General features: G+C 34.4%; 9 protein-coding genes, 1 long non-coding RNA gene and 1 pseudogene across 47 annotated transcripts; 5 read left to right on the top strand and 6 right to left on the bottom strand.

Annotated features, from left to right (window-relative positions):
- Window positions 1-1,457: 1,457 nt before the first annotated feature.
- On the bottom strand, window positions 1,458-3,046 carry LOC147941474 (uncharacterized; annotated as a pseudogene).
- Window positions 3,047-3,334: 288 nt separating this feature from the next.
- LOC147941475 (uncharacterized) lies at window positions 3,335-4,201 on the bottom strand. The gene has a single exon (XM_087458528.1). It carries the CDS (start codon window positions 4,199-4,201, stop codon window positions 3,335-3,337), a length of 867 nt encoding a protein of 288 aa, XP_087314654.1.
- Window positions 4,202-9,999: 5,798 nt separating this feature from the next.
- On the top strand, window positions 10,000-12,252 carry LOC104701318 (protein FLX-like 2). Of its 2 annotated transcripts, none has more exons than XM_010416970.3 (5): window positions 10,000-10,181; window positions 10,361-10,982; window positions 11,162-11,307; window positions 11,393-11,484; window positions 11,728-12,252. In XM_010416970.3, exons 2-5 carry the CDS (start codon window positions 10,399-10,401, stop codon window positions 11,995-11,997), a joined length of 1,092 nt encoding a protein of 363 aa, XP_010415272.2. In that variant the 5' UTR covers window positions 10,000-10,181; window positions 10,361-10,398; the 3' UTR covers window positions 11,998-12,252. The 2 variants fall into 2 exon arrangements, with proteins under 2 accessions (XP_010415272.2, XP_010415271.2); XM_010416969.3 differs by having other exon boundaries at window positions 10,024-10,181; window positions 10,372-10,982.
- An 823-nt stretch (window positions 12,253-13,075) lies between these two features.
- LOC104701319 (uncharacterized) lies at window positions 13,076-15,738 on the top strand. Of its 5 annotated transcripts, none has more exons than XM_010416971.3 (7): window positions 13,076-13,304; window positions 13,554-13,679; window positions 13,767-13,900; window positions 13,983-14,163; window positions 14,466-15,062; window positions 15,155-15,340; window positions 15,449-15,738. In XM_010416971.3, exons 2-7 carry the CDS (start codon window positions 13,557-13,559, stop codon window positions 15,623-15,625), a joined length of 1,398 nt encoding a protein of 465 aa, XP_010415273.2. In that variant the 5' UTR covers window positions 13,076-13,304; window positions 13,554-13,556; the 3' UTR covers window positions 15,626-15,738. The 5 variants fall into 5 exon arrangements, with proteins under 5 accessions (XP_010415273.2, XP_010415274.2, XP_087312735.1 ...); XM_010416972.3 differs by having other exon boundaries at window positions 13,183-13,304; window positions 13,539-13,679; XM_087456609.1 differs by having other exon boundaries at window positions 13,224-13,439.
- Window positions 15,739-15,982: 244 nt separating this feature from the next.
- Window positions 15,983-17,771, top strand: LOC104701321 (F-box/LRR-repeat protein At1g67190). Of its 2 annotated transcripts, none has more exons than XM_010416974.3 (2): window positions 15,983-16,121; window positions 16,359-17,771. In XM_010416974.3, the coding sequence occupies exon 2, from the start codon at window positions 16,393-16,395 to the stop codon at window positions 17,650-17,652; it is 1,260 nt and encodes a 419-aa protein (XP_010415276.2). In that variant the 5' UTR covers window positions 15,983-16,121; window positions 16,359-16,392; the 3' UTR covers window positions 17,653-17,771. The 2 variants fall into 2 exon arrangements, with proteins under 2 accessions (XP_010415276.2, XP_087315001.1); XM_087458875.1 differs by having other exon boundaries at window positions 15,997-16,121; window positions 16,308-17,771.
- Window positions 17,772-22,960: 5,189 nt separating this feature from the next.
- On the bottom strand, window positions 22,961-24,019 carry LOC147941476 (uncharacterized). Its single transcript, XR_015562116.1, has 2 exons — window positions 23,806-24,019; window positions 22,961-23,415 (listed from the first exon to the last, which is right to left on the bottom strand). It is a non-coding gene; the product is annotated as an uncharacterized LOC147941476 (long non-coding RNA).
- A 6,293-nt stretch (window positions 24,020-30,312) lies between these two features.
- On the top strand, window positions 30,313-34,036 carry LOC104701322 (uncharacterized). 29 transcript variants are annotated; one of them, XM_087458893.1, is made up of 12 exons: window positions 30,483-30,571; window positions 30,673-30,700; window positions 31,167-31,269; window positions 31,423-31,516; window positions 31,625-31,717; window positions 31,904-31,985; window positions 32,106-32,181; window positions 32,364-32,447; window positions 32,542-32,678; window positions 32,796-33,048; window positions 33,135-33,198; window positions 33,311-34,036. In XM_087458893.1, the coding sequence occupies exons 5-12, from the start codon at window positions 31,627-31,629 to the stop codon at window positions 33,736-33,738; spliced, it is 1,215 nt and encodes a 404-aa protein (XP_087315019.1). In that variant the 5' UTR covers window positions 30,483-30,571; window positions 30,673-30,700; window positions 31,167-31,269; window positions 31,423-31,516; window positions 31,625-31,626; the 3' UTR covers window positions 33,739-34,036. The 29 variants fall into 29 exon arrangements, with proteins under 29 accessions (XP_087315010.1, XP_019083205.2, XP_087315007.1 ...); XM_087458884.1 differs by lacking the exon at window positions 31,423-31,516 and having other exon boundaries at window positions 30,313-30,486; window positions 30,673-30,779; XM_019227660.2 differs by having other exon boundaries at window positions 30,320-30,486; window positions 30,673-30,779; window positions 31,167-31,516.
- An 813-nt stretch (window positions 34,037-34,849) lies between these two features.
- Window positions 34,850-40,171, top strand: LOC104704692 (histone acetyltransferase HAC2-like). Of its 2 annotated transcripts, none has more exons than XM_087458901.1 (12): window positions 34,850-34,952; window positions 35,434-36,696; window positions 36,784-37,089; window positions 37,182-37,472; window positions 37,564-37,692; window positions 37,788-37,988; window positions 38,094-38,236; window positions 38,318-38,630; window positions 38,735-38,959; window positions 39,058-39,435; window positions 39,526-39,812; window positions 39,903-40,171. In XM_087458901.1, the coding sequence occupies exons 2-12, from the start codon at window positions 35,494-35,496 to the stop codon at window positions 39,946-39,948; spliced, it is 3,522 nt and encodes a 1,173-aa protein (XP_087315027.1). In that variant the 5' UTR covers window positions 34,850-34,952; window positions 35,434-35,493; the 3' UTR covers window positions 39,949-40,171. The 2 variants fall into 2 exon arrangements, with proteins under 2 accessions (XP_087315027.1, XP_087315026.1); XM_087458900.1 differs by having other exon boundaries at window positions 34,850-34,878.
- Window positions 40,172-40,463: 292 nt separating this feature from the next.
- Window positions 40,464-45,716, bottom strand: LOC104701324 (protein CROWDED NUCLEI 1). The gene is made up of 8 exons (XM_010416986.3): window positions 44,999-45,716; window positions 44,588-44,797; window positions 44,257-44,510; window positions 43,858-44,128; window positions 43,686-43,769; window positions 41,259-43,324; window positions 41,007-41,154; window positions 40,464-40,899 (listed from the first exon to the last, which is right to left on the bottom strand). The coding sequence occupies exons 1-8, from the start codon at window positions 45,176-45,178 to the stop codon at window positions 40,702-40,704; spliced, it is 3,411 nt and encodes a 1,136-aa protein (XP_010415288.2). The 5' UTR covers window positions 45,179-45,716; the 3' UTR covers window positions 40,464-40,701.
- A 7,756-nt stretch (window positions 45,717-53,472) lies between these two features.
- On the bottom strand, window positions 53,473-55,189 carry LOC104701325 (cyclin-B1-2-like). The gene is made up of 4 exons (XM_010416987.3): window positions 54,865-55,189; window positions 54,487-54,587; window positions 54,074-54,171; window positions 53,473-53,756 (listed from the first exon to the last, which is right to left on the bottom strand). Exons 1-4 carry the CDS (start codon window positions 54,988-54,990, stop codon window positions 53,656-53,658), a joined length of 426 nt encoding a protein of 141 aa, XP_010415289.1. The 5' UTR covers window positions 54,991-55,189; the 3' UTR covers window positions 53,473-53,655.
- A 1,772-nt stretch (window positions 55,190-56,961) lies between these two features.
- Window positions 56,962-58,744, bottom strand: LOC104701326 (transcription factor TCP1-like). 3 transcript variants are annotated; one of them, XM_087459769.1, is made up of 3 exons: window positions 58,677-58,744; window positions 57,326-58,386; window positions 56,962-57,226 (listed from the first exon to the last, which is right to left on the bottom strand). In XM_087459769.1, exons 2-3 carry the CDS (start codon window positions 58,368-58,370, stop codon window positions 57,216-57,218), a joined length of 1,056 nt encoding a protein of 351 aa, XP_087315895.1. In that variant the 5' UTR covers window positions 58,371-58,386; window positions 58,677-58,744; the 3' UTR covers window positions 56,962-57,215. The 3 variants fall into 3 exon arrangements, with proteins under 3 accessions (XP_087315895.1, XP_087315896.1, XP_019083210.2); XM_087459770.1 differs by having other exon boundaries at window positions 58,578-58,743; XM_019227665.2 differs by having other exon boundaries at window positions 58,629-58,742.
- Between the last annotated feature and the right edge of the window lie 1,613 nt (window positions 58,745-60,357).

A 60,357-nucleotide genomic window follows, 5' to 3' on the forward strand; every position in this document is an offset into this window, starting at 1 on the left:
TTCCATCAGCATTCAGTTTTACCTTATAAACCCATTTGCAACCGATGGCACGCTTATCTGGTGGTAATGAGCATATCTCCCAAGTTCCTGTACTCTCCAGAGCTTGTAACTCTGCATTCATTGCTTGTAACCAGTCATCAGACTTGTTGGCTTGACTGAAAGAAGTTGGTTCAGCATGCTTCGTTACAGAGCAAATATAAGCTCTATAAGGAGTTGACAAGGCATTATAACTCAGATAATCTGAGATAGGATATTCAACACCAGAAGAAGACAGATTGCAGTAATAATCTTCAAGATAAGTAGGTGGTTTTGTTTTTCTGCGAGTCCTTGAACCATTAGAACTAGCCGTATCTACAGGAATGGAACTGTTGATGACATCATTCACAACTGTAGGAGATTCACTCACAACTACAGGAATGGCGTCATTATGTTCAACAGAGTCATTCACAACTGTAGATGCATTATTGCTAGGAAAATAATCCGGTAAGACAGTGGACTCACCTTTAGCATATGGGAAGATATCTTCATGAAAAACGACGTTGCGTGAAACATATATGCTATTAGTCTCCAAATCCAGAAGTTTATATCCTTTAACACCTGGAGGATAGCCAAGGAACACACATGCCTTTACTCTGGGTTGGAATTTGTTTCTGTTTTTGGAGGATGTGGAGCTATAACACAAGCAGCCAAAAACACGAAGACCATTATAATCAGGTAGTTTTGAAGTGAGAACTTCATATGGAGACTTATCCTGAAGTATGGGAGTGGGTAGTCTGTTAATGAGAAAAACAGCAGTCAGTACACATTCTCCCCAGTATTCAATAGGCACTTTTGACTGAAACATAAGAGATCTTGCAACATTCAAGATATGTTGATGCTTCCTTTCAACTACTGAGTTTTGCTCAGGTGTCTCTGGGCATGAGAAATAGTGAATGATCCCTTTTGCTTTGAATAACTCCACAAACTTCAATTCTGGTGCATTGTCTGATCTAACACCTTTCACTGTACTTTTATACTGAGTCTCTATCATCTTCAGAAAATCAGGGAAGATTGTTAGAACTTCACTCTTATTCCTGAGTAGATACAACCAAGTAATCCTTGTATGATCATCCACAATAGTCAGAAAATACCGATATCCTTCTGTCGTTGGCACTGCAAAGGGACCCCAGACATCAATGTGTATAAGATCAAAAGCAGAGGCACAAACATGATTATTAGATCTGAAGGGTAAATGCTTTTGTTTCGCAAGAGGACAAATGGTGCAGTGAAAAGATCTTTTATTTCTCATTTTGAATCCAAGTACATCTGTGACAATGTCTACTCTTGATACAGAAGGATGTCCTAATCTACTATGCCATAGACTAGAATCAACTACAATGTTTGTAGAGAAAGTGATCTTCTGGGTAATAGAATCTTTAATGCTTTGAACATCCAAGACGTATAGATTGGATATCTGCTCACCCCTCCCAATCATCAACCCCTTGATAGGATCCTGTATCATGCAAGAATCTTCATCAAATGTCACTCTATATCCCAAATCTTTTGTCAACTGACTTATACTCAGAAGATTCAACCTGAAATCGGGAATATACAGAACATTGCTCAATATGAGACATTCATTTAACTGCACTGTACCTATTCTTGTGATTTTAACTCCAAAACCAGTAGGTAAAGTGACTGAATTATTTAGAGTTTCTGATAAACTCAAGAACAAACTCTTATCATGGCAAACATGATGTGTTGCCCCACTATCTATTATCCAAGATTCTGAGGATAAAATGTTTCCATTGGCCCTCAAAACTCCAACAAAACCAATGGTAGAAGGAGAGAAAGCTATACCAGGTAATGCGGTAATGGTGGCACCAGAAGTAGAGGCAACATTGATAGGTTGGTGTTGTGAGTTGAAGTAAGCAATAACTCCATTAATCTGATCTTTGGTGAGGACCTTCGTCAAACCGTCGATCAAGTTATTTGTCTCTGTCATAGCAAGTTGTGCAATAACCGGTTTGATAGGAGCTGACTGTTTCTCAGAATATGGACTCTTCTCTGTCTGGTTCTTATGCTTATGTTTAAAACCAATCGGATAACCATGAATCTTGTAGCATCTGTCCACTGTATGGCCTACATAACCACAATGAGAACATATCAGTTTCTGTGGCCTCCCGGTATTATACGTTGCATTCACTGAAGCTTGAGCTTGAACTGGTGCTTGAATTGGTGCTGCAACTTGAAAGGCAATGGCATTAGAAGGAGCTGGTGTGAAGCTTCGTTGACTGTGATCTTGGTCCAGTAAGTTGTAAATTTCTGCGAGAGTAGGAACATGCTTTTTCATAATGATTTGGCTCCTGACAACAGCGTAAGATTCATTGAGACCAGCCAAGAACTTTATCACACGAGCATGATCTGCTTTCTTCTCCATTGCTTTACAACAATCACATCTCTTACACAAAGTCACACAATCAGATCCATCCAACTCATTCCAAAGAGTTCTTAAAGTGGTATAATATGTTGAAAGATCCATAGTTCCCTGCTGTAAAGACCATATCTGTTGAGATAACTGATAGGATCTTGGAAGATTGGTAATATGGTACCTAGTGAAGAGATCTTTCCATATCTCCGACGCATCATCAAAGCGAAGTATGCTTTTATAAATTTGCCTAGATACTGAATTCATAAGCCAGGATTTCACCATACTGTTACAGCGTGACTAAATCCTAAATATATCATCTGATTCTGGTGGCCGTGGAAGAGATCCATCAATAAAAGCAAGCTTGTTCTTCACATCTAAAGCAACCTTAATCGCAATTTGCCAATCATCATAGTTTGTACCATCGAATACTTCAGAGATAATGGAAATACCAGGATTATCACCATTTGTGAGGTAGTACGGTGAGTGTATACTATCATACGACTCAATCACCGGAGCTCGCCTCTGAGATCTGGTTACAGGTGAACCTTCCGGAGACGAATCCTCGCGATTTCCCGATCTCCAAGCTGAAGAAGCTATGCGGACCGTGCGATGAGCGTTTCTTCGGTTAGTCACCATCTTTAATCAACAATTTTACAGCGGAATTGAAAGATTTTTGAAGAAAAATTTTGATCGATACAACGATTCTTCAGCAAATAGCCAAACGAATCGATCGAAACAGAGAAATCGATGAGAAATGAAGAAATTTAGGTCAAGAATCGAATGAATCTTTGGGATTCATTGCTCTGATACCATATTAGGAGAAAGTTTGTTAGAGGGAAACGAAGAAGAAGAAGAACTTTGTATTTTCTGTTATTGATCTCGATTGTGTTTTTACAATTACTAATAGTAATGAAGCTAACCGGTTTAACTCCGGTTTACAATCAAATCACAATCACAATTGGTTATTATCAAACCATTCTCTATATACTCTAATAATATTGATTTAGGAAATGTCATTAAAAGAGGAAGAACTAGCCAATCTGGAACCATTACAGATTCAACATAGTACTCATGATCTCTACATCCTAATTTTGCGAAAGTATGAGCCACATTGTTGTGATCCCTTTTTATAAACTTAAAACTGATGAAACTGAATTTTGATGTCCAAAACTTTATGTCCTGCAGAAGCGTTGATAGAGATGCATTCATGATAGAGCCATTAATCAACTTGCACAAAGATTCATTATCGCCTTCAAAGATGACTGCATTGTATCCTTGTTTCAATGTTTGTTCGAGAGCTAATATTAAAGTCTTTGCTTCAGCCTCCAGTGAGTTTTCTGCATCAGTTAGTTTCTTTGCACCCCAAACGAGTTCCTTGCCTCGATGATCTCTAACGATCCAACCACCTATGACTGTATGGTTTGCAATGTCAAAACCAGCATCAAAGTTGCACTTCTTTATTGGGAAGATGGGAGGTATCCATGTAGATGAGTGTATGACCGGAGAATGTCTGCGATCATGATGAACTGAGACCGATGAGATATTTAACCACTCTTTTGTTTCAGCGATTGATAGTAAAACCGTTTTAGAAGCCCCTTCTCGATAATCATTAAAGATAGAGTTATTCCTAGCCTTCCAAATGCGCCAAAGTAACCAAAAAGGAAGTAAGGAATCAAAAGTATTGCAATTTTGTTGCATCGATTGGTTGATGATAACTGATAGGTTACTCTCTGCGTCGTGTTCTAGGTTGTTGACATCAAGTAAAGGTGTATTGGAGGTACGCCACACCATTTTTGCAAAAGGGCATGTGAAGAGAGCATGGAGTATATTTTCATCCTCTTGTCGACATCTGGGGCAAATGGCTTCTATTGTCATTCCTCTTGATCTCAAGCGTGTAGTGGTTGGAAGCGCACGAGAGAGTACACGCCAAAGAAAGTGCTTAATTTTTGGCATTAACCGAAGCCTCCATATCTTTTGTTTAAGATCTTTTGAGCCATAAATATCTAAAGGATTCACATCAACTGCGTGAGGATCATGTCTTAAAAACCAGTATCCAGACTTGACTGTACATTCGCCCGAGAGAGAGAGTAGTTCTATATAAGTTTATTTTCTGTTTCCATAATAGAGAGATGGACTTTTTGAAGGAGCTCACCATCACCAGAAGTGATCATTGAAGTGATTTTGATGAATTCCATGAGCGAGACTGGTTCTGTTTCTCGATTAACTGGTCTAAAGAGACATTGATATCAGGTAACAACAATGTTACAAGGTTGGGAGGGTGAGTTGGGAGAACATTATCAATTCCCATTCGAATTGTTTTTCCATTGCCAACAATATATCTCGAGCCTCTCTTAATAAGATTTAGTCCTACTAAAAGGGAAGACCAACCATATGATTGATTCTTCCGAGCTTTTGCATCAAGCACTGTGTCATCTTTAAAATAACGTGCTTTCATCACCTTAGAAAAAAGGGAGTCTGGAAATTGAATTAGACGCCATGCCTGTTTTGGAAGGAGAGCATCATTGAAAGCTTCCAAATCTCTAAATCCTAAACCACCTTCTTTCTTCGTTAGCTTGAGCTTGGTCCATGCAATCCATGGTATACCTCTTTTATTTGAATTTCTTTCCCACCAAAAGTTCATAAGGAGAGACTCTAAATCTGAAGTGACACCTTTGGGAAGTTTGAAACACGACATCACATAGACTGGCATGGAAACCGCCACCAATTTTAACATGATCTCCTTTCCAGCAGGAGACAACCGTTTAGCTGTCCAGCTTGATGTTCGTTTCTTTACTCTATCTATGTTGAAGTTGAACATTTCTGTCTTCTTTCGTCCGAATTGTTCAGGTAAACCCAAATATTTTCCCCCTCCTCCATGGTTTGCAATGTTTAAAATTTGTTTGAGTCTATCTTGAGTAGATCCATAAACCCGGGAACCAAATGTTATCATTCATTTGGATGTATTTATCTTTTGACCCGAGTAGTACTCATAAATATCAAACACATCTCTTAGAGCCTGACAATTCTGTCTGTTTGCTTGGCAAACAAATAGTGAATCGTCTGCAAACTGTAAATGTGTGATTCGTGGAACCCCAATACCAATTTGGATTCCTTTGATTTCGCCATCAGATACTTTAGAGTTTATTAGATGACTTAAGATGTCCGAACAAAGGATAAAAAGATACGGAGATAATGGATCCCCTTGCCTGATTCCACGTTGTGGTATGATGTTTCCATACGGAGCTCCATTGATCAGAACAGAATAATTGACCGATCTTACCGTTGCCATGATCCATCCAACCCATTTGTCACAAAAACCAAATAGTTTTAGCGTTGTTTCAAGGAAATTCCACTCCACTCTATCGTATGCCTTGCTTACATCTGTTTTCACTGCCATATACGACTGAGATACACGCTTTCGAACCTTTAGACTATATATTAGTTCATGTGCTATCATCACATTTTCTTGTATCAAACGACCTAGAATAAAAGCTGTCTGGGCCTCCGAAACTATGTTATTGAGGTGAGGTTTGAGTCTGTGAACCAGACATTTCGACACTATCTTGTATAAAAAGTTACATAGGGCGATTGGTCGAAAATCTGAGAGGGTTATGGGATTGTCTATCTTTGGAATCATACAAATATTCTTATGGTTAATACTTTGTTTCATTACAGATGTGTCAAAGAAGGTTTTTACTTCTTTTATAACATCCTTGCCAACCTTGTCCCAACAACTTTTATAGAAGCGTGCTGTTAAACCGCCAGGTCCTGGGGCTTTGTCATCTCCAATTAAACAAACAGCTTTATATATCTCTTCATCACTAAACTCTCGAGTTAGGTCATCGTTTATTTCAGTTGTGACCTGTGGCACAAAATCTGCAAATTCCTGAGGCGAAACGAAATGTCCATTGGTTGAGTAGAGATTAGAAAAGAACTTCTGAGCATGATTGCCTATATTCTTATCACCCTGAATTATATTTCCTCCCTCATCAGTGATCGAAATGCGGTTGTTTTTAGCAGCTCTTGTTTGAGCACAAGCATGGAAAAAACTCTTATTTCTGTCACCTTCGTGCATCCACTGGTTACGGCTCTTTTTGTTTCCAATGAGTCTCCTCATCTTTATATGCCTTAGTTAACTCCATATGTAATTGGGGAATGCGTATACGGTCCTCACGAAAACCACTCTCCATAGCATCGTTTAGTTGCGATTATAGTAACTTAATCCTTTCGTCAGCGTTAAGCTGTGATCGATATTTCATATCAGCCATCGTTTTCCTGCAGTTGTCTATCCTGGTGTTGATAGGCATATCTTTATTTTCATTCTCTCCAGATCAACCTCGATGAACAATCTCCCTAAAATCAGGTACATCACACAGTCTCTTGTCAAAATAGAAAGTTCTTTTGCGTTGTTTGTTGTTATTGTTCATATATAACAGAACTGGTTTGTGATCAGAACCCGAGAAATCTAAAAAATGGGCTTCAACATTAGGAAAAGTAGCAGCTCCTGCGGTATTCTTCATAGCTCTGTCTAGACAACATTGCATAGTGTGAGAATATCTTTCTCCCACCCAAGAGAATCTGTTCTCCCTAGTTCTGATGTCCTTTAAGCCACACATTGATATCATATGACGAAAATCTCTAAAAGTCTACTCGGCTCTTGTAGGACTTCCAATTTTCTTCCCATTTGAGATTATTTCATTAAAATCACCAAGTAAGATCCATGGAGCATTGCGGTCAGAAGTCATATTTTCAAATCTTTCCCATAAAATATGTCGTTCACTCTATGCAAGGTGGCCATACACACAAGACAAGTGGAAAGAGATATTATTAAGAGTTACAACAACATCAATTAGTCGTTCATCCTTGGACACCAAGGATAAAGACAGACTCTTCCTCCACATTAGAGCTAAGCCTCCACTCCTTCCTTGAGGGGGCTGAATTAAAACATCATCAAATCCTAGATCATCCTTTACTTTAGTTACAAACCCAGAGTTATTAAGTGTTTCCGAAAGAAAGAGAATATCACACTTAGAAGAAAAACATAGTTTAGTTAAACGAGAAGAAGTCAGCGGCTAAGCCAAGCCCTGACAGTTCCAGGAGATGATCTTCATATAGGATCTGGGGGTATCGGGCCCCCCGCGCCTCCGTCGAAACCATTGTTAACTGAACACGAGTCCACAGAAACCTCTCGTTTTTCCTTCTTCCTGAGTTGACACAGGATCGTCAACTCCTCTGCAGCCTTGGCTATGTTGAAAGCCGTTTCAAACCTGACCCTCTTACGCTTCAGGGAAGTAAGATCCGGTTGAGCATTGTTAGAAACTCTGTCTAGATATTCTCCTGTTGTCGTTGTGGCTTCAACTTTCTTTGAAAACTTGGCGTGAAGATAGTGAATCCTCTCGGCTGTTAGTTCTGTGTCTTCAAAGGCACTGGGTAAGGAGGATGAAGACGTGATGTGTGTACCTTGAACATGACCAAAGGTGTTTGGTGGTGGCATTTGGAGACCAGGAATGAGAGTCGCAGGATCCACTGATGGCAGAGTATCAGATTCAGACATGTTGTCTTGCACATCAAATTGTCGATCATCATCAGGCCCCGGTGGATCACTATTGTCGAAGGTTAAAGAACATTCTTTTGCATCGTGTTTCAGTGATCCACACTTAGTACAGAAGTTTCTAAGTCGCTCATATCGATACTTAATCACAGTGTTTTCATCAAGAGCAAAATTTATGTTCTTTTGAAAACATAGAGGATCATCAATGTTCCAGGCTATCCTAACTCTAGCCGCTCCCACTTGGTTGACATTCTCATCATAATCTACATCCGTAACATATCCAATCCTATTGCCAACCCATCTAGCCGTAACATTCGTTAAATAGAGAGTGGGGATACCTTGGATTTGCACCCAAAAAGGAAGATCTTCATGTCGTTTTCACCAATGTTAAGGTACCAGCGGTGTGTCGTGATCATCCAGTCATTGAATGACCAAGGGCTACGTCGCAACACCAAATCCATGGATTCCCCCGATTGGAAGCGAAACAGCACTCTACCCCCATCAAGTAACCGTCCACCACACGCATCCGGGAATCCCCAAACTCTTGGCATTTGGCGAATTATCGCCCGAAGATTCTGTTTACGGGAGTTCACCGGAGTTACGACTATGGAGAACCGATTCACATTAGCAGCGCGAGAACTAAATTCAGAGGGAAAGACAATTAGTGCATCGTCAATTCCCAGATCAAGGTCTTGAACGGATTTTCTCAAGAAATCACTCATTATGGAGTGTTTATTAAAGAACAAAGTAACAGAAAGGGATAGAGAAATTGGAAGAAAGCGAGGGAGAGAACTGTATTTATAGGTTTTGATCCATGGCGGTTTTGGTGAGCGGTTAACTCCCACAAAAAGGGGAGACAAATAACTGGCAGACCCAAACCGCTGACAGAACCCCATAGATACAAAGAACAGAGGAAATCGAACGAAAATAAACTCCTTAACGGAGAAACAAATCGGAAAAAAAATTCCAGAACTGTCGCCCTCTGAGTCGCCATCAGAGAGACGCCATTTTGCAAGCTGTTGATGTATGGTAAAGGTTCTTTTGCAGAGAAAGTAAGCAGTAATCGTTTAAGCGGACGATATGAAGAAGGTGAGAATTTCAAAGCGGTATATGTATATCGCAGCCAGTGTCGGCTCAAGGTTTTTAGGGGCCCATGGGCAATCTTTTTTTTTGGAATAAAAGACCATTTTTTTTTTTGAACCTCTGTTATATGTTAAAAAAAAAATACGGATTTCATTTTGATAATATAAACACTTGAACCGTTCGACCACTTTATTGCTTCTGATTTGGTAGACGCAAATACCGTTACCGTTATAACCATTGCATAGGCTAGTCCCATTCCATCTTTGGCCGGAACCGTTATTCCTAAATCCAAAAGCAATGCTTCGCTTAATCGCTTGTCAACCGATGAACTTAAAGTTGTATGAGTCTTTGGCGGCCAAGGCAAGTATGTCTTTTAGATATTTCTGAATTTCTGGAGGACCTGGAAATAGGGAATAATAGCCTTTTTTTAGCGGTTTTCAACTTTTCATCAAATATATAGTGGTGATGAATCTCCACAGGAGTAACATTTCGATAATTCATTTTTCAAAAAAAAAAAAAAATATTTCGATAATTCAATTTCTGAATTTTGTGGAGAGCTTCTCTTAGGACAATGGATTATGCTTAGGGGAATCAATTGATGCAAAACGCTTAAAGATATATCTCCCACTTGAATCATGCAAAGTCCAACTAATACCCCCTCTACTATTTTGTTTCTTGTTTGGTTTATATAAAACAAATTGTTAGGTCAAATATTTATAAATATATATTTTTAATTTAGGACAATTATTATAAATACCAAAACTAAAAAAATATGTTTTACACCTTTAAAAATTAATTGTGGTACATTTGGAAAAATAAAATCTTTATAGTATTTTTTAAAAAATAATTTTTTTGTGGTAGTTTCTTTGAAAAAAATAAAATATTGTATTTTGAGAATTTTTTCTAAAATTTAATACAGTAGTACTTAAAAAAAGAAAAAAACTATTAACACTAGTATATAAAATAAATAAAATCCTCTGGAACTAAAATAAAAATAAAAATAAAAAAATTCACGCCGGTTAAAAATAACAACAACTTCGCCGTCGTCGTTTGCTACTAGTCTTCCTCGCTTCTATCGCAAACTCAATCAAATAATCCCAGTAAGCTTCTCCGATCCTCCTCTTACTCCATTCTAAGGTACGACTCGATCTCGTTCTATTGAATAGAATCTTTAAACCAAAACCTTTTCAGGATTTAATCGGGATTAGTCAGGATCTTAAATCATTGCTTCGTAGTTGATTTTGGTGATGTTAAAAACCCTAATTCCGATGATTGTTCTGTTCGCCTCTGAATAAGTTTGATTTGAATGTTTCTAGTTACGTTACAGATAAAGGACTTTGAAGCTTTTGATTTGATGGAAAGCAACGGAAGAATCCATCCATCTCGTCATATGAGGCGTCCTCTTCCTCCAGGTCCCGGCGGTATTGCGCATCCGGAGGCTTTTGTTGGTCACGGTGCTATACCACCGCCTTCAGCTGCACAGGGTGTGTATCCTTCTTACAACATGTTGCCACCACATGAAGTTATGGAGCAAAAATTCGTGGCACAACACGGGGAACTACAGAGGCTTGCTATAGAGAATCAGAGACTTGGTGCAACTCATGGTAGTTTAAGACAAGAGCTAGTTGCAGCGCAGCACGAATTGCAGATGTTGCAAGGGCAAATTGGGTCGATGAAGTCTGAGAGAGAGCAACGGATGAGGGGTCTTGCTGAGAAAGTTGCGAAAATGGAGACTGAGCTTCAGAAGTCTGAGGCTGTGAAGTTGGAGTTGCAACAAGCACATGCTGAGGCACGTAGCTTGGTTGTGGCGAGGGAAGAGCTTATGTCTAAAGTGCATCAGTTGACTCAAGAACTTCAGAAAGCTAGTTCAGATGTGCAGCAAATACCTGCTCTGATGTCTGAACTTGAGAGTTTAAGACAGGAGTACCAGCAGTGCAGGTATTTTTTTCTTAGTAGATATGGTTGTAGAATTTGAAAAGTAACGCTTAGGATTATAGGAATTGAAGTTTCTAACATCCCAGGCTCTTGACACTCTTTCTATAGCTATTGAGTTTGTCAGCCTTTGTATCTTCCTCTTATGAAGGTTGGGATGAATTTTATTTCATCTGATTCTGCAGGGCAACATATGATTATGAGAAGAAATTTTACAACGACCATCTCGAGTCACTTCAGGCAATGGAGAAGAATTACATGACTATGGCTAGGGAAGTAGAAAAACTTCAAGCACAGTTAATGAACAGTGCAAATTCAGACAGAAGAGCCGGTATTTTAAGCTATTCTATATAGTTTTTTTTTGGTTCACAAACTTTTTCAGTATTTTAAGGTTTGTATCTGTCAATCAAATGAAGGTGGCCCTTATGGTAGCAACATAAATGCTGAAATGGACGCTTCTGGGCATCAGAGTGGAAACAGTTACTATGACGATGCTTATGGTCATCAGGTGCGTGAGTTTCACTTTACAAGCCTTTTTACTAGCTCGGTTATATGCCACAAATGTGCACTCGCGCACTGAGATCCACTGTAGTTTTCCAAATTTATACACTTAGGCCAGGGCTCAAAATCTTTACGACAGTACAACTAGAAGGATGGGGCTCTAGATTTTATCAAAACTTCCACATTATTGACCTGCCTAGGATAAGATCTAAATGTGCCTTGAGCTATATATCCTTTGTTACTTTTGCAGGGATATATTCCTCAACCAGTTGCTGGTAACGCAACTGGACCAAATCCAGTAGTTGCTGCATCCCAATACCCTTATCCAACTCAGCCAGGGTACTACCCTCCAAGACCCGGTTACAACTTCCCAAGAGGACCCCCTCCTGGTTCATATGACCCAACAACAAGGTTACCCACAGGACCATACGGCGCTCCATACCCACCTGGACCATCCAACAATACTCCGTACGGGTCAGCTGCAACAGCCTGTGCACACGGAAACCCTAGTCGCAGATGAGGCCATCAGTACATACTATAATAACTCACCAGCTATATTCCTTCAACTGTGGAATTGTTGCCGGTCTGGATAATTTATGGGTAAAGAGAAGTTGGTACAGTGGTGAACTTTTGAGTGCTATTATGTGTTTTCTTCAAGTTTTGGTGACGTTTAATTGTGATACTAAAAGAGATGTAAAAATCGGAACAAAGAAGATACATTTTTTGTTCGTTCTTTCACCAATTCTTTTGCCTATATGTTTCAGTCAGATAAAAAGAGTTTACAAATGTATATATAATTGAATTTACCTGTCCATAGTAAACTCTAGTTTAACTTTACTCTGAATGAAACACTAAGAACACACTATTCCTTTGATTGGATGCAGTGGTCAAAACAAACAGATTTATTAGTCTCAAGACTCTCAAGTCTCAACCTTACAATTTATGAATGTTAAGGGGGAGGTATTGGTTTAGGATTTAGAAAGAATTTTAATGACTTTATGTTCTTGCTGATTGTTAGAATCATAGAAAATTGAAAGTTAAAAATGAAGGATTCTAAGAGATTGTTTAGGAAGTTTTTTAAAATCTTGATGATTTGTTTTTTCTAATCTTGTAAAATCTTTCTATTTGATGAAAGAGTTTTCATGACTTTTGTTATGAAGGAAATGATATAAAATCCTAAACCAATAACATAAAATTTGAATTCATTAACAATCCAAGATTCTTTTGTTTTACTTGAATAACATAAAACTTTTAATGACTTTATAAAACTCTTAATCCAATAACACTAGATTTATCAAGATTTTAGATAACTTTTTACAAATCCACAACCAATAACACCAAATTTTTAAAGAGTTTTAAAAAGTCTTGATTGAATAACAACATATTTTACCTAACTTTTAAAGTCATTAAAATTCTTTCTAAATCCTAAACCAATACCTCCCCCTAAATAAAAACGGTCCAATTAACGAACAGATTATTTTTTCGTCTCAACCGTCGCAATTATTCGAATTTTATACTCGAACAATATTTATGATTACAACAGAATTATGCATATTGAAATTTATAAATGGTGGAGGCTGACAAAATGATGCACACCTAAGAATTTGTGAAACGATCAAAAATTACTTTTTTTTTTTTTTCCTTCAAAAATTTGATATTTTTAAATTCCCGCCAGACTCCCATCTAATTTTGAGGCAAACCACACAGACCACACAGAATAGAGACCACACAGAATAGAGAAAGAGTAAAATATTGAGGCAAACGAAGGAGACATAATTCCCAAGACAAGAGAGATAATTGCAGCAGATTCGTATCAAATTAGACCAGGTAATACAATTCTACTCGAATTAAGAAAATTTCAATTTCTAGGGTTCCACTGTTCGATTTCTGTAAAAGGGGTTTTGATTTCTCGACACAATTGCCGTAATTTAAGTTTAGGGTTTCGCGATTCTGGCCCATTAGGTTAGTCTCATACAAAAAATGTAAGCTTTGATTCTCTCGGCGATGTTGGGGTTGCACTCCCAATTTTGGTTTCATGTCGAAAGTTTCAATTTTTTGTAGCTTCTGTTATTGTAGGATATGGAAAATGTGGTGGCAACTGTGAGTGGATACTATGGGTCTGAGAGGTTCAAGCTCATCAAGCTTATTTCACATTCTGGAGCAAGTTATGTTGGGGCAATGTCAAGATCCATTACACATTTGGTTCGTCGGGATTGTTTCTCTGTCTTTTAGGGGATTTTAACTACTATGGAGAAACAAAGTCATACCCTTTTTTGTTGTATTGTGTAGGTATGTTGGAGATTCGAGGGGAAAAAGTACGATCTTGCAAAGAAGTTTAATACAGTAGTAGTAAATCATCAATGGGTTGAAGAATGCGTGAGGGAAGGGAGACGAGTTTCCGAGACGCCTTATATGTTTGAAAGGTTTGCTCAGTCTTATCTGAAATGTGTAGGATAGCTTCTAGGTTCCTAACAGATGATTGATATATAGCCTTAACTTTTTCAGTGGGGAAGAGGTTGGACCTTTGATGATGGAACTTCCCGCGATTTCAGGGGAAGCTAAAGCTACAAAGAAAGTGAATAAGGCTACTGAAACTTTTGATAAATACTTTAATAATGGTGAAGAAAGCAGGAGGGGATCCACTTCTGAGCTTGCTACTTGGATGGATTCGGTCTTGTTGAAAGAGGTGATACTCGTTCTCTTCTTATCTATTTGCATTAGATACAAGAAAAATCTAGAGCTCTACAGATTTTAATTCTTTATCTTCCATCTATCAGTTTAGTTTTATTGAATTGAGTATTAGTACACTCGTTTTCTGTATGATTTAAGAGAGAGACAGGGTAATAATATATACTCATTAGGTTAGTTTCATATTGTGATATAGCTACCAAGATTAGCAATAGGTGGTCACTGTGGAATGTTTGAATTGCATCACTGTTCTGTGTATGGTATATAATAACTTTGATAGTTCCTGTCCCTGGTCTTTAGAAAAATACAGAAGCAAACAGACAGTCAGTGCGATTAAGAACAAAGAGGCCGAGTAATATTTTTGAAGACAAGGAAAACACTGGCGTGGCTGAATCTTCCGGGAAAGGAAAGAGGCGGTTAGTACAGAAACGCTTGTGCAGAAACCTTATCGACCTTGAATCTGATGAGGAATCTGATAATAGTTGGCTTGACAATTCTGACGAGAACCGAAATAAGACTCAGGATACTAGAGAGCCTGATGATGAAAATGTGAGGGAGTGTGTTTTCGAACCAGGAGAAACATCAGCTCTTCGACATCCTGGAGACTCTGCAACACAAAACTGGGACGTGGATGAAATAGAGGAGTCTGAAAATTGGAGTCATTCAGCTGTTTTTAAACGTCCGAGATCAAATAGTACAGAGAGAAAACTGCAAGAGGATGGGTCAAACTACAACAAAACTGATTCAAGAAGAGAAGAGACAGAAGCAACTGAGAAGGTTCCTCCTGCACAGGTTTCTTGTATCATATGCTGGACCGAGTTTAGTTCCAGTAGAGGCATCCTCCCTTGCGGCCATAGGTTTTGTTTCTCGTGCATCCAGAAATGGGCAGACCGTTTGGTGAGTTTTATCTTCTCCGCCTTTCAAATTAACACTCCTACAATCCGGATATTGTAATTGATGCATATGCTATAATCAAATTACACCTGCAGGTTTCAGAAAGAAAGAAGACAACATGTCCATTATGCAAGTCCAATTTCATCACCATCACAAAAATAGAAGACGCTGGATCATCCGACCAAAACATATATTCACAAACAGTCCCTGACCTATCTTCAACAAATAACACTCTTGTAGTACTTCCTGAAGAAGAAGAAAGACGAGGCTTCAGTTCACTGGTACTGCCATCTCCCTGACTCTGAGAGAGTCTTGAGTTTCTACATATGCGCTCTTGATCTTGACTACAACATTCTTCTTCCTTTGTGTTTATTGTTTTGTGTCTGCAGGCTCGAGCTTCAGGTTGCAGCAAATGCTTCTTGACTGAGCCGGAAGAGCTTCTAATAAGATGTCACCTCTGCAATTTCCGACGCATCCACTCTTATTGTTTAGACCCTTACCTGCTTCCTTGGACCTGCAAGCACTGCAATGATCTTCAGATGATGTACCAGCGTCGTAACTATTAAATAAAAATATGACCATAAATGTCTTGGTTTTGAAATTATGAAGTATGAATGTTAACAATATCTCCCATTGTTTTATTTTCGTTTACATGAAATAAACTGAATTTTAATACCAATCATACACAATCCAAGTAACTTTCAATTTTAATACATACTAATATTTAGAGATAGGACTGTTGAAATAAATTTAATTAAAATTTCTTAAAAGCCAATTGGCTAAACAAAACAAAAGTCACTTTTAAACAATAAATAGCAAAAAGCAATTTTCCTGAAAAAATAATTTCTTTATTTCAGTACGACGCCGTTTACTTTTCACATCCCCGCCACGACCCCACCACCCAAATAATAACAATTCTTTATTTTTATTTTTAATTACTAAATTCAAGTCGTCGCCTCGCTCTCTTGTTTTCTTCTCCTTTCTAATAAACCAGATCGCCTCCTCCTCGTAGATCCACCGTCGCCGTCCGTCATTCTCTTCATCCCGGAACAACCAAAATCGGTAAACAGATGTTTGGCCGTTACTTCGTATTCCCCTCTTCATTTCTCATGATAATCTGTTAAAATTTCGATTGGTTTGATTCAGATTCCGTCTCTCCTAAACCTGATTCTCTAGGCTTTGATTCTTATATGATTTAGACTTCGATGCTTTCAGGATCTATGTATTTTTTTTGTTTGTTTAATGTAGTTTGATCGAAACGAGAGGTTCTTCTTCTTCTTTGCTTGCTTGCTTTTGTAGCTGCTCTGTGGATCCTTTTTGTTTTGGAGTTGTTATGGACTATCTTCCTGTAGAAGTTATTGGAAACATACTCTCACGTCTCGGTGGAGCTCGAGACGTTGTGATTGCTTCCGCTACATGTAGAAAATGGCGTGAAGGTTATCGTAAACATCTCCAGTCCCTTACTTTCAATTCCGCTGATTGGCCGTTTTATCGAGATCTCACAACGAACCGTCTCGAGATCCTTATAACTCAAACCATTTTCCAAACCACGGGGTTACAAGGTCTCTCCATTGTGATGGATGATGCAAACAAGTTCTCCGCTGGTACTGTTATGGCTTGGCTTATGTATACTAGGGACACGTTGCGTCGTTTGTCTTATAACGTTCGAACCACACCTAATGTTAACATTCTTGAGATCTGTGGGAGGCAAAAGCTTGAGGATTTGGTTTTGGCTCATAATTCGATTACTGGTGTTGAACCTAGTTTTCAGAGGTTTCCTTGTTTGAGATCACTCTCGTTGAGTTATGTTAGTATTTCAGCTTTGGATTTGAATCTTTTGCTTAGTGCTTGTCCGTTGATTGAGAGTTTGGAGCTTGTGAGTCTTGAGATTGCGATGTCGGATGCTCAAGTGACGATTGAACTTAGTAGCCCGACGTTGAAGAGTGTTTATTTCGATGGGATTAGTTTGGATAAGTTCATCTTGGAGGCTGATAGTATTGAGTTCTTGCATATGAAAGACTGTGTTCTCGAGCTTTTTGAGCTTATAGGAAACGGGACTTTGAAGCATTTTAAGCTCGATGATGTTAGTGTGATTCATCTTGATATCATGGAAACTTCTGAAAGCCTTGAAGTAGTTGATGTCAATCACTTTACGATGGTTTGGCCAAAGTTCTACCAGATGATCTCAAGATCACAGAAACTTAGGAAACTCCGTCTGTGGGATGTGGTGTTTGATGATGACGATGAGATCATCGATCTTGAGTCTATTGCTGCTGGTTTCTCTCAACTGACTCATCTTTCTTTAAGCTACGACCTGAAAGATGGAGCTGCTCATTACAGTTTGCAAGGGACGACTCAGTTGGTGAACGTGACTGTGTTGGAGCTCGGATGGACCGTGATCAATGATGTTTTCTCAATCTGGGTCGAGGAGTTGCTGAGAAGATGTCCTAATCTGAAGAAGCTGATCATTTATGGGGTTGTCTCAGAAACCAAAACACAAGGAGATTGTCAAATTCTGGCTACATTCACATGGTCCATTGTTCAACTCATGAGGAAATACATTCATGTCGAGGTACAGTTCGAGTACGAGTAAACGATTATTCTTCTTCTCCATGTTATTGAAAACAAGTTGAAACATGTGTAAAGATTTTGAATATTTGGATTTTTGAAGTCTTTCTGAACTTAATGTGAATATATCTTCATTCTCTGTTCCTCGGTTTGTTTCCAAAACTCGCTTGATGGAAAACTGAAAATTTGTATGCACCCTGAACTAAAAGAGCTGTTCAGTGTACGTTGGTTTTCAATTTGCAAACCAACCCTACAAAAGTTTTGCAATTGAATTCTAAACCACCAAACTTTTAAAACTTAGTTTAGTTCCAATTTCTTGTTATAGATAAAATCCACGTAACCGTTCTCATTTCTTACCAACACAAACATTTTAACTTCATCAGTTTGTCGATTAAACAAAAAAAAATTTTGTTCCAAGCTATAGACATTCATAAATTTAATCTGTAGTAGTTATGTTAAGGCCAACGAACTATAAAACTGTTCTAATTTTTTTTAAAAAAAATACAGTAGAATGTTGTTAACTCCAAAAATTATACAGAATATATACTTGTTAATGGTTTTGTTTCGTTGTTTGCAATTCTCTTTCAAAGCCTTAGTTAAACACGCATAATTTGATGTAAGAACATCTATAGCTTCGAAGCTTGACAAGGAGGAAATATATATAGCTAAGACGTTTTTATTAATAATCTTTAAAAAGTTGGAAAATACAATTACATGATTGAGCAGCCGTACGTAAACGTTTGAATCTTCGCTTAGGGATATAAAGATATTTCTTATTGAGAGATTCAGTTGATTTATTGCATACAAAGAGACGTTTTGAACCATAGTTTCCTTTCCATTTCTCGAAAGTGGTTAAATGAATCGTCATACGATCACATGGGGTATTGGGCAACACGTATATCGTATAATTTTGTGGGGTTAGGCTGTTGAAATTAAGATTTATCTGGTTAGGGGCAAAAGGTAAACGTTTGTGTGGTTTTAAACAAATCTTTCGATTGTTACTAAATCTAAATAAAAGTTGTTAACATAAAACAGTGAATTGTACTTTTTGGACAGAGGTTTCAATGTTTTTTTTTGTTTTTTCTAATTATTATAGGCAGCAAAATCTAAGTTTATGTAGTTATATGAATAGTTTCCATATTGTTTGTGGTTTGTGATTCGATTGCAAAATATTTTGTTGGGACTGCATACCAAAAATCAATGTTTTTGTGTAGTAGTTACATTGTCATGCCGACTAAACAAAGAAAGAAAAAGAAATACAGTAAAACCTCTATAAATTAATAATATTGGGACCATAAAAATTTATTAATTTAAAAAAATTTTAATTTATCAATAAATTAATAATTATTAATTTATAGAAAAACTTTCCTAATTGGTAATTTTTTCAAAAGAAGAATTTAAAAATAAGATTGAATTAATATAACTAATTTTTTTTTATAGAATGAAAATAATAATTATCATATTTTAAAGAAAATATTCAAAGTTTTTTATATAGTAATAATATTAGAAATGAATTCTAACAAAAATTAGTGTGTATATATATCCCTATATTTTGATAATTTTATGTAATTATTAATTTATATTATTGATGAGACCATATATTTATAATAAATTTTCAAAAAAATATTATTTAATTATTTTATCGAATTGTGTCTAATATTATACTGGTCTAACTTGGAACCAGAAAAATATATTAATTTATAGTGATTATTAGTTTAAAGAGTATTAATTTATAGAGGTTTTAGTGTGAGAAGATATCGTAATTTGTCACAAGATCACAATGTTTTGGAAAGAGAAAAGATCTTCGTAGCACACTCCAAGTTGATCTCTTTCCTAAAATGAACCAACTCTTTAATTGATGCTTCACTTAAAGAGTTGTGAAAAATACTAACTCTCTTCAAGGTTAGTTGTTTTTTCCAATGAATAAAAATACTATCTTAGGATTGTTTCTATACAATTAAATATCTGAAAAAGAATTAACCTTTTTTCCTTCATTTTTTAATTGGTGTTTAAAGATAAAATTCTGCCAGACTAAATTGCAATGATAAATGGAGTGTATATATATTCTAGTTCAAAACAAAGAGATGGTACCATGCTAAAATGATATGTGCACTCAAACTAAGCTTACACCGAGGACGACCGACTCAATTGACACATGATGTGTCACACATCTATCTCTCCCTCTCACAAAACTTGTGGATTTTGTATAACCAACATATCATGTGAACAATATTTAGCTAGATGATACCATTGAATTTTCCTTTTCATGTGCCTTGAAGTTTCCAATTTCTTCTTAATTCTTATTATATATAAACTATATTTGTTGTCTTCTTCCCCAAATGTGGAGCTTGCATTGGTTTTGTTAGATGCATGTAAGGTGGAGTAAATGGTAAGCTTTTGTCCTCACACTGTGTTTGTTTTTGTCATTAATGAAAGGCTAATTGTCCTCACGCTGCTGGATCTTAGTGTTGTGTAGTATTATTCTCTATATCTTGTCCTTTTTACACAGCGGGGACCTTATTTGTCATGCTTTGTTCCATTCCAAGACAGCTTCTTGAATCCTAGCTAGTATTAAATGCATAGTTTTATATATAGAGAAATACTCTAAAATAAAAACAAGTTTTATAGACAACTATATCGTACATTTCATAAATTTCCAAAAATAACCCTATTTACATTTAGGGTATAGTTTTAAGGGGTAAGATTAATTGGTGTTATTTTTGGAATTCTAGAGATGTTGTGCTAAATTTGGAAAAAAAAATTATATTGGTGCTATTTTTGAGAATTTCTCTTATCTATATTAACATTTTTGAAGTACATTTTGTGTTATGCCCTTTTAATTTTGTTTATTTAAAAAGTTATTTACAACATTAACCCCTAAAAAATTTTCAAAACTAACATTACTCCAGATTTTGTTTCATAAATAGTTTACATTTCATTCCAACTAAAAAATAACAGCAATCAATATGGAAATAAAAACTCTCATATATTTAACTACACATTTTGTTGTGTTTTGAGATGTTCTTTATCTGAATCCTTCACAAAAAAAGAAAACAACAATTTGATTCCCATTTTGTTTTCCAAAACCTGTGAGCTTTGATTATTAGTGTAAGAGAAACTTCGGTTGACATTTATTTAAATATTATAATTAATATATATAAACTTAATAAAATTTTTAACTATTACGAATATGTAAAATTAAAAAAGTCTAAAATACTATATAATGTGATTATATAGTAGATGAGTTATAAAGAGCACATGTTGGAATTAATAAAATATCATTAAATTTGTGTTAACACGGGTTAAATCCTCATTTAATTACTTATCAACACTACTAATATTAGAATATTTAACATAAAATCAAGTTGATTTAACTAAGATTGTGTAAAATAATTAAATCATTAGGAAAAATGTGACTTAATCACAGCGTATAAATTACTGATAATATTTATATCTTTTAATTTTTTGTTATAATAATTAAAAATCAAAATAGAATCTCAAACACTAAACAAAACAAACTAAATATAATAAACAAATAGTCATAAAATGTATTGCAGGTTAAAAAATAATATAAAACATCTAATATTTAATAAATAGATACAACATAAAATATAAATTATAATAAAAGTTATATGCTCGCGGTGTACCGCGGGTTAAAGTCTAGTATATATTAATGACTGCTAGTGACACTAAAATGAGTACGATTTTTTTTTTTTTATTATGAATCTTAATCTGTTTTTGTAAGACATGAAATGCAACTATTTGGGAATACCACTAGTTTCACTTCACATGTTATTTATAATATAAACTATTTGGGAATTCTTGAGTGTATATATATATGTTAACGTTAATAATTTAAAAAAAGAGAAAGAAGAGAGGATTTGGTATGTAAAATTTGGTTTGTAGTAATGTATAGGCATGGGCATGCATGTCTCGTCACCTAATTAAGAAACCTCTATTATGTCTCAACCTCTTTTTTAGGTTACGACGAGTCAATTACATAACGACACCACTTATGTCAAATTGTTTAAGATAGAATCAACCTTTCTGCAAAACGAAAAAGAAATCGTAATTGTTAACTTTATTTCTCTTCAATATAAGCCACATATCATAGATTACACATGATTATTTATTTTCTTACATAATATATAGAGATCTTTAAGAACTACTTAATCTTCTATCTTTATTTCTTGTAGAGTTATAGATTCAAGAAGTGTTTCTTCCGTTTTCGTGTTCCTTCAATGATAAAGTTGTTTTTATAAAATTAATCGATCTTTCACACATGTATTAATAAAGTGATCTTAGCTCGAGAAAGATTATATAGATAAACGACCCTTAATACTAATTTCTAAACACTAGCGTTTGGTATGTCGATTAATTAATAATTGTGACTATTCTTTTAAAATTCATTTTTGTTAGGTTGAGACACGCCAGATATACTGACAATACTTAACAAAACCTAGACAAATCTGTGTTCTTTTTATTTGTCGGCGATAAATTTGTATCTAGGTAATGTGATACAAATTTCAATCTTTAATACAAACATATAAATATATATATTTTTAGATCGTGATATTTTACCATATATAAATAGGAGAAATTATGACATGAAATTTCAAAGTGTTGGTTGAACAACACATCACAAACGTTTCACGAATATAGAAGACATGATACTGACGTTGGAAAGAAACCCATATAACAACTTTCATTTATGTGACCGTTTATTCGTCTAAGGAATTATTATTTTTATTTATTTTACGAACTTTGAGCATAAGAAACATTACATTTGTAGTTCTACAATTTTTAGACTAATAAAAGACATAGAGAATGTTAATGAACCAAATATTAAAAGAAAAAGTGAAGGTTATTGTTTTGAAAACATTAAAATTGTGTATTTTCTGTTTTGTTTTATTATGGTTCTGTAACTGTAAGTTCAATGACTCAACTTTAGTTGTTTCTCCACATGCACAAAATTCTGATTTGAAATGTCATTGTTATTTCCCAAATAAAATGAGAAACGAACTTGGCTAAAATTGTATTTTAACTTGAACCAAAAAAAAATTGTATTTCACATTACAAAAAAAAATGTATTTCAAAAATTAAAATAAATATGTATGTTGTCCCCCCCCCCCCCACCCCAAAAAAAAAATAACAGTACGTATTTCTATAATATGGTGAAGGTTATAACGGTATTCTAATACCCTTAATATAGTAAACTTGGTAAAAATTACAATAAGATACTTTTTTAATATATAGTTAATATTCGATTTTACATCTAAAATGTACTTTTTTTTGATACAACTAATTATAGCATAATTATGACTATGAATGTATTGACGTAATCACCTAATCATCATTTAGCAAAAGATAAAATCCATCACATCACACATATAACCTTTCATACATAAATACACACGTACAATTTTGTAGATGGAAATGTATAAACAGATGCGTACACGCAAATACATATATGTTTATCTATGTATGATATGATTTGGATGTTAAAAAGATGATATCAGAAAGCATAAGTTCTTGAAGTGGGAGAGTCGGCAATTTGAAGGGTTTCTTGGATAATTTTGTTTGCCTTTCTACTTCTCAACTCAAATCTCATGCTCTCACTCTTGTCTATCTTCTCATACGAAGATGAAGATGATGAAGAAGATGAATATGATGATGATGATAATGATGATCTCTTCCCCATCCTTAGACCCGTCTTTATCTTCGACTTCAAGCCTTCCATAATCTTCCCTAGTCTCATCCTCACCACCATCTACTATATGTGGAAGAACTGAAGAAGAAGAAAGAAACTAATTAGATCTTCCAATTACGTACAGAAAGTAATTCTAGATTAATTTATGGGCTTAATTACTATTCTGAATTTATTAGATTAGCATATATACTAGCTCACTTGGAGATAAATCTTGTATCTACTACACTTAAAGATATATATATATATATATATATATATATATATATATATATCTTAACAAAAAGTTAATTAAGAAGATCGAGCTTCACTTTTCTTGTAATTAATCTGCAAGTTAAAAAGATTGAACTAGGCATATATATATGCATGTAAATAGGTGTATTTGTTATTAGAAAACTCAACGAGAATTCAGAAAAAGAGGAAAAAGAGAAAAAAAAAGAAACATGAGAGAGAGTAGAAGAGACATGAAACCTCTTGGTAGTGATGACTTGGAGATATGAGAGAAGATGAAAATGGAGAATATGGAATAGAGGAGAATAATATATACACATATAAGTGGTTTTTTATTAATATTGTGTTTGTGTGTGTGGTGGAGGCTGATGTCAAAGGTTGTGACTTGTGACTATTGTGAGTCTCGTGACCTTGTTTTTTTCAAACTTTTAACTAATATTATAATACGATGGTTATTAGTTTAGTACTATGGTTTTGGGTGGTTTAGTATAGTCAAAGATTCAGATTTTAAGAATTAAGGCAACACCAAATCATGGTTATTGGGGAATTTGATTGTTTTACTTGTTTATTTCATACATTATGTATCTTAGCAAAGTTCTTTAAAGTGAAATCCTGAAGAAGAAAGAAACTAGTTTTATACCAAATAGAGAAATCTAAACAAAATAGAAAATCTTGTGTGGTAAATCGAAAAGAGATAAGAAATACTGTGTGGTGCTTTTCACAAAGATAATTTTAATTAGTTAATATTTACTTCCGCCACTGAAATTTCTTCCATTACTTGATAGGTATTATAAAAAAAATTCTACGTTCTAAATGTATGAAAATAATTGTAAAGTCTAATTAATTGATCAGTGATCACTGAAAACTTGAACTTTTCTACCATAAAATTGAAATGTAAGATAATCAAAGCCTGCTTTGATATCCCTTAGTTTGCTTTGAGGCGTAATTAAGCGAGCACTACATGACTTTTGTTGCATTTGAACACATTCAAATATTTCGTGATACGGTTCACTGGACTAGAATAGAGCCAAAACATGGGTACTAGTGAGCATTTCATATCAGCTCGGAAAACTTCTTCCATATGTGTTGACTAGATAGATGAACTAGTACTACTACTACACATGTCAACCCAATTATATGGGTTGTGCCAATACTCGTGTAACCCATTAACGAACTGTAGTATCTACATAATCTAAATAACTGGAAATGTTTTTTATTGTGTGCAAAAACTTATTAATTAAAATAAATGTGAAAGACAACTTAGAATACACTCAACTTTCTTCTTCTTTTCGGAGACATGGAAGATTGCTAATTTAGACTCCGAATAATTATGACTCCTACCGGTAATCATTAGAAAAACAAAAAGAAAAGGAACAAAAAGAACTTTTAAAAAGGAACAAAAAGAATAATGTGAAATGGAATAAACAGTTTTTGAGAAATGAAAAAAAATCTGGAGAGAATGAACTAAATAGTAAATGGTAACAAAACAATAAAAACATCTTTTTAAATATGTTAAATATTAAATAAATCAAATTCAATAATAATACTAATACTACTTCTAATGTATATACAATGAATTTTATATTTGTTTTTTTTTAAAAATTGTAAATTAAATTTTAGATATGTCATATTAAATATTAATATTAACCTACAATACAATTTTAAAGGTAATTTAAAATATTTTTAGTTTTTATTTATGATATAAACATGAGTCTCTTAAATTTCTTTTACTATTCAATATAGTTTTTAAATAGCCTTAAGATTAGTTTCACATGAAATTCATATCAAAATTATTTTTTCTGTCAGTACATTATGAAAATATGAAAATTATTATATTAGAAAATTGAATATTAATAATAAACTTATTTTTGTTTATATTTTAAAAACGAATTTTAATATTTGTTCTTTTTCTGTTACATTTGTTCCTCATCAATTTTGGGGAAGCACATTTTTTTTCTATTGTTCCTTATTTTTTTCAGAATGTAGAGGAAAAATTATTACTATCAAATGGTAAAAAAATTGTGGAATAAAAAAAAAATCACATTCCTCTTCATTCTTTTCTTAAAATGTGGTCACCAATTGAAGCCTATGTTTTTCATAATAATACTAATTAGTATTAAAATATTACTTTAAAATTGTTACAAAAGACTAAAGAGTATTATTCAAATCTTGATCACTACTACTAAACTATTGATTGTGAAATGTAACGTCCGTATACGTAATATTTATTTCAGTTAAATTCAGATTCAAATCATACTTTTAGTTACGTTTGTTTATTTTCTTAGATTTTTAAAATATAAATTTAGGGAAAGAAAAGTTAAAATATATAAGTATACAGAAATTGTAAAATTTCATGGAATTCCAACTTTAAATCAATTGACAATGAATAGAATAGAATGATCCATATATGTTTATTATATATTATTGGTTTTATTTTGAATAATTTAAAGGTTTTACCTAAACCGTATATTATCTTAAGTCAGAAACTAAAACATTTTATCAATTTTCAACTGTAAATTGAACCACCAACGTCTAGGTTTTGCATGAAGATGGAAAGTAGGATCCTAGCTAACATAAATTAGTAAAGAAAACTTGTCATTAAAAATTCTTCAACAAAAGTTTAAAATTATACGCAATTTTGTAAGGACATAAAAAGGAGTTGAAAATTGTGTGTGATCTTGAAAATATCGGTTACCACAATACCACGCGACTTCTTATTCTTACTTAATTCAGATTCGTAAAAGTTTTCTAAAATTCTCTTACCGACAAATGGAAAAATGTATTTTATGTTCAATAACTAGTTAGAAGCATGAAACATGTGCAGTTGTGTACATCATTATGCAAACAGCTATATCGTATACATTTTTGGTCAGCTGTCAACATATGTAAATCCATATGAACAAAAAAAAAAGAGTTTAGTTGTTTAATTCTTGATTTCGTCTTTTGTTTTTTTTTGTCTTTCTTTCGCAAATACATCAATTTTCAACGTAAAATTTCCTTAAAATGTGGATTGGTTAGAATTAAATCCGTCTATTTCAATCTTTTATTATAATATTTTACTCTGTTGGTGATGCGAGACTTTGAATTTAAAGAAGTAGAGAGTTTTGATTAAAAAAACAAAGAAGAAGAAGTAGAGAGTTATTATTGATTAAGCTGAATTCGTTGGATGTAAGTCCAAGCATAAGAGGATCCAAAATCAAAGTTCAAGTTCTTAATATAATTATGATTTAAGGCTTAAGAAATTTAAGATATTATTATGTTGTTATGGTCGATTATTTATTAGTCGGATTTCTACGCAAAGGCAAAAAAATTTCAGCCAAAAAACAAAAACAAACTGATCCATATTCCACCTTTTTAATCCAGAGAACATCAATTTTTTTTTTTCATTTGATCACTCTTTTAATCCAGAAAACTATTTTATGATGGAAAAAAGACAAAGCAAATGTTTTACATTGGTCGGCCAAAAACATCTCAAACGTGGGATCTAACAATTTCTATCCGTATTTTTTTGTAGTGTACAATTTTGTGCTTCTTTATGTAAATAAAATAATATTTTTTCATAATATAGAATGTTTAGAGAAGTATTTTATTTCATAATATAGGATGTTTCCAATTTTCTATGCAACTTTTAGATTAAATTTATATTTTATATTATGCAGACTTGTTTATGATTGGTTAAACTTTTTAAAAGTAACTATTTATTAATATGCGTGTTTTTACTAAAACATCTTATATTTTGAAATGGAAAGAGTATAGTTTAGTGGTTTTCTAACTTTGTATGAGATTCAACCAAAAAAAAAAGGAGAACCTTGTATTTAGTAAAATTGTTTGAAAACGTTATATTTATAAAGAAAAAACATTGATGTTTAATTTTGAGCCTTATAATTGTTACAATGGATCTTAATATTTATTTGGTAGGCCCATTAGAATTGAAATAATAGTAATGTATTTAATTAATGTTCACCTCTTTGAGTTTCATAGTTACATACTTACATTGTCCCTCTAAGGGTCCGACTGGTTCAACCGCATCGTTTGCGGTTGCATTTGCGGGAGATTGCGGAAGCGGGTAGTTGCTGTTTCAAGCGTTATTAAGCGTTTTGAATGACTGGTTTAGCGTTTTAAAATGGGTGCGTTTGCGGGAGTTTACGACTGGTTAACCAGTGGGCGCAGTAGCGGTTAAAACATAATAAATGTAATATATAATTATATAAATGTATAAAAATACCAAAAATTTATTAAACTTGATTTATAATTAAAATTCATTTAAAAAATACTAAAATAATTATTAAAAAAACAAAAAAAAATCATATTGAAATACTTATTACTTTATACATTTGGCTTTTTACCAAAACTTTAATCAAGTAATTTGATAAATGACAAAAAATATGTTTTAGATCGTAGATCTTCTTTTTAAATCTCACACACTCAATAAGTTCCGTGGGACAGTAGTTGCATTGGTCGTAATGATCAAATGAGAGTTGAGAAGACTCGTGATTTGTTTTTATATTTTTCAAAAAAATAATCTTATTTTTTAAAATTTCTGATAAAATATTATATTTATTTAGATTTTTTGAACATATGTGCGATGTGTCATTATATTTACATCAAGTTTTTTGGGTTATTGTTAATTGAAATCTTATTTTCTTCACATTGTTTATTTTTTAACATTCTCAATCGTATTCGTACTTCATTTTCTCCAATCCTTAATGAATAAAATAGTTAGATAAAAGATATATATAAAAAATATTTCATTATCATTGATTTGTTTCAAATTAAAAAAAAAAAAAATTCCAACCGCAATCGCCCGCAACCGCAAACGCTTGCGGGAAGCAGCTTTTGGAATTCAGTGGTTTAGAGCGATTGGAAGCGATTGGGAGCGATTTGTGTGATTAGTATCAATTGCTAGCAACCGTTACCACCCGCAAACACAGCATCTGCGGGTGGTAGCGGGAGAACCAGTCAGGCTCTAAATCAGGCATATATATATATATATATATATATTTCCTTTAATGGGCAGATCCACGAAATTACATGGGAAACAGAGATTATGGGCAAATTGGAATAGTAACCATCGTCGGAAAGAAGACTCATGCCCTATTGACACCGTGTTGTAGAGGGTCTGATCATCAGCTCCGGCGGATGCGAGAACCACAACTTTGCGGCAGATTGAGGTATCTAGTAAATGGGGAGGAAGCATCCGACTCCCAACCACTGTTCTTTTTCCCTTCGACCAACCAGCCCGCCACAGATCTCCCGGTATGAACAACTCTCCGACAACTCGGCATGTTGTTGGTAGCTCCCGTTCCTAGCAAGCTCCAACTTTAGGCATATCCTCTTCTTCCCAGATCTGACATTCTTCCAACTTGCTGAATCAGATCTCTTCACACCGGCCTGACGGAAGTTAGTCACGACAGCGAAAGGGGCCGATGGCTCAATCGGAAAAACCCAAACGCACGAAATCCGTGACAGCCTTCAAGATCCAAACAGATCTACCATTAATCGCCAAAGCGCTTCGACAACTTACCTTCTCCTCCATCGACTTCCGCCGTGAATGCTAAGCCAATCTGACGGATAAGCCACGAGAGTCGATCGCTGCTCCTTACCGGCGTCTTCAAACCGACAAGATCTGCAGCAACACTCTCCTTCCGTCATCTCGGAGTCGCACCCACATCGAAGGAGGAGAGACCACACCCTTGCCGACGGAGAAAGAAGATCTAATTCACCTCTTCATCCCCACAGTAAATCGAGGTAGTGAATCACAAGGCCACCAAGAACAGATCTGAAAGAAGAAAAAGTTAAAACTCGAGGAGAGAGAAGAGAGAGTTTCTTTGGAACGATTGTTCTCTTCTCACATCTAAATCAAACATAGTTAGTAGTGGTACCTATGATCTAATATCAGTTTTAGTTCACCGGGGCTTGAGAGTGTTTCTGGCCCCTAAGTCGATCATAATATGGTACTAATACCTATGATCCGATATCAGTTTTGGTCTATCCGAGAATTCCTATGCAAAAATTTGGATTCGAACTGAAATAGTAAAATTTTAGATACGTCAAATCTAATCAGATTTAAATATACAAAATTAGTGATTATTTGTCTATAAATATTCTATTATTTCTTTCAACAAATGTGATGGGAGTTAAGTGGCAAAATGTAACGCTCCAACTGTCACTTTGTTTAATGAGCCCATATCCACTCCTGACTTATAGATCCACTTTGCTTAGTAAGCCCCATGTCCACTTTCGGCCCATAGGCCCACTCATATCTGACGGTCGATTTGATACATTTGGAAGTTTACCGTCCCTACAGATCACCACGTGATTTTTTTTTGTGTTTTGTCCTCACTCGCATAGTTCCAACAATCACTAGAAGATCACTATACTTAAACTACTCCAGCTCAAGCAAGCTTAACTCCGGAGTTCTCTCAAAACTTTTGACTGAAAAGATAAATGTATTTAGATGATATAGAGACCAAATAAATTCTTTTAATCTTTTCCCCGTTTCCCTCAAAAGGATTAAAAATAACACACTCACTTCAAGCAAAAGAAATGTTTTAATCCTATGCATGTTGTAGACAATTTTTTTTTTTCCGTTTATGCTTTGCCAAAATTTCCAATTGAGAATGAGTTGTCGTCCACATTTCGCTATTCAAGCAGTCAAATCTCATTTCAAACAACTCATACGTATCTACTATACCATTTTAAAATCCACCAAAAATTACATAAAAGACCAAACCTAAAACTAAACACATTTTTCGTCTTCCCATAAACATTTTAGTTCTTCAACAAATCAAGTTGTTTAACCTTTTAGAAGAAATTAAAACCTTATTTTGTCTTTTTTGAAGATTATCATTATCATGATCATGTTTTTGTCTCGAGAAATCACATTAAGACGAAAAGCCAAATAATTAAGAAGATCTGAAGGCAAAATAGTCGAGTTTATGTTCACTCTCTTTTATTTATAAAAATTAGCCGCAAAATACTCTTATCATCACCCATTAACTAGAGAGTTTTTGTGCCTTGTTTTCTTTTCTTTTTACCAATTTTAAATTAAATTTTTGGCTATATATATTATACCTAATTAACACTTTTGATTATTGTTTCTGGCAGATTTGCTGATAAAACCTAAAAACCAAAGGTTAAGACTTTGTTCTCTCGCTCGCTTCTTCGAGTCGTTTCATATTCCCTTTCAATTCTTTCAAGTTTTATGTAATTGGGTATTTCTCGTTTACTCTCTAATACTATACGATTCTTGGTTTGAACTTGTAAACTCTTCAACCCTAATAATGCCTTTTATTCACAAATTTGATTGAGAAGGGTTTTTAAGTGAGACTCTTTTGATGCTTGTTGCTTAAAGTTTTCATTTTTATTGTCAATTGGGTTTTTGGTTAAGCAATGTGAGCTGTGTGATTGAATTGATTAGCTCGATGAAGCTGGATCTTTTTAGACTGAGGATTGGTTTCTTGATTATTATTCCTAACTAACTCCTAACAATTACATTAGCTGTACATTTGGAATCTAATGTTGTTTTGAGTTTTTGGAATTTGCAAATATTTATTGATTAGTTTTTGGTTTGCTTATTACTGTTTGCTTTTGTTTTGCAGGGTTATCTTATTCTTGGGTGGATGATTTTATGAAACTTTTCTAGGAGATAATTGTTTACGTTTTATTTAAAAATGGCAGCTTCAAGCGGCTCTGGTTTGGAAGGTCAGAAACATGACCTCAGTTCTGGTGATCACTTGAGATCCTCCATTCTTATGTTGATATATGTTTTCTTTGTATTTACTGATTTTGGAAGTTTTATCTAGTTTCCATTTCTCTGTTTTCCTTTCTTTGAGTGTTTTACTTTTACGTTTTAAGTATAAATAAGGATGAGTTCGAGTTTGTGAGACTCAAGTTAGAGAGAGCTTATCGGTTTACAACTGAGGGAAAGGCTTTGAGCTTTGTTAATCAGGTTTTTCAAGGAGTTCTTTGTGTGATCGTTTTAATTTGAATAAGAAAGAGCTTTAACTCTATTTGTTATTCTTAAATTTATCTGCTGTGGATGGGGAAATGTGTATAGACATGGAGGAAGACATGGATCTAACGGAAGATGATTTCAGAAATGTCTCTGGCCAGTTTTCAGGGGAAACATCGAGAGTGGAGGATGTTAGTTGTATCCTTATTTTTCTTTTTATGTTGAAGGTTGCTATTGCTTGCGTTTCTTAAACCTCTGCTTCGAGTATAGTTTCACTTTAGGATTGACATGGATTATGAGCATGCTTCTATCATCATACGCTCTGAGATTTGAATGCATGTGATTATGTATTCTTTCTTTGTTTTTCATAATTACATGTGTCAGCTAAATCTGGTGTTAAAAGATCCAGAACAACCTTCGACGAACAGCAGCCTTCAGTCCATGTTACTTATAAACACTTAACAAGGTTAGGTGAATAGAAGACTCTTAACTCGACCAAATGTAAATTTTAACATTTGAATGCTCAAACGTTGCTGTCATTATATAACTGTTACTTGTTTTGATTCGTGTTTCCTGCATCTTTCAGAGCTAGTAAGCAGAAGCTGGAAAGTTTATTACAGCAATGGTCAGAATGGGAGGCAGAACAAAATTCTTTGTCCGAGGTAGCTACGATTTTTGAGGTCTTCAAAGTAATTTTTATAGCCAATATAGTGATTTTTTTTTTTGTTTTGCAAAAGTCAATCAGTTTCAAGTTATTGAAAGAATAATTGGAAATGAATTTTAGCAACTGTGTAAGAAATGATATGGACACTTGTTTGCTGACTATCTCATGTTATATGATCAGGATCAAGAACAACAAGTACTAGAATCTGGTGATGAGACATATTTTCCTGCTTTGCGTGTGGGATTGCAGAAGACTTCATCTGTGGTGAGTGAAAATGTTTTTTTTTGGAGCATGTCAAAGCTTGAAGAATTCAGGCTTGATGCAATCCTTACTGATAGATACATTATTGCTTGTGCAGTCATTTTGGCTCGACTATCAAACTGGAGACAATTCTTCGAAGAAGTTAGTTCCTGTGGAAAGTAGCACCACCCCTCTTTATAACCGTGGATTTACAATTGGTTTAGATTCAGCCGGTGGTTCAAATAACTTGGAAGGGTAAACAAATCCTTATTTCTTATTTCGTTTTACTTGTGACAATGAATGTGCTATTGATACTCTAGTATCTATCTTGTGCATTCGTTTATTTTATTTTGTTGTTTTAATTGTTTCTAGAGGCTTGGAGATTATTGATGATCCTCCACGCTGCTTCAATTGCAGCGCATACAGTCATTCCTTGAGAGAATGTCCGAAGCCTTTTGATCGATTAGCAGTTAGTAATGCTCGGAGGCAACATAAAAGCAAAAGAAATCAGAATCCTGGAACCCGTCTACCGTCCCGATATTATGAGAGCCCTCAAGTTGGTAAATATGATGGCTTGAAGCCTGGCTCACTTGATCCAGAGACACGACAGCTTCTTGGTCTAAAGGTAAAATTTTAACCTTCTTCCATTGTATTTGGAATTAGACCAAAGAGAATGAGCTTCCTGGTTACGGCGATTCTTATCTTGTCCAGGAACTCGACCCTCCTCCATGGCTACACAGAATGCGAGAGATTGGATATCCACCAGGATATTTTGGTAAACTTTCCTAATCTCCCATCTCCATCAAATATCATTATCATCATCATATCAAAGGCATCTTTGTTCATGACTTGGTTGTATCTGCTTTTTGTTGTTTATGTCTTCTTAGCTGTCGAAGAGGATCATCTCTCAGGAATCACTATATTTGGTGAGGAAGAGACTAAAAAAGAAGAGGAGGAAGTTAAGATTGAGGACGGTGAAATCTTGGAAAATGCAAACCCTCAAGAGCCAAGAAAGATAATGACAGTTGGGTTTCCCGGGATTAATGCACCCATTCCAGAAAACGCAGATTCGTGGCTATGGGAACAGAGGAATAACACAGCACATACTTATTATCATGATCACCGTCGACCACAGGACTATAGAGACCAGACAGGCCCTCCAGGTGTTGCACTGTCTTCGAGCTATCCTCCAAGGTATGGCATTAGATATGATCACGGGTTCGTTTCAGGACTAAGAAGCCCGGGATCCGAAATATCGGAATCAGAAAGAGTTAAGAGCTATCATTACTCTTTTTATGATCCAAACTTCAAGTAGAGGGAGGCTAGTAGTGATTCATTTAGATCTAGCAGCAGAAGATGTATTAATTAGTGAGTGTGGGATGTAATGGTGTTGTTTAGGGATTAAGTTTTAACATCAGTATCCAATTTTTGCTCGAAGTGATCCATTAGTTAAGAGCTACCCGCACTATAGGATGAAACATTCAGGCCGAAGCCAAGTGGTCTATGCACAATGTTTGTTCGAACCAAAAGCTATGTCCGTGGCCTTAAAATGGTTATGCTAGTTTGGTGTTGTAACATGTCCATCAATGTGTAAGCCTTTTTGTTTTGTTTTATTGTGTTTTGTCTCTACTTAAATATAGAATATCTCAGTAAATCTAGTTCGTTCCGACAATCATTAAAAATCTATAAATAATTAAGTTCGTTTGGACATTCTTGTCTACCCCTAACTCCATAATGACATTAACACTTCCACTCAATACCTTTGTAATTTACTGAATAAACTTAAAAAAAAAACAAATATTTTGGAAATCTAATAATTTTTGTAATTTTATTCAAACATTTCGATAGTCTTCATCACAATTCATTTTAATTAAATTGGTTTCCATAAATTTGTAAGATTTTATTCTTTTTTCTACTACTAATAAAGAAACACATTTCTATTCAACATCGAGCGTAGTGGAGGATAAGTTTGTGGTAATTGCGGTCAAAAAAAAAGTTGGTGGGAATTTATTAAATAAAATATTTTGCAAAACATTCAATAAGCTTCAAAAAAATATTTTGGAAGTCTAGTAATTGTTAGCTTCTGTATTCAAACTTTATCAAAAGTATTTATTACAAATCTTATCTACTAATTAATTCTTAAGATTCTTTTTTTTTTCTTTTCAATTACAAATTAAAAAAAAATGTTTATCTTATAAATAACGACGCAACATCGAGATCTATGACAAAGAATTTTTTTTATATAGATATAACTTTTTTTTCTTTGATCTTCTTAAAGTCCTAAAAGAGTAAAAAGCTTCGTTTTTAATATCATTATTACAAAAAAAAAAAAAAAAAAAAAAAAAAAAAAAATCTCTGACTAATTAAATTATTACATAGAAATCTTTTTTTTTGCTATATATATCTCTAAACAAATCATAAATTGTAATCGTAAATTTCTAAAACCCTAATTAAGGTAACAACGTAGACCAGACGAAGTCAGAGGCTTTTTCTTCTCTCTTTCAACTTATCTCTCTTTTGTCTTCTTCGGTACTTGTTTACTCTGTTTAGGTCTTGTTTTTGTGTTCTTCTTCGATCAATTCGTGAATTTTCTTGATGATCCGTCGTTGAATTCTAGCTGACGCAGCTGATTAGGATATATTTTGTTGTAGTACCAATCCAGGTTCAAAACTCCAAAACTATGGGTTTTATTTTTTTAATGGGGTGATTTCGTAGCATAATCTTAAGCATAAATCCGACATTAATTGAAGGTTTTGCTTTGGCTATCGCACTTTTATATATATATATATATATATATATATATATAAGCTTTAATTATGGAATCGAGTATTTTGATTAGATTCAGGTTGATCCGTTGATTTTTTTCATTGTAAGACTCTTTAATCCAATTACACTTAGTGTATACCTTGTGAAACAAGCTAAAATATTATCAATATTTTTCGTTGTTCGTTTATGGTTGTACGTAGTGACAGTATTGCATGATCCTGACATGTTGATTGAATTGGTGTAGGGAATATTCGTAATCTGGATTAAGCTGCAGCAGCCATCGTGTAAAAGTAGAACGAGCTTGATGATGCCAAGGTTTCCTGAGAATGATGAGCCTGGTGATGACTCAGAGAATTACGATGAGCTCATTCGTAACTGGTTGAGTAGTCTAGGAAAGCCGAGTGGTACTGTTGTTGCATCTGATCATGATGATGACGTCCAGTATCTTGGAACTAGAAAAGCTCAGCCAGATCAAAGCGGAAACGAAGTGCGAAAGCGGCGGAGGTCTGGTCCTGGTTCTTGGGGAGATTCGGTTCGTGATCTTGATCCCTTTCCCCGCTCGGCTTACCCTCCTGGACCTTATGGCGTAACGAAGCAAGATGTGATGAACAATCCTCCTTTGGATACTAGCAAACGTGTGAAGCTAGCGAAAAAGTTTGTACGTGTTTCTACTTTCGAGGATTTGTTTTCGCCCAACGAAGAAATGGTTGAGATCGAGGAGAGGAGGCTAGGAACTGCTGAGCTAGGAACTGATGTAGTTATTGTTGACCCGATGAGACTTGATGAAGGGACCACATCTGACACAGTGCATCTGAACCATGAGAAGTTGGGAGTTGGTGCAGAGCCAATGAGACGTGATGAAGGGACCACGTCTGTGGTTAATGCTGACATTGACACAGTCTCTCTGAATCATGAGGAGCTGGGATTTGGTGCTGATAATGTTGAGCCCAAGTCTCAGGTTAATGCTGACACTGTTGAGCAGATGAAATGTGCTGAAGGGACCATGCCTGAAGTTAATGCTGACACTGACACAGTGTCTTTGAACCATGAGAAGTTGGATACTGTTGAGCCAATGAATTGTGATGAAGGGACCAAGTCTGAGGTCAAAGGTGACACTGACACAGTGTCTTTGAACCATGAGAAGATGGGAGGTGGTGCAGAGCCGATGAAATATGATGAAGGGACCAGGTCTGAGATTAATGCTGACACTGACACAGTGTCTTTGAACCATGAGAAGATGGGAGGTGGTGCAGAGCCGATGAAATATGATGAAGGGACCAGGTCTCAGATTAATGCTGACACTGACACAGTGTCTTTGAACCATGAGAAGATGGGAGTTGGTGCTGTGCTTATGAAATGTGATGAAGGGACCAAGTCTGAGGTCGAAGCTGACACGACGTCTCTGCAAAAGCATAACAAGAGAGGTGTCTCAGTGATCGAACATTTCACAGATGAAGAGATAAAGTTGCATATAATGAATCTTCCGAAGCAAATTAGTATTAGTCAGGTAACTTATTTGAGCCTTATCATTGCTTTATGCTTTTTGTTTTGTTTTGTGTATCTTTAAAATTTTGTTTAGTTATTTGTCCCACAGAGCACAATGTGTTACATCGAGGAGGAGTATGTGGAGGATAAAGATGGGGAATTATGCCAGTTGTGTGGCAATGACAGACTCCCGTTACCACCACCGCCAATATATTGCTTAATATGCAGCCGTCGTATCAAAGACGACGCTTCCTATTACACCCCCGGGGAAGAAGAGATAAAGGATGCGAACCTTAACTTCTGCAGTCCTTGTCGCACTGTCTGTGCAACCAAGTTCAAGTTAACATCTGGAATCACTATCTCAAAAGCCAATATGCTTATATCGAATAACCTTCAAAACCAATCTTTGGAGAAGGTAAAAAAACTTTATCTCTCTCTCTCCCTCTCGTAAATAATCTCTCATTTATTCATTGAAATATTATTACTAATTACATGTTGTTTGAGCAGTGGGTTCAATGTGGATCTTGTTACAAATGGCAACATGAAGTTTGTGGTCTCTACAATAAGGACAAGGACAAAGACAACACCAGAGAGTATATTTGTCCCATATGTTTACTAGAGGAGCGTAAAAGTAACAACAACAACAACAACAACATGCCAGTCAATGACAATACTAATATGGGAGCAAAAGATTTGCCTGAAACCATCCTCAGCTTCTTTCTAGAGCAAAGGCTAGCCAAGCGCCTTAAGGAAGAGAGATGCGAAACGGCAAAGGCTTTAGGGAAGGACGTTACGGATGTAAGAATTGATGTGGTTAATTTCTGCCATTTTGAGTTTTTCAGATTCTTATTAATTTATAACTCAAACTTGTTACATTTTTCTTTACAAGGTATCTGCACCAGAGGGTCTTACTCTCAGAGTTGTGTATTCCGCTGACAAAATCTCAACCGTCAACAAACCCTTAGCCGATTTGCTCCATAGAAAAAACTATCCTACTGAGTTCCCTTACAGATCAAAGGTGAGATGAGGATTGAATATTTTTAACGTTTTTGATTATGTATTTTTCAAACCTTAGATACAGTTTTGTCATTAATGTTTTTGATATGTTTTCAGGTTATACTTCTGTTTCAGAAAGTGGAAGGAGTTGATATATGCATCTTTGCATTGTTTGTACAAGAGTTTGGTTCAGAATGTAGCCAACCTAACCAACGCAGCACATACATCGTATATCTCGATTCGGTCAAGTACTTTAGACCTGAGAGAGTAACACTAGCAGGAGAAGCTCTGAGAACTTTCGTTTATCATGAAATCTTGGTAATTAACAATCTCTTTTTTAAGTCATCATCTGTGCTTTAAATGCTTAATTAAAAAACCTAACTATATATTATTGACATTTACATGTTTATGTCTCTTTGATAGATTGGATATCTTGAGTTCTGTAAGATTCGGGGTTTCACAACGAGTTATATATGGGCATGTCCACCTGAAAAAGGAGTAGACTACATTATGTACTCTCATCCTAAGACTCAGCAAACCCCCAACACTAAGAAGCTTCGCCAATGGTAAGTTCTCTTTTCACCACTTGATCCTGGTTTGGTCATTTGTGAGGAAATTGCATTTGATATAAACAACATTAATGTCAGGTATACGTCAATGCTTGAAAAAGCAGTTGAGCAGAAGGTGGTTGTGAAGACTACAAACTTGTATGACCGGTTCTTCGTTTCGAGAGAGGATCAATCTACCTGCGATATGAAAGCTGCGCGGTTGCCTTACTTTGAAGGATCTTTGTGGTCCAATAAAGCTGAGGCTATCCTTGAAGAAATCGAGAAACAAGGCAATAACGATTTGCACAATATGTTTAAATCGGTTACTAGAAGAAAAATAAAAAGCTACAAAAGTACGACTTGTGATTATGTTGATTCTGATGATTGCAAAAACATTCTCCTGATGGAAAAGGTATTTATAAACTTTTTAACGTTTTGAATCTTTCTTCTTGTTTTGGTAACTTTTAGGCACGTTTAATTAATCTTCTAACAATTCTGTTTTTTTTTTTTGTGTAGCTTGAAAAGAGTGTACTCAAAAATAAGGAGGATTTGATGGTGGTAGAATTAAACTATTCATGCTCGCGTTGTTTGAAAGCCATAGTATCGGGATTGAGATGGTATTGCGGCAAGTGCAAGAATCTTCAACTGTGTGAAAGCTGCTATGATTCAAAACAAGAGCTTCCTGGTGAACACATATATGATGATACCAATAACAAAGAGAAGAAGCATCAACTCTCAAAGGTTATTTATTACTTACCCTTCTTTATATCATATAACGATTCTCTTGTTTAGTTAAAATTTTGTACTAACGTTAGGTTTGGTTTTCTTTACTTCCACAGCAACAGGTGAATGTCACAACTGTGGATAATGATATCATTCTAGAAAACGAAATGTTCGATAGCAGACAAGCGTTCTTAGCTATTTCTCAAAAGGATAATTACATCTTCCACACGCTTCGACATGCTAAGTATTCTTCGATGATGATACTTCACAATCTTCACACCTCAACTAAGCTTCATCATCACTCTCAAAACTCTAGCGGTCTCACCTGCACGAACTGCAAGAAAGATGTTTCGACAAGTATCTACTTGCCTTGTTTGCTCTGTCCGGATTACCGAGCTTGCACTGGATGTTATACCGATAAAGAAACCGTTCGTCATCTTCATATTTTCCCAACACTCGCTTCAGCTAATGGAGTTCCCCCTAAAACCGTAATGGTAAGTAATATCTTGAAAGCAAATCTGTTTCTTTTGGTTTTTTTACTTTTGACTTGTTTACCAACTTGTTACTCTCTCTCTCTCTCCTAGGTTCTTGAGATACTGAAAGCATTGCAGCACGCATCTCTGTGCCAACCCACGGCCTCTAAAACGTGCTCATACCCGAAATGCAGAGAAGTTCAAGTATTGTTCATTCACAATGAACGATGCAAAATCCAAAAGATGGGAGTTCCTTGTAATATTTGCCGATTCAAAACCAAAGAGATGGGAGTTTCTTGTAAGAATTGCGGTTGTAAGACTTGCAATAGTTTGTCACAGATAGTAAAGATCCATGCGCACCATTGCCGAGATCTTAATTGCCCTGTACCAGGCTGCAGGTAGTTTTCCAATGCTCTGTTTATGATTTTTTTCTTGTTAATCTTCTCTGCAACTTCAGCTTTTTAACTTTGTATCTCTCATGTTCTCAGAGATATGAAGGAACTGTTGATTAAGAAGTATGGTGTAAAGTACTAAAGTGGAGTGAGTCAAAGGGACGAATTGTACATTGCATAGGTGTGCTATGATAGTGTCTAGACTAAAGAAGAATCTGTACTGATTAAAACCTGTCCTTAGATGAAAACTATTCGTTGTCAAGAGTGCTCAGACTCAGTTGTTGTTTATTTTTTGTGAAGTGTTCAATAGAGAGAAAATAAGTTTGGTGTTGATAGGTTTTTTCCTATTTGTGTAATATAACGTCTGTTGTCAGTCAACATATATATATATATATATATATATGTCATTCCTTTTGTGTAACATACCGCATATTTAAATGCGGAAAGTTGCATTCTCGTTTCAGTCTACCTATTTTCATATTCACTTGATCCTCAGTTACTGCAAATCTTCCATCTATCTAGACGAAGTGATGAGTCTTAATTCGTTTTAATAGGTAAGATGCCGTAGATAGCAAAGGACTTGGCTTTCATTTCATTTGAACGTTTTCTCGCAAGTCACAAACAAAAACACATAATCAAAGGATCAGATGCAAACACTTTGTTGTTACAAGTAGAACCACTCTCATAAAAATAGTTAAATCATCATCTAAAACATACCAAAAGAATTGAGAATTCTTGAAGCTAGAAAGAAAACACTACATTTTGGTGGAAAATATCCAAACAGAATTAACACAAACCTTCTACGTAGCTAAAGATAACAAAGCAAAACACTAATATTGTCAACAGATGAAGATTAGCTCTTCATCATCATAGGCGGAACTACATCCAGATTGGGCTACGTCGTCAGGAAAGTCCAAAGCTTCTTACCAATGGAGACTTTCCCGGGATGTTCTGCATCTGATTCATCATCTTCACCATCCGAGTCAACCCTTTGGGGCGTTTTGTTCACATCTTCTTCGCTCATCGCCTCACTCTCACATGGTCTTTTGGGCGAACCAGCATCTGTATCTTGAGAGTCTGCTGTGGCTTCATGCTATTGAAACATACAATTGAAAGAAACAGATTTGTCAAGAAAGCAAATATCGAAAGAAGGGGTAAAAAAACAAAAAAACCAGCTAACTTGTGAGAGCATATTATTACCTGCACCACATTTGTGCTTACTCCATTGTCACTAACAGCAACGTCTAATGATGCTGTGGCGGTGGTTTGAGCACAGTAAACCACCTCGTCTTGTTGCACTCCACTAGTCTCTTCGTTCTTCTTACTAAGTGTGGTTTCTCCAGTTACCCTAATAACCCAAAGTGAAACATTTATTAAACAGCCTGAATAAAGAGACGAACAAACAGCTGCAACACATTATCCTCAGCAACTGTTTTTGGGATTTGAAATTACCTTCTAGGTCGCCTGAGATTATATCTTTGTCCCACCACTTCTCCTTGCTGTTCTGATACAACCTTTTGCCGCCTCTTCCGCTGATGTGCTCCTCCGGTGACACTATCTGATTTTCCATCACTCTCGTTACCATCCTGCTCAGTAGTACAAGTTCTCAAAGAACCCACACGCCCACGTTTCCGTCCGTTCATTGAAGTTGCTTTATCAGCACGACCAGGTTCACCCGTGCTTCCATCAATTTCTTTAGCAGAGTCGTCAACATTTTCTGTTGAAACATTGGGTTCACATAGGTTTATAGATTCTCCATATATGGCTTTAGCTTCTCCTACAACATCTTTGACAGAGCGTGTTCTTCTGGTTCTGGCTTTCGCTTTCCCTCTCATGCGTGATTGACCCTCGACATTTTGATTGGAAAAAGAATCTGCAGCAACTTCTTGAGCCTTGCTGTTGATGTTGCTTTGATCACCGTCTGAGTTTACATTGGAGACTTCAACTTCTTTTGTGCCAGTTTCAGATTCAGACTTTTCAACATCAAAGGAATAGTTGGCCGCTGCATGAGGCGTAGTTGATGGCCCACTGTTCAAGTTAGCTTGGTCCGTAGGTTGAGGCTCTTGATCAGCCAAATTCCAAGTAACAGAAGGTTCTGCCATTTTTATTGGGGACAGCTTAAGAATCTTTGAAGTACATTTCCGGAACCATGACACCGTCCCACCAGCAACTGGCAATCCTAAGCCAGCAGCAGTTGGGGATATATCCCTAATCTCCTCCTGCCTTGGTGCTTCGTTATCAAGAATATTGGCCAGTTTTGACATATTAGGCATTTCCACGTTATCAATTTCAGGAAGTACGAGCTCAGAAAGAAGTTCGCCGCACGGATTGCAGTTCCTGTTACTTTCCATGGAAGAAAGAAAACGACTTCTCTCACTAATGAATTGCTCCCTCTGTTCCTTCAGTTTCTTGGTCAAGGCAACAAGGTCATCAACATCTTTCCGGATTTCTGTCTGCTGCTCTTCAAGATAATTTTTACTAGCATCTACTTCTAGCTTTTCTTTCTTTATTCTGTCTCTTTCATTCTGCATGTCCGCCATTTCTCTTCTGGCTACGTCTCTTAGGTAGTTAATATTGTTCAATTCGTGCTCCTTCTCTTCCTCAAATAGCTTCTCTTTTGCTTGCAGCTCTCTTTCCCTTTCTTCCAGTTTAGTCTGCATATCAGACTCAAGTTTCCTTTTACGCATTTCAATCTCATGAAGCAATTGACTTCTATCGCTCTCAGCTTTATTGGAGAGCATTGAACGCTCATGCTCCATAGTCTCTGCAAACGAAGCTTTTGCTACTTCAAGCGCTTCTAGCTCCCTTTGCATGTTTTCATAAGCTGCCTGCTTTTCTTTTATAAGCCTTTCTTCTTCCAAGTGACTGTCTCTCTCTAATTTTTCCTTCTGATCAGTTATATTCTTTAGTTCGTTCTCAATCTTAGCTTTCCTCTCATCAAGTTCTTCCCATTCTTTCTCAAAACTTTCCCTTTGGGTCTTTAGATCCTCAGCCTCCTTAATAAGAAGCTCCTGTTGAGACCTGCACTTTTCTATTTGCTCTTTTAATTCGGCTTGCAGACGATGATACTCAGACCTCTCCTCCTCAGTAACTCTAAGCCCTTCCTTCTCTTTGTGAATTTCTGATAGCTGTACTTCATTTTCAGCCCTTATCTTCTCGACTTCAGCTTTACGACTAAGAATAATTTCCTTATCCTCAAGCAGTTTTCTCTTCTCAGTTTCCAATTCCTTCTCCTCGCTTTTCAAGACTTTCTCTCTGCCATTTATGCCTTTCAGTCTTAAATCAAAATCTTTTTCTTTCTCTTTATGCTTCTCAAGTTTCCTGTCTAATGCCTGTTCACGTTTAACAACTTTCTCCTCCATGTGCTTCCACTCGGCCTCCCTCTTTTCCACTTCTACAACCTTGCTCTTCAAGCTGTCATCAACAGATTTTCTTTTCTGTTCCATTTCCAACTCAAACTCACGCTGTGTTGCATCCAACTTAGCTTGGTGTTCATCAATTAGTTGTTGAACTGCCATCTGCCAATCAGCAAACATTAAACAGTTAACACCCAAAATGCACACATGTGATATTCAGAATAAAATAGTTTACTCATAATACAGAAAACGAAAAATGATTCAAAATGTGAAACAATAGCGCATAAGAAAGAAAAATTGTGATGGAAATTGAAATATTTTCCTGCCCAAAGAACTAAGCTCAGAATGGGACCCAATATACGTAATCAACTGCACAAAGAGGATAACCCTCTGGCTATAGTCAGCAAGCAATTTATTCTACCAAATATCAAAGCTCGAGACATACGTAGCATCAGATTTTTATCCACAGAAGGGGGTGACACAGAAATACATATATATTTGTAGTGAGGGAGAAAGGACTTGCCTTTTCTCTGGATTCCAGTTTCTCTTGCAGAGCTTGTAGCTCTCGCGCTTTTGTCTCTATGGATTTCTTCAACACATCAGTTTCCTAGATACAGAGAAAACATGTAAATGAACAAGGTTTCAAAACACTTGATATAATAAAAAAATACCACAAGGAAACACGAGCTGCTTACTTGCTCCCTTAAAGCAAGATCTTTTATCCTCAAGCTGATATCATCTTCTAATTTCTTCACAGCAAGGTTAGCAGCATCGATCTTCTTTTGTGCCTCTTCTAGTTCTTTTCCCTTTTGCTTGATAATCTTATCGTTTTCATTTGCCCTGTCCTCTCTCTGTTTTACTATCATTTGAGATTTAGCAACCCTTTCTTCTCCTTCTTGCAACTTTCTTTCCCATTCACGCAAGTCCTCCCTCTGCTTTGACAAAGTTGCCTCGTCAGCTTCTCGTCTGAGAAATTAGAAGGAAAAAACAAGTTGAGTGAGTCAGCCCTCCCCTCAATAAGAAGCAAAGAAACGACACAAAGATAAATGGTTCAACATACAAAAAAGATACATGGCAAGAAGTCTAATACGTACTCAGCAATGTAGGAAAATCGCTCCCTTTGAAGAGAACTTTCTCGAGCTTCCACTTCCTTTGCCTTCCTCTCCACCTCTGAGCTCTTTCTACTAACTTCAGCAAGTCTTGCATCAACAGCACGCAGCTTTGCCTCAACTTCAAGAGATTTTTCTTCCACACTTCTTACCAATGCGTTTGCCTCAGTCAACTTTGAGTCAGCTGTAAATTTGATCTCTGCGTTTTCAGAGAGTAGTTCCCGCAGAGCCTTCTCCAGCTGCAACAGTTTCAGAGTGTCATAATGTGCTAAAAAAATATGCTTATGGCCGAAAAAAGAATCATAAAGAAACTTACATCATGTGAACATTGCTTCTCAATCCCCAAAGCTTTCCTCAACCCTTCTTCCCTCTTCTCAACATCTGCTATAGCAACCATATGCGCATTACGTTCCCGCTTGAGACACTCATTGGCCTCTTCAAAATCCTGTTGAAGCTTGTCATATTCGGAACTCCACCCCTTTTTCTCAATCAGAAGAAGTCCCATACTGTGTTGGTATTCAAAAAGCTGTATTTTTATTTTTTTACCAGAACAACACAAAAGATCCAAACAGTAAGAATCACTACTATTCACAATTAAACAATTCCACTTCCATATAACACATTCTTAAAGATTCTTGAACTAAATTGGCAAAGCGACAAAGTACAGTTAGAGGAAACATTGCCATTGAACACACAAAAAAAAGATAAAAGTAGCGAACAAGTTCACCTCTTTTTCAAGCTCTGAAATCTTCTCAGGCAATATTCTTGGATCATCGAATTGGATCTGACTAACCCGACCCGAAACAGGGGTCACCATGTCTAAACCCTTTCCGTGCCTAGACCCGTTCGAATCTGGATTCCTAGCTTTCGTTGGTGTAGACCAACGTTGCCATAAAGGCGTGGTCATCCTTTCCAATTTCGCCCAACAAAACAAAAAAACCTTAACTTTATGACCTAATTCGGAAATTGAACTCGAGAAATCAAAACCCAGATACCCAAAATCCGAAACCCTCTTGACTTTTTCTCGACTTCTTCAGTCTCTCTCTCTCTCTCTCTGTGAGAAATCTCCAATTAATGGATAAAGTTTGAAGCTTTATCGGATTTGAACGGAGTTCCTAAATTCCGGTATCGAAACTGATTTGAAGTCCGACAACGTCTCTTAAGCATATCTCTCTCTCCTCTCTCTCTCTCTCTCTATTGTCTGTGCTGGAACCTTTTTTGTGTGGCTCTCGCACGGATCCGTTTCACGTTCTTCCCTTTTTTTTCATATGTTAATTATAAAAGTGGACCCTATTTTTTTACTTTATTTACATTTATGGCCGCCGTCTTAAAGATTTGCTCGAACGTTCCGTAAGGGTATATTTGGTATTTATTGAGGTGATTACAACGGTTATGCGTTGTGCAAGTGTGGAACTTTTTTTAAGACGAAACTACCCTTTTAAAGTAGTAGTAGTTAATAAAACTCTTTAGAACATCTTTATAAGAAGAACATGAGAGGTGTTTTTAGCAAAAAAAAATAAAAAAATAATGAATAGTGGCTTAAAACATTTTTTTTTAGTTTTTGATGTAGAACTGATCTTGGCTCAATTCTAAGCTGACGTGGCAAGCTGTAAATGGATACAATTTTTTGCAAACAATTTTTCACAAATTAAAAGAGGATCTGATTGAGAATATGTGGAATAAATTTGGACATTAAACTATATATTAATTATATAAAAATTTTGTGTGCTTTAATTAATTAATATGTTTATTTTATCTTTAATGTTTTTGTTGTTTCATAAAAATTTAGTATTGTATTTTGAATTTTAGTAAAAGTTTTATAAGTTTGCAATTAAAATGTTATTATATAAATTTTGATAATTGTAATATGTTTAAGAATATTATATTATTAAATCTTAAGATCTTAAACATGTTCTCCCAATAACTAACTTCTTAACAAAAGTTTTTAACTGCTGATCTTATATTATTTTCATAATATTTATACTCTAAGAACACCCTAAACTTGTTGATCTTACATTATTTTCACAATATTTATACTTTAAGAACATCCCAAACTGATCTTCCTATAAAAATGCCCTTAGGAGTGCTTGATTATGGAAAAAAAAGTGCTTGACTGGGTTTATTTGCAATAGTATGCGTGTTAATTGCAACAATAGTTAAATGTTATTGTACTATTTATACGATTGGTATAGGCAAAAAATATAATACTTAAAATCTAACAACTCATCCACAAATTTTTTGTCAAAATCCACAAATTTATAGTATTAAATAAATTTGAAAATTTTTAATTTGGACAAAAAAAAATGTTGAATTTGGATAATTAACATAAATGTTACCAAACAAATTACATTAAAATTTAGGCTATTAGATTTTACAAATTTTTGTGTGTGCTGTAACTTTCACTTTTGATAGTCAGTTATGGTGTCATTAAAAAAAACAGGTAGCAAAAAATAATATCATGTACAATTTTGGAATGTGGATAATACGGAAAAAAGGAATAAAGTATATAAAAGAAATAAAAAGAAAGGCCAAGGTGGCTAAGAGCTGTTGACTTGCAGGTTGTGACTTGTGCATATGGCTGCTGTTGTGTTGGACGCAAGCATATGTTCTGTCTCCACGTGCACCCATCATTGTGCTGTCTTGTTTTTTTTGATTCATTTTTCGCTTCCTAATATTAAATGTCTTAATGATATATAGTATTCCCTCCGTTTTTTTCTTAATTGTTTAAGATTATTTCACATAAATTAAAAAAATCATTAATTTTATTTTTTATTTCTTTTAAATATATTTCTAATTTTTTGATTGGTTAAAACATTAAAATAGTTAAATAAAATTGAAATATTTATCAAATATTTACATTGAAAATCTAAAACGACAAGTATTATGACACAAAAATTTAATTCTAAAACGATAAATAATAAAAAACGAAGAGAATATATAATTAGTATATTTTGATATTTTAAAACTAAATTTTGCAGTAGAGACAATAGACTGATGTGTTTTTTTTTTTTAAATCCAAAAACATGAAAATAGATTAGATTGGTGGTCTCTTTTTCTAATTTTTTCTTTTAACCGGTTGATATACAATTTTTCAGGTTTACAATGACATGTAAAAAGCGGTTAGATAATTTTCCTAGTTCTCTCCATCCAAAGTCAACTAGATAACAACCAGCACTATATACATAATACATAATTATTATAGGTAACTTTTTTATATAGAATCTAAATTTTGTTTATGTAAAACAAAATATGTAAATAAAACTTTTTGTATTATTCAAATTTGCATTTATTTTATGTAATAATATGTTTTACCTGTTAAATATTTAAAGATGATGGTGAATTTTTTTTATACAATGTAACCATTAATGGTAATATGATTTCTTTTGCTATTAGAGATCAAATTCATATCTTTTATGTTTCACATTATTATTTACAGAGATGAAAATTATTAAAAAATTGAAGTATTTAACAATATATAATAATCTCCAATTACTAACAAAGATGCAATACAAAAATGTAAATTATGCTGACATAATATATATTACACTTCTTAATAAAACAACAAACTAAATTCATTTTTTAATTAATCATTTATCCTGATTTATTAAAATGCTTCCATAGCAATATATATAACAGAGTTGTTGAATATTAATATTAAAACTCTAAGATATAGTTGTATATAAAATGGCAAGAAGTATAATATACATTAAAAATATATAATTACTTTTTTTTTGTATTTTAAAGAATGTGTTTTTGGTATTTTAATGTAAAGATATTGAGTACTTTTACTAATTAAATTAGATACAAGATTTTATATGTTAATTTTGAAATATTAATAAAATTATGTTAGGAAAAGAGGTGGAAGTTATTTAATTAGGAAAATAACAAATTGTTTAATTTATTTTTAAATAAGATATATAATGGCATGAATTGTAAATAATATTAACTAATGAGGAAAAATTGCAAAAATGTGTGTCGAGCTCTCTGGCGATATCACCTCAGCTTTTTCACAAAATCCTTCCCTACCAATATTTAGGGGATACAATATTTGATTGAGATTCAATTACTTTTTGTTTTTTCTTAATCGGATTTAAGTTGAATATAATTAGTGTCGACAAATAACATATAATTCCAAAACTTCAAGAGGGGACTAATAAAAGATAATTTCATAAGTTTACCAAACAACAAGCAGTGATATAAAGAATAGCGAGTTTTGGTATGGTTTATGTGACATCCGGGTTTCAGGGATATTTAGAAAGGTTTAAAAGAATTGATTAAATTACATATGTCACCAAAGTGCATTTATCTTCAAAGGTCTTGAGAAAATTCTAGAGTTAAGTGTGCTTATGCTGGAGTAGTTTCAATATGGGTGACCTTCCGGAAAGTGATTGTCAGAACTGTGCGAGTGAAAACAAAACACAGGAAAATATCATATGGTGATTTGTAGGGACAGTAAACAAGTCTTTAAAGCTTTCGGGACGTAGCAAACCGGTTGTATGATATGGGTGAGCCCAAGGTAGGCATGACCAAAATCAAACCATAACCGGACCATATCTAAATCGTAACCGAATAAACGGTTAAAACTGTAACTGTTAGCCATAATTATATGGTTAAATTATATTAACCATAACCATTAATTAACTTTAACTGTATCAAACTGTTGGTTAACCGCAAAATTAAACCATAATTTTTTAACAGTAATTATTTTTTAAATATAATAAAATATACTAATATTATTTATGATATATAGAAATATAAGTACACTAAAAGGATATTTCAATTAAAAATAAATAACATTAATACTTTATATAATCAATTAACCGAAAATCATATTTAACTGTAACTGTTTATTAAAAATAAATAATCATATTTCAATTAAAAATAAATAATCATATTTCAATTAAAAATAAATAACATTAATACTTTATATAATCATAACCGTATATAACCATAATCACTTTAACCGAAAATCATATTTAACTGTAACTGTTTATTAAACGTTTAAGGTTAATGTTAAACAAAACTTCTAAACGTAATCGATAGGCGATAGTTAATAAACCGTATATGTGATAAGCATAATCGTGATCATGCCTAGTCCACGGTCCATGTGTAAACGTGGGATCCACTAAAAAGTGGCGGTCTGAATGCTACAGTTTACGATTTTTCAACGACATCAAAACAATTCTTTCATCTCGAAATTGTTTGATTGTTTTGCCCTTTTTAATTTTCTTTTTATAATTCTTCTAGAATCTAGATACTAAGTTGAATTGCATTTCATACAATAATTCTCAATTTATATTTTATTTTACTTAAAAATATTTCCTTTTCATTAGTATAGAACTCTAGATACATAAAAAGTTAAATTGGTTAATTCAACGCTATTGCTAGCCCACAAACTTGAAATTTGTATGAAGACGCAAATAAAGATGATAAAGTAAGTGGGTCGTTGGCTGCCGCCGTCTTTCTCCCAGATTTTTATTAGACTCGCACCTCCAATTACTTATAAGAATAAGGGAATATGCATCAAAACCATTGAAACCAAAAATAATTAAGAAACTACCTTTGACAATATATTCTCTCTTTTCATATACAATTATTTCTTTATATACAATTATTCTTATACCCAATACAATAATACATGTTATTTGTTCAAATATCATGTCATTTTTTTAGAACGAAATTATATGTCAGTTTAGATTTACAAATGAGATGGTTATGATTTAAATTTTACAATTAGAACGAAATTATATGTTGGTTTGAATTCATAAATGAGATGGTTAGGGTTTAGATTTTATAATTAGAACAAAATTATATATCGGGTTGGATTCACAACTGAGATGGTTAGAGTTTAGATTTTACAATTAGAACGAAATTATATGTCAGTTTGGGTTCACAAATGAGATTATATGTCGGTTTGGATTCACAAATGAAATGGTTAGGGTTTAGATTTTACAATTAGAATGAACTTATATGTCGGTTTGGGTTCACAAATGAGATAGTTAGGGTTTAAATTTTACAATTAGAACGAAATTATATGTCGGTCTGAGTTCACAAATGAGATGGTTAGAGTTTATATTTTATAATTAGAACGAAATTATATGTCGGTTTGGGTTCACAAATGAGATGGTTAGGTTTTAGATTTTATAATTAAAACGAGATTATATGTCGGTTTGGGTTTACAATTTAACGCTATTTAGTTCAATATAACATGTAAAATATAAATATTACATGCTATTTTAAAAAATCTCACCAAATCTTTCACTCTTTCTATCTAACACTAAAACAAAAAGGGTGTTTATGTCTTTTTACTCCAAAAAAATGTGGGCCCTATGGTATTTTCCTATAAAAAGATGTTATTATGGTATTTTGTTTAGGGGAAAATTAGAAAGAAATGAGGTTTTTAAAACATTTGTCTATCTACACTTTTTTTTGAAGATTGTCATTTGTGACGAAAATACCCCTACTAATAGACATAGTGAAGTTTTTAGGAGTTTAAACCAAAAAAAAAAATAGAAAACCCATGTTAGTATACAACTATGTAAAAAATATTTTGAAAAAAAATATTTTTGGGTGTTAAAAATCAGTTTGTAAATTGATGATTTCTGTTCTAAAATGTTGAGAAAATATTTTCTACAATTTTTTCAAGTTCTGAAACATTTAGATTATTCATTCTACAGTTTGTACATGTTCTACGAAGTTTAGACGGAAATTTGTTCTAAAAACTTCAGAAACTTGAATTTTGTATGTTCTACAAAATTAAGAATATGTATTCTACATTTTTCTTCATTCTACATCAGTTCAGAATATATTTTCCACGTTTTACCCTGTATACTAAAAGAAGTAGAAGATATATAGTAAATAATTTAGAAGTTATAATTTGTAAAACTTAGAATACCATAGAAATAGAAAGAAAATAAATTAAATAAAGAAAATCAATATTTTTTAAATAATCTGAATTTATAGTTATGATTCTGTATTTATTGTTTAGATATGTTCTAACATATTTTAGAATATGTATTCTTAATTATTTAGAAGAAAGACAAATACAGAAAAAACCGACATTCTACATGACTTAACCTAACCTGATCGGTTGTTTACCCTCTCTTCCACCTTCCACGAAATTTTCATTTACCTGATTATGATGCAAATCTATGTTACTTGTGGTGTATGGAGATTGGATGCCAACAATGAGTGGAGATTTAGTGATGATGAAAAAAAAAACAAAAATTGGCTCTGTATGTTGTGTGATTGCAGGTGGGCTTCCATTGTTCTTATCACTCTTTTGATTCGACTAGTGACAACCCCGCTCATGATTTATATCCAAAAATGGAGGTCAAGAGATATGGTATTGAAACATTAGGCAACATGCTTGTTTAAAGGCTACTCAGATTTAAACTAAACATTATTTCTCCCAAGATTTTTCCTTTTCTTCACAACAATCGACTTTAGCCTATTATCGAAGTTGCTGAGTGTTTGGATGATTTTATTTTTAGCTATCACGAATTGCATAAACCTGTGGCTTTGGATGTAAGTGTTTTTATGATGGACAATCAAACTTTGCGTCGTTATTGTGTGTTACATGCATAATCAGTTTGCTCTTATTATCTTCTTCTTTTTTTGCCTAGGAAGGGGATCCAGCTGCTATTGCTAGACATCTCATTCATAATATTATCATTCAGTAACATTTTGTGTTTTTTTATATCATCAATGTTTGTTTTTTTTACGACTTGGTAAAAGAGGAGAAACAAAAAAAGGGTTTTAATGATTGTAGAAGTCTCTCAATCAATTAGAGGTTTAGGTTTCCTATTTTGTTTTCTTATTTTTGGAAATAAATACACTTTCATAATATATGTATATTTTTCTTATTTTGGTTTTTTTAAAATAAGGGTAAAACTGGGTTAAAAAGCATATTAAAACCTATATGACCAAACCTACAAAAATATAGTGTAGATGAACAAAGATTTTTAAAAATATCTTTTTTTTTTCTAATTTTCCCTTTGTTTATTTTACTTCATATTTGTGCTATCTACTAATATTACCATAAGAATAATTTGCAATAAATATAGATGTCATTTTAGGCATGAACACAATAAGACGTGGATAATTTTAGATGTTTTTCTTTTGGAAAGCAAAAATGAAAATGTATAAATTTGGTGATAAATGGAACAGAAAGGGTTCAATATTGGTGATAAATTGCAATAAAATAGTAAGCATGATAAGAAATTAAGGAGAAGTAATGGAGTGTTAGTGGGCCTACGTGAGAAGAACGTTCGAGTTAAAAGAGTCATGAGGGAAGGGGGCCTCTTACATTATGCAATCGTGTTTGTGACCGTTGTTTATATTCTTCTCTTTACTTCTTTGGGAATCAATTTTTTGTTAGCAAAAAGCATCTTTTTAAAAGGAGAAATTAATAATCAAATATTTTGGGATTCCAATTTTGTCAGCTGAATGAAGAAAAGTAGAAAACATGTTTGCGTATCTTTTCCTCTAAGAAATCACCGGTTGAGTTGAGTAGAGTTTTCCTCTAAGTTACTCTCATAAAAAAGTAGAGTTTTCATGCTCACTCCAAACAGTAAAATGGAAAAGGATGAAATGAGATAAACTATGAATGGGATAGAGATGTGAAGAATTGTAAAAATTTGACTCGGTTAATAAAAAAATATAAAAAGAATCGGTCTTAACAAGTCTCACCGGCTCGAACTGAGAGGGATTCAAGTGAGAAATCGAGAGGAATATAAAAGAATGAAATTGATATTTGTATTTGTATTTTTCATTTTCTTCTCTATTTTTTTTTGGCTTGAAAGTTAGTTCAACATTTTCAGAGAAATGACTAGAGTTTTTTTTCACGAGTTAGATGAAGAAGCTCGTCGAGACAACTCCAATCCGAAACCACAAAGGCACGAAAGACGGTCATCAGTCATCAGAGTTGCTGAGTTGGTACCATCTCACTAGTATTTTGTTTCCGCAACCGTAGTAAGAATATCTCTGTAATGCACCTTCTTGACTGTTTTGTTTTTATGACTGTTTTGGTTTGGTTTTCCTTGTACCGGTATTCGGTAGGACGGGTTTACTATGGCCAGAGATGAAGGAAAGCCCACCAGAACGCCTCTGATTTGGAGAGTTCAAGTTCATAATTTTTTTTTTTAAAGTTCCTCTCGATATATCTCAATCCCATATTTTCTCAGTTCAGTTACTAGTTGATTGACAGTGGAAAAACATGACATACTATTAGAAGTGATCATGTTGTCTCATCTGATTTCAAACTTGGGTCAAGAGAGAGAATATAAGGTCTATGGTTGAAATAAGTTCATACACGATCTCACTTGATTCCATGATTCAAAAGCTAAAACACAGCAACCAATAAAAACCACCCATGATGTGGCCTTACATGAAACTTGGGTCAACCGGGCCCTTTGAGATGCCAAGACGAACTTCCATCCCGTGGTGAAAGTCTACAGGCTTGAATGTCTCGGATTCACGAGGATCTGCAAGGGAAGAAGATTACTAGAGTCAGATGACCGATATCAAGTTTAAAATCAATATGTTTGGACCCTTTATATTAAAAAAAATCTAGCCAACTGGTGTCAAGAGAAGCATACTAGTGAACTACAGAAATACTAGCAATATGATGCTTTGAATAAAGTTCAGCATCTTGTAAGCAGCAAAGAAGTATCATCGAATGAATTTTATCGAATTGTTCTCTCCTAGTGCATACTGAAATAACATCAATTTGGTGTCCACTGATCTAAACAAGTGAATGTAAAGCATTGAGACACACATAATAGGAGTAAAGGACAATTACCATTCAAGTAATCCTCAAAACCAAAGTCATCCACGGCTCCTGTGTAAACTTCTAAACCGAGCATTGACGATGGAATTGGTCCAGGAGGTCTCTGAAACCTAAATATACAAGAGAAAACAAAAAGATAGAATGAGAACAGTACAACCATATGTTGCTTTTCAGAGTACTATTAACAACCCAGCAGATCATTCAGCAAACACCTTTAAAACCACCATATGCTCCCCCGAAAACACACATAGATAGTTTCGAGTAACAGACAAAGAAAGAACTTAAATACTTTTACATCACCACTAGCTACCCAATGCATTGATTCACACATAGCTAAACAACAGTCTGATCTATCAGTGTTCCAGCATCAAGTAACCAGATTCAGAGAAACAAGGTCACAGTACTACAACTACAAAAACACATACCGTGAGAGGATTTGCCTATCCATATCCATCTTCAATGGAAGTGCAGTCCCATAGGTATGCCCAATGACCATCCTCTTCATCGTCTCTCTCGATTTCTTTTCCTGAAACAAAATTGATGGATCAAAACAGACTCAAGATGAACAAAACCCTAATATTCAGCCAATTTAAAAAAAAAAAAAAAAAAAAAACCCTAGTAAGATTGCAATTTATACCCAAGAAATCTCCAATTAAACCCCAAAATAGCGAATTGCAAAAGCAAAGTAATCAACTAAGTTAGGCGATAGAAGAGAAAACAAACAGATCGATATAGAATCAATTTCAACCTAAGAAACAAAGGAAAAAAAAAAAAAAACTCAATCGGGGAAGAGAGTGTTTTACAGATTCGTAAGAAGATTCGAGTGGGTGAGATCCGATGATGTCGCTCTTAACGCCGTGGAGACCAAATCTAAGAGCATCATTCTTAACACCACCGATCTCATGAGCTATCTTCTTCTGAGACTCCATTTTTTTCTCTTACTTCGTTCAACTTCTTCTTCTTCTTCTCTTCCTCTTGCTTTCTTCTTCTTGTAGCTAGCTGCTTCCTCTGCGACTTTTGGAACAAGAAAAGTGTGAAAAAAAAAAAAAAAAAGAATAATTAAAGACGAAGTTTGATATAATGGGCTCTCATGAGTAAACCCAAATAAAAGGCCCATTAATATTATATCTAGGCCTGTTTATTTCGGCTAACGATTAGTTTCTGTGTGTTTGTTAAAGGGGCTGATATGAGTTTGTTAAAGATTATTTTCACACTAATAAGTTAACTTTTTTTTTTCTTTTTTTTTTTTGTAATAACTTTTTTTACAAGATGGTATAGAATGTAAAACCGGTAAATATTTTATGGTAACTAGAGACACCCACCCTTAAAGACTGGGAAGCAGTTTTGCCCAACAAAAAAAAAAAAAAAAAAGACTGGGAAGCAGTGAAGGTCAGTCTCAGACTAATAACAAAAATTAAACAAATGTGTACCACAAAGGCATGTTGAAAAGATGTTATGTGAATATTATAACTAAGCTATTCCGGCGAGTTTACTTCATAGGATCTGACAAATGAAATTTTATATAATAAATTTTACTTTCACTTTGCTACAAAATCTTCAAGGCAAATCATTTTCCCAGTCAGTAATGTTGATTAAATATTGTAGATTATTCATAGGTACTTAACTAATCCAGAGCGACCTAGGCAAGTCTACAAATTAATGTCAGTACACTTCTTACACGCTTTCAAGACGAACTGAAAAAGGAAAAAAAAGAAGAATAAACAATGAGGCAAGTCTAGATAGAAGAAGTGAGTAATAGAATAAACAAGAAAAAAAACGAAATGAAAAAAAAGCAAGAAGAAAGCAAAAATTCGAGACTGCTAAGAAATATATTATTCTCAATATATGTAGGTGGTGATTAGGAAACAACGTTTTATCTTAAAATTTTAATATTCACCACTTCAAGATGTTGGAGTCATTTTCATTTAATTACGAGTACAGTCGAAATTTTTTAAAACACTATTCAACTCTATAATACAAATTACAGTCCAACTAAATCAGTATATAAGAAATCAAAAAATATCTAGCTTGTGAAAAATGAAATGTTTAATAGTTTTGGGGGTAATGTATTAAGAGAGCGCGCGGGGTACTGACCACTGAAGGATATGAAGTTTGAAATGTTGGTTCTTACGCTTGGAAGGAATATTCTAATTATCTCAATAGGAACTTTACATCCATTGAGATTAGCAAATTCTAGTTTACATATTATCTTTAGATCTCATGTGATGGTTTTTCTTAGGATTCATTCAATTCATCTTTACGAAATCTAGTCTAAGATCAATGTGTCAGATTAATCGACTAACTATGGGTTGGATTGATATCGGTACATATCAGCGCTATACTTGGAGTTTTGGACCCAAATACCATACTCTGTTTGTTTTCTCTTTTTTTTTTTCGTCGAAAAGTAACTATTTTAAACTTGAAAAAGTGTTATACCATACTCAATTTTCCATGGCAAAAGAGCCTAAGCTAACACAAGCCTTAAACAAATCCTAATAAATGTAGAGGTTTAACAATGCCAAACTTTAAGCCCCATACACTAAAGTTCAGTTTCACTTCAATTTGCAATGTAACTTATTCAAACATTACACGTGTGTACATATAGGTTTCTGGATGATCATAAATTCATAGACCATCTCTTTCTTCTCTCTTTTGTTTTCTTTAACATTCATCATCATATGCATATTCGTTATTGTGGTTCTTAATGAAATTTAATTAGGGTTATGGAGTAAATTCTAATTATATGGGAACTTTTTTTTTAAAATTTATTTATTCTAATTATATGGGAAATTTATGTGATACTATAAGCAAAAAATGGCTTAATATTAATTAAAGATTCTTGTGTGTAGTGCCGCCTAATCAAATTATGATGAGTCTTGAATTGGACAGGGATCTCAATATGTAGAAATCATTTGCTTATTCATCTCAAAATACTTAATGGTAAACAATACCACTTGAAAATTGTAGCTAAGACATTTCAAGGTACACAAACGGAATTTAGAAAAAAGAAATTCTGATCACTGGCTCAGAAGATAAAATAACAAATATATGTTACAAATAACACATATAACTACAGAATTAATATACATTCAAGAGGAATGAAGTATTATTCTGGCTTACATGTTTGATGCCTAGTCCTTGGAAAATATCAAGATTATGGGAGCCCTGCCAGAAGAAAAAGAGAAAGAAACACGTCATCAAATGCATAAACATATGAATCATAATAATTTAGGCAAGAACCGGATCTTGAACTCCAAACTGTACCTCCGGGGAAACTGGTGTCGGTGACCGCACAAAAGGTTTGGTCAACAAAAGGGTTTTGCTCATAATTATAATCCAAAAGAGGCAGATCAATAGTACTATAGTTGCTGCTAGAACCCTGATCTATTAACATAAATGCTCCAGTATCTTGATTGTAACTTTGATCCATATTCGTCGGCATATTGATCTCCATCTTGGTTGAGATAGATTCTTGATTACCAAACTCTTCAATTGTTTCCTTGTAGAAAAAAGGTGTCATGTCTTCTCCTTCGTTAGAGAATATAGACCTCTTGAATGAGTCCAAGGTTTCAGATTGTGTGATATCGGAAACGGTTTCTGGATTATCATATGCCATCTTTCTTGATCTCTCTTTAGCGTTGTCTCTAGATCCTTTTGATGAGATGTTGCTCAACTCGTTGTTCTTCTTTCTCTTATCTGCCTTCTTGACCTCGCATACCACTTTTTCCCCGCGAGACTCGGGGCTCGAACCATACACCAAGCTGTTATCGCCATCCTCCTCCTCCTCCTCCTCCTCCTCCTCCTCCTCCACCTCTTCCTCTACATCGCCTCCGTTGTCTTCAAAATCTTCATTACCATTGTTGAGTTTTTTTTCTTGTACAACCTCTTTGATGGCTTTTCTCGATTTTTTGAGCAGCCAGTCTAACGTTTTACTGGCTTTATCAAACCCCAACATATCCTGGAGATCAAAGAATTGGCGAGCAACACCAATAGAAAGCCTTACCCTCCTGTCTCTAAGACCTTGTGCCGTGTGAATCTTGCTGTGCCGGTCCTTCTTCACTGCCTTCTTGATTTCTCTTGACACCGCAGGAAGCTCGAAACCTTGCTGATTCACAGCATCGTTTGAGTTAAAGGGCATGTAATCAATAAGAGACTTAGGAACTGCTGATACCATTTGGCTAGGAGATGGTGTTAACTGTTGGTTGTAGGGATTACGGATGATGTCTTGATGGCCAGGTAGTGAAGAAAGGTAAAGCGAGAGAGGGTATACTCCATTGTTATTACCATCCTTGTTGGAAGACGACATCATCACCGACCTTAAGAACCTTCAAGAATCAAGAATCAATAATTAAGAATCAAGAATATGACTTTTTTTCTTTTCTTAGAAACAAAACAATAACTTTCACATCATCAAAAAGAAAGATCCTGGTAAAAGAGAGAGAGAGACGGAGGCTAAGCGTACGGTTTCTCACATCAAGAAGACAAAGCTAAAGAGATATTAATGGTGAAAACTAACAATAATGGTTTAAGTGTACGGTGATGAAGACATGATTTTGTAACTCTTAACTGAAGATCTGCCTGGAAAGATGAATTTTGGGTCTGATTTTAGAAATACCTCTTCTTCCTTTCTCACTCAATTACAGGTTTAGGGTTTACAACTTTTTCTAGGGCTTCCAATTCCAGATCTAATATCTAGTTATGAGCTTATATATATTGGGGATCGGATGATTGACCTCAAACTCAACTATTTTTAGTATCATCACAGAAATTTACTTTTACTACGTATACATACATATAGTAGGTACGCGCGTACCTTCGTATGAGTGCTCCGTAAAGGCAAATATCTGATAAACATGGCCCATAACAAGTTTAGAAATGGTCCAAAAACTAATAATTCAACAACAGAAGACGACATCTGAAGGGATTTGCTTCCATTTAGATAATAAAAATCAGGCTTTTGAGAGTCAGGATTGAAGGCCATCGATGTTTGTTTATCGAGAGAAAAACATAAAAAAGAAGGCGATATCGATGTTCTTGAATCAGTAATCTCACTGTTTTGTTCTATTCACCAAAAAAAAAATCTCACTGTTTTGTTCTTTTTTTGTAATCTGGATTTCAGACAAGATCTGCTATTGTTCTGTCCAGCGGGTTTTTAATTTTAAATGACTAGTTTTTCCGTTTCCATGGAAATGGAGATTCAGAAAGAAAGGAAAATGAAAACATAAACATTATAATTATCCCTTTATTTAGGGTTTAAGGAGGACAAAAAAAAGAACCTTTAATGTGACCTGAGTTGGTTTCCCGTACGATTGAAGATTGTGAAAAGATTTGTCGTTTTCAAATTTTCTTTTGACGTCCCTATCTACTAGTCAAGGGTTGTTCTTATGAGTATAGGCACAACCTAATAATATATTGTAACAATAAAAAAAAGTTAAAAAACATTGAAACCATAGCAATAGTATTTTAGTAGATTAATTAGATTATTAATCTCAATACGCTGGTTTTAAAGGATAAAAAAAGGTTGAGAAATCTTTTTATTTTAATTCAATTTAAGTAAAAAAAACATAAATTGAATTTTTGTTTTTAAAGGAAATAGATATTTTTAATGGTTTTTAACTTTCAAGGTTAAAAATTTAGGGTTGATGACATGTCCTTGTACAAGTAGGGTTTAGATTTTAGTTTCTGGATTTGGTATTTAATTTTTAGAGTTTGGAGCTTTGAATTTGGAGTTTATATATGTATATATAATACATTTTAATTTGTTTTGTTAATTTATATACTATTTTATATTTAAGTTGATTGTGTTTTGTGGTTTTGTGATTTAGAGAAGGGAAGGGAAGAACTATCAGAAGTATACACAGGATTGTTAAAACAAGCTATTCACAAACATAAAACTCTAAAAAGAATTGAAACTCAGATTGAAAACTTCGACAGAAAACTGGGGAATTGTGGAATAATCTCTCGAAAGGATGACTGATTTTTTTTTTTAAAAGGTGGATTTGAAAAGTACCAAGTAGCGAACAACAAATTGAGGAATTGTGGAACAAGTGCATTAATTAAGGAGATTAGCATATAAAAAAGGAAGGAAGACATATAGTGAAGAAATATTGTGTAGAAAGATAGTGAAATGATCCCAATATGTGTAAGTATAGAACACTTGCTGTAGTTAGATGGAATTAGTTCAAAAAAAAAAAAAAGCTGTAGTTGGATGGAGAATGAGCCTTTTAATGGTGGACTAGAGACCACAGAGTACTCAATGAAGAGGGTTGTTGCCTTTTTTTTTTTTTTCTTTCTTT

This window comes from Camelina sativa, chromosome 7, assembly GCF_030686135.1.
Source record: "Camelina sativa cultivar CO46 ecotype springtype chromosome 7, ASM3068613v1".
NCBI lineage: Eukaryota > Viridiplantae > Streptophyta > Magnoliopsida > Brassicales > Brassicaceae > Camelina > Camelina sativa.

What these genes read in the sequence shown, in the direction of transcription:
- LOC104701324 (XM_010416986.3), bottom strand. Translation starts at nt 45,178, where the DNA reads ATGACCACGCCTTTATGGCAACGTTGGTCTACACCAACGAAAGCTAGG. An exon ending in AACTGGAATCCAGAGAAAAG is followed by an intron (nt 43,325 to 43,685) that starts GCAAGTCCTTTC and finishes GCTGATTGGCAG; the next exon opens with ATGGCAGTTCAACAACTAAT. An exon ending in TAAGCACAAATGTGGTGCAG is followed by an intron (nt 40,900 to 41,006) that starts GTAATAATATGC and finishes ATGTTTCAATAG; the next exon opens with CATGAAGCCACAGCAGACTC.
- LOC147941475 (XM_087458528.1), bottom strand. Translation starts at nt 4,201, where the DNA reads ATGGTGTGGCGTACCTCCAATACACCTTTACTTGATGTCAACAACCTA.
- LOC104704692 (XM_087458901.1), top strand. Translation starts at nt 35,494, where the DNA reads ATGATGCCAAGGTTTCCTGAGAATGATGAGCCTGGTGATGACTCAGAG. An exon ending in AGTTCCCTTACAGATCAAAG is followed by an intron (nt 37,693 to 37,787) that starts GTGAGATGAGGA and finishes ATATGTTTTCAG; the next exon opens with GTTATACTTCTGTTTCAGAA. An exon ending in AGAAGCATCAACTCTCAAAG is followed by an intron (nt 38,960 to 39,057) that starts GTTATTTATTAC and finishes TTACTTCCACAG; the next exon opens with CAACAGGTGAATGTCACAAC.
- LOC104701326 (XM_087459769.1), bottom strand. Translation starts at nt 58,370, where the DNA reads ATGATGTCGTCTTCCAACAAGGATGGTAATAACAATGGAGTATACCCT.
- LOC104701319 (XM_010416971.3), top strand. Translation starts at nt 13,557, where the DNA reads ATGGAAAATGTGGTGGCAACTGTGAGTGGATACTATGGGTCTGAGAGG. An exon ending in CAAGATCCATTACACATTTG is followed by an intron (nt 13,680 to 13,766) that starts GTTCGTCGGGAT and finishes TGTATTGTGTAG; the next exon opens with GTATGTTGGAGATTCGAGGG. An exon ending in AGAAATGGGCAGACCGTTTG is followed by an intron (nt 15,063 to 15,154) that starts GTGAGTTTTATC and finishes TTACACCTGCAG; the next exon opens with GTTTCAGAAAGAAAGAAGAC.
- LOC104701318 (XM_010416970.3), top strand. Translation starts at nt 10,399, where the DNA reads ATGGAAAGCAACGGAAGAATCCATCCATCTCGTCATATGAGGCGTCCT. An exon ending in AAATTCAGACAGAAGAGCCG is followed by an intron (nt 11,308 to 11,392) that starts GTATTTTAAGCT and finishes AATCAAATGAAG; the next exon opens with GTGGCCCTTATGGTAGCAAC. An exon ending in ACGATGCTTATGGTCATCAG is followed by an intron (nt 11,485 to 11,727) that starts GTGCGTGAGTTT and finishes TTACTTTTGCAG; the next exon opens with GGATATATTCCTCAACCAGT.
- LOC104701321 (XM_010416974.3), top strand. Translation starts at nt 16,393, where the DNA reads ATGGACTATCTTCCTGTAGAAGTTATTGGAAACATACTCTCACGTCTC.
- LOC104701322 (XM_087458877.1), top strand. Translation starts at nt 31,239, where the DNA reads ATGGCAGCTTCAAGCGGCTCTGGTTTGGAAGGTCAGAAACATGACCTC. An exon ending in GAGAGTGGAGGATGTTAGTT is followed by an intron (nt 31,718 to 31,903) that starts GTATCCTTATTT and finishes TACATGTGTCAG; the next exon opens with CTAAATCTGGTGTTAAAAGA. An exon ending in GACAGCTTCTTGGTCTAAAG is followed by an intron (nt 33,049 to 33,134) that starts GTAAAATTTTAA and finishes TATCTTGTCCAG; the next exon opens with GAACTCGACCCTCCTCCATG.
- LOC104701325 (XM_010416987.3), bottom strand. Translation starts at nt 54,990, where the DNA reads ATGGAGTCTCAGAAGAAGATAGCTCATGAGATCGGTGGTGTTAAGAAT. An exon ending in TCGAATCTTCTTACGAATCT is followed by an intron (nt 54,588 to 54,864) that starts GTAAAACACTCT and finishes ATTTTGTTTCAG; the next exon opens with GAAAAGAAATCGAGAGAGAC. An exon ending in GATAGGCAAATCCTCTCACG is followed by an intron (nt 54,172 to 54,486) that starts GTATGTGTTTTT and finishes TTGTATATTTAG; the next exon opens with GTTTCAGAGACCTCCTGGAC.